The following is a 72,089-nucleotide window of genomic DNA, read 5'->3' as shown; positions in this document are numbered from 1 at the left end:
CTCGAATCCCCAAATTACTCTCTCCAAATTCCAAGGCCAAACCCCTTTTCACTTCAAAACTCCACTAATTAGGTGAGAAATCAACGGGAAAATACCATAGATAGGAGTAGTAGAGCTCAAGCAACTTACCTCATTGAAAAACCCTTGAATCTCCTTCAAAATCACTCCAAAAGCTCCAAGGTCCGTGTTAAAAATGGTGAGAATGAGCTAAAATTCGCGAAGTCTCCTTTTTATACTTTCTGCCCAGCAAAACCGCACCTGCGGTCCAATTGTCGCTTCTGCGATGTCGCATCTGCGGAAAATCCATCACAGGTGCGGATCCCACATAAGTTCACAGAGTCTGCATCTGCGGACACCAACACGCACATGCGGGCACCTGTGAGCTCCCGCCCGCTTCTGCGGTCCTTGCCTTCCTCGCCCTTCTCCGCATCTGCGCTTTTCCTCTCGCATCTGTGCTTACGCAGATGCATACCAATCCTCGCACCTGCGCTTCCAGACTAAATCACTCTAGCCTGCACCTGCGAGCACCTCATCGCTTCTACGGTCCACACCTGCAGGCTCCCCACCGCAGGTGTGGAAACACCAGAACCAGACCACTTCAACAATCCTTCAAACTTCAATCTTGCTCCGTTAACCACCCGAAATCGACCCGAGGCCCTCGGAACCTCAACCAAACATACCAACATAACAACATCATACGAACTTAGCCGAACCTTCAAATCATTCTAAACAACATCAAAACACCAAATTACACTCGGATTCAAGCCTAGGAACCTCTAAACTTCCGAATTCCACAAAGACTCTGAAACCCACCAAAACACGTCCGAATGACCTCATATTTTGCACACAAGTCAGAAAGACACTAGAATCTACTCCAACTTTCGAAAATCCAATCCGACCCCAACATCAAAATTACCACTACCGACCAAAATCGCCCAAATTTCAGCTTTCGCCAATTCAAGCCTAATTCTACTACGGGCCTCCAAATCACATTCTGAACGCGCTTCTCAGTGCAAAATCACCTAACGGAGCTAACGGAACCATCAAAATTCAAATCCGAGGTCGTTTACACATAAGTCAACATCCGGTCATTTTTTCCAACTTAAACCTTCTCATAAGAGACTAAGTATCTCAATTCTCTCTAAAACCTCTCCGGACCCAAACCGACTAACCCGGTAAGACATAATATGGCTGAAGATCACAAATGAAGCAGACAAATGGGGAACAAGGCTATAATTCTCGAAACGACCGGTCGGGTCGTTACATTTTCAGAGTTCGTATATTAAGGAATACAGGCAGTGTCCATAAACTAGTATCATTAAGGGTCTGTTTGGAAAGCCACCCGATAATTAGAATTGGTATAATTACTACCTTAGTAATTACACAACCTAGTAATTATATAGTTGTATAATTACGACGACCTGTTTGTTTGTCAGAGTTTAATTATAGTGTAATTACAAGTTTATTGTTTGGTTGCACAAGTTTAATTACACAGTTAGATTAAATTTTAAATTAAGTAATTATAAGAACTTAAAAGTTAATATAATAAATATATGCCTATAAATTTTTATAATTATAAATTATGTTATATTTGGTATTTAAGATGTATATATTTTCGTGAATATACATCAATTAGTAATCATATGTTTATAACTAATATTGTAAAAATAATTTTTATATATTTTTCAAATTAATAATATTTTGTTTAGATACTTACAAAAACTAAAAATATATGTTTTGTAAGAACATCGTGGAATTCATGTTTGATAAAATAAATTAATATTTATAAATATAATATCATAATATTATTCAAATGTTTGACAAAACTAATCTATCAATTCTAATTCAAAAATGAACAACATGCAATGTGAGCCAATACTACTGAAACAAGTAAATTGGAACCATGAATATAACACAATTTCAAACTTCAAAAGAAAAAAAAATAGTATAACATATGTCAAATTCCAACATAATAATAGTAGTAGGTTCCACTACAACTTAAGATTAGGAAACATGTAATAAGTTTATATGCACATTCAACAATGAAATTCCACTTTAATTGCATCAAATCATTATATGGCAAGTTTGTTAATGACTCATTATTTCTAATATTAGGTGTAGTTTCAAAAAGTAGAATAATAAAATAAATAAAAAATAAAATATAAGCAATTACATGACATCACAAGAAATAAAGATCGAGAAATAAAAGATAAATAATGTACAAAGAAAATATATTTTAAAATTTAAAAATAAAATAATAGAAATAAAAAGCCATAAAGAAAATAAAGTAAAATAAAAAACAAAAAGGAATGAAACTAAAAAGCAATATTATAATTACACAGTGTAATTACCATCAATTTCCACACGGCTCTTGAGAATTGAAGAGTGTAATTAGGGAATGAAATGAGCTAAAAAGGGTACTAAAGTATAGTAAAAAAGGCGGCTAAGCTTTGTGTTTAAGTGAAATGAACCTATAAAAGTATCAGCTTGTATAGATGTCTGGTTCTTCTCACTGTTACCAATCTTGTAGGCTGCTTGGAAGGAACCAATAATGTAGTAATTTGCAAACATGGCCACACTTGTTATCCATTGAAGTCAATGTTATGTACTACTACATGATTTCTTGTTTTCTTGAACATTATTTAATGATCTTGTGAGACCAGATAAGACAGAATTATGATAAACTAAGTCAACTGTATTCTCTTTTAAGCAAAAGAAAAGACAATAATAATGGGTGTTGCTTTAACTCTTTCTCCATAATCAAATTCTACATATTAGGATATGCTACTTTAGCTTCTGGATAATACAATCTAACCTGACCACAAGGGCCAGACCTGCCCACTTGCTGATGAGTCAGCTACTGACATTATAAACATTTCTTTATTTGGTGAATCAATCAAAGGAGAATTGAAAAGATTAGGAAAGAGAACACGACAGAACTTAAAATTCTTAAGTAGAGAATAATAAATTCTTTAAATTTCTTAACAACGCAACCAAAATATATGGATATCCCTTTTTTTTATCTCTTACTTCTCGAATAGGAATTTCATTCTTCGTCGCCACAGGATTTAAGAATAAATGAAAAAAATAATAATATGATTTCTAGCAGAGAAATTGATTGAGTTTCCCCCTAGTTTCTTCTGTTTTTTTCCCTTTCTATAAGTAAATTTTTTCTCGTTCTAAATTTCCATATAGAGATTTCTACTTTTCCTGTGCCTTAATAATGTAGGGAAATAGTAGTATCGTCTTTTAGTGGTAAAAATTTATGTGTATCCATATTTACATCAAATGATACTGAATTATCATGAATGAATAGTAAATTGAAGTGAGAATATGCATTAATTAATTACTAATGATTTCGTGATAATATGTAAGTGAAGATATATGTCATGTATTAGTTAGTTTATTGTAAACATCGTGAACTTTTACCGGTATTAGTACTGAGGATAATGCCATGAACTTTTTTTGTGGTCCCAAGTTTGATGGATGACATAAAATCATTCATGTAACGCGACGTAGTGGGGAGGGAGTGGCATGGGGGGTGTGATTATGATGAATATTCAACAACAATTAATACTGCTGACACTCAGCTTCTAATTAATGTTTGGATACTAGGAAAAAAAAAAATGGGTCATTTTAATTTGATGCTGCCATGTGGCACTCTATCCAAAATAGAAGTATTTTTGTTCCAAAGTATGACGGTAGGGGTATGGATAGTCCAATAGTATAACGAAGGGTACAAGTAAACAATATTTGAAAGTAGAGAAGTATATTTGGCCCTTTGCCGTTAACTTAAAATTCCTAGGTAGAAAGAGTTAAATTCGTATGAACTTTGGCGCAGTTATGTTCCGGTAAGAGTTGGTAAATTAGTTAGCGTGCACATAAGTTGATCCAAACACCATCGCTATACAAAAATGTATAAAACAGGAAAAGTATCTCTCTCTATTGAATAGATATAAACTTATTGAAGAGGGACAAGGAGATGTATAATCCATATAAATTACCTTTTACTACAAAAATACAACTGTACTCTTACTTTTCCCTTGTTTTTCTAAAGAAAAACACACTGGTTTTTCTTGATTTGGAACAAAACCATCAATAGGTTGTAACTTGTAACCTTTTTTTGAAAGGCAAATTCTGAATGAATCTTTGTTAGGTCACATGGATTGTACCCTTTGTTTCAACAGAAGAGGGATTCATATGACATTTCCCAATTATGTGTTCTGGCTTTAGCAGTCTTAGAAGAAAACTTTCAATAGACTTTATAGGATTACAAGAGGTCCTCTGACAATGAATACTGCTAGGTGGAGAAGAATGGAGTGGCACTATTGTAGTAGTAAAGATAGGTGGTTTGTGTAAAAGTAAACTTTACCAATCAAGCCCGGAAAGACCCTATATGTCAATAGATCAATTATGACCATTTAATTCAATGTTATTTATCCTTTTTCTGTAATATAATATTAATGAATTTCCTAAGGTCATGTGAGCTAATTATATTATCTTATAGTTAAAGACAAAGTCAGTCAATAATCTTCACCCTTTCTTCTTGATCATATACCTCATATTGTAAGATTGCATAATTCTGTCAGCTTATGCTCCTTTTGCTTCTGGATAATATAGTCTAACAATGAATTTGATAAGCATTAATGATTTGGAAATTCAATCAAAAAAGGATTGAGTGATTAGAAAAGGGAACATGACAGAACAACTTAAACTTCCTAGTAGAGAGAGCAAAATCTTGAAACTCTTAACTGTTGTCGCTACTGTGTTAAAACAAAAATTATAAAAAACTGTTAGAAGAAACTGGAAAAAACAGTAAACTATAAAAAATATTCCGAGTCCACAATTTCCTTGTGCATCCTTAAGGAATTTTAACCCTCTCACAAGTTGCCAAGGTAATGGATTAAATCCTCCCAGGATGAAGCGGAATAAACCTTCCTACAATAGTGGCAATACAAACTGCAGGATACCAACGAACTCAAAGAACGGAGCAAAATCACATTTACGAATTTAAAAGAGAAACTGCGAAGTAGAATGCAGAATTTTCAGAAGGAAGGAAGTTCTGTATTTTTTCAGTGTGTGAAAAGGAAGTCATGCCTTGGAATTTATAGGCAATTGTCGGAAGAGGTGTGATGTCTGTTCATAATGTGAACGGATATTTGAAAGGAAGAGGCGTCTGTTCAAAAGGGAAAACCAACTTTTAGATTCCAGTTAATTCCGTTAATGAACTGACTGGCACTTAATTAATTTTTAAATAGTTAATTAAATAAACTTTGTCAAAAAGTTAATCTCATCGATCGATCATTTGACAAATCCCAATGTTTTGGATTCCAGTTAATTTCGTTAATGAACTGACTGGCACTTAATTAATTCTTAAATAATTAATTAAATAAACTTTGTCAAAAAATTAATCTGATCTCTCGATCATTTGGCAAATCCAAATCCGAATCCGAATCCGAAGCCGAAGCCGAAGTCGAAGCCGAGCCGAGCGACAACGGCGGCGCGAGGCTTCATTCTCTTCAACTCCTTTTAAGATCTCTAAGAAGTGATCCTATATTTATACACACAAGTGTAGTTGTCCCTCACCAATGATGGGCAAAGTTCACTTCACAAAGCTCACTTGATTCAAATTTTTCCAAATTTTTTGTTTCCCTCCATTTTTATTCCCACCATTTTCTAATTCACACTTATAGTCTTTAAAGCCCAATGGCTTAAAGTCCAACAATCTCCCACATGAATGGGAATGACTGTAACAAGAATGAACATAGATGAAAGCAGTGTTTTTTGCAAGTAAGGATTAATTGCATCTGGATAAGTAGGTTTCCCTTTGAACTTTCCGTAGTGAGCATATGTCGGATATACTCGGTCAATCGGTAGATTTGACATCTTTGAACCGTCGAACTTTAGTGTATACCTAGACAACCATATGTCACACAACCAACCCTTAACCGTCTTTTGGTTATCATTGTTGTGTTCGTTTCAGCCATGAACATCGCCTGGTTTCATAAGTGCCTAGAGAATTGGCCTTACAGAATTCTCATTGAAGCGGCTTCTACTTCACACTTACATAGGTGATTCCTAAACGTGTAATCCTTTAGATTGACACTATTTGATAAATACCTCATCAAACTTAGGTAATCATTAAAGAACGTGTAAAGTTCTATCCTTGTTACTGAACATTGTCTTCATCACGAGAAGGGACCAAAGATTTTACTTTGACAATGTTGAACCGGTCAATCACAACTTTGTTTGAGCTCCTTGAACCTAGATCTCGGAATATCCAAAATTCTAGGTAGAGTTACCACCATAATGACTTGTCCTCGGCCATAATCCCATTCCCTTAGATGATTTCTCACCTTCCTCTCTAGTTAGGCCTTTTGTAAGCGGATCCGCCACATAATCTTTGATCTTACATAATCAATAGTGATAATTCCACTAGAAAGTAGTTGTCTAACGGTTTTATGTGTTCGTCGTATATGACGAGACTTTCCGTTATACATAACGCTCCCTGTCTGTCCTATTGCAGCCTCACTATCGCAATGTATGCATATAGGAGCCAAAGGTTTTGGCCAGAACGGAATGTCTTCTTAGAAATTTCTAAGCCATTCAGCTTCTTCGCCGGCCTTATCCAAAGCTATAAACTCTGAGTCCAGTGTAGAGCGAGCGATGCACGTCTGTTTGGAAGACTTCCAAGATACTGCTCCTCCACCAACAGTAAAAATATATCCACTTGTGGACTTTGTTTCTGTTGAGCCGATTATCCAATTTGCATCACTATATCCTTCGATAACCGCAGGATATTTATTGTAGTGCAAAGCGTAGTCTTGGGTATATTCCAAATATCCCAGAACTCGTTTCATTGCCACCCAGTGATGTTTGTTTTGATTACTTGTGAATCGACTAAGTTTACTTATTGCATAAGCTATATCATGTCGTGTACAGTTCATGATGTACATTAAGCTTCCCAACTCACGAGCATACTCCAATTGAGACGTACTTTCACCTTTATTCTTTATAAGATGATGATTTAAGTCAATTGGAGTTCTTGCACTCCAAGTGTTTGAATTTTTCAAGTACCATTTTCACGTAATGTGATTGAGACAAAGCTAGACCCTGAGGAGTCCTCTGGATTTTAATTCCTAGAATTACATCGGCAACTCCTAAGTCTTTCATATCAAACTTATTAGCAAGCATACGCTTAGTAGCTTGAATGTCGGCAATGTCTTTGCTCATTATTAGCATATCATCAACATATAAGCAAACAATGACTATATGATTTGGAATGTTCTTAACGTAAACACATTTATCACATTCATTAATCTTAAACCCATTTGACAACATTGTTTGGTCAAATTTCGCATGCCATTGCTTGGGTGCTTGTTTTAGTCCATAAAGGGACATAACAAGTCGACACACCTTCTTTTCTTTTCCCGGAACCACAAACCCTTCAGGTTGGTCCATGTAAATTTCTTCCTCTAGATCACCATTTAAGAAGGCTGTTTTTACATCCATTTGATGGATTTGAAGACCATACAAGGCGGCTAACGCTATTAGCATCCGAATGGATGTAATTCTTGTTACCGGCGAGTATGTGTCAAAATAGTCAAGACCTTCTCGCTGTCTAAATCCTTTGACAACAAGTCTTGCATTGTATTTGTCAATAGTACCATTGTCTTTCATTTTCTTCTTGAAAATCCATTTAGAACCCAAAGTTTTGTTACCTGGAGGAAGATCAATCAATTCTCAGGTGTGGTTGCTCAATATGGATTCTGTTTCACTATTGACAGCCTCTTTCCAATATTGTGCTTCTGAGGAAGACATTGCTTCCTTGAAGGTACGAGGCTCATTTTCTAGCAGGAAAGTCAGAAAATATGGACCGAATGAAGTAGATGTTCTTTGACGTTTACTTCTTCTCGGATTTTCCTCATTAGGCATATCATTTGTTGTTTCCTCCCGAGGTCATTTTGACTTTTGGTAGGACAATTCACTTTCCTTTTTATATGGATAAATAGTTTCAAAGAATTCAGCATTATCTGATTCTATTATCGTATTAACGTGGATCTCAGGATTTTTTGATTTATGAACCAGAAAACGATATGCATTGCTATTGGTTACATATCCAATAAATACACAATCAACCGTTTTTGGACATATCTTAACCGTTTTAGTTTTAGGAACTTGTACCTTAGCTAAACACCCCCACACTTTGAAGTATTTCAAGCCGGGCTTCCTTCCTTTCCTTTTTTTTATAAGGAATGGACTGTGTTTTATTATGAGGTACACGGTTGATTATTCGGTTAGCTGTAAGTATAGCTTCCCCCTACAAGTTCTGTGGTAAACCAGAACTTATCAACAACGCATTCATCATTTCTTTCAACGTTCGATTCTTTCTCTCCGCAATTCCATTAGATTGTGGAGAGTAAGGGCAGTTGTTTGGTGAATAATGACATTTTCTAAACATATTTCTTCAAAATGAGATTCATATTCGCCACCCCTATCACTTCTTATCATTTTGATCTTTTTGTTTAGTTGTGTTTCAACTTCACTCTTGTATTGCTTGAAAGCATCAATTGCTTCATCTTTACTATTAAGTAAATAAACATAGCAATATCTCGTACTATCATTAATAAAAGTAATAAAATACTTTTTCCCACCGCGAGATGTTGTTGACTTCATGTCGCAAATATCTGTGTGAATTAAGTCTAAATGACTTGAATTCCTTTCAACGGACTTATAAGGATGCTTAGCATACTTTGATTCCACGCATATTTGACATTTGGAATTAATGCAATCAAATTTTGGAAATACTTCCAAATTTATCATTTTTCGCAATGTTTTGAAGTTGATGTGACCTAGGCGTGCATGCCATAAAGTGTTTGACTCAAGTAAGTAATAAGAAGCATTAACTTTATTGATAGGAACTGCTATTACATTTAGCTTAAAAAGGCCCTCATTCAGGTAACCTTTTCCTACATACACATCATTCTTACTTAGTACAACACTATTAGAAACAAAAATACATTTGAATCCATTCTTGACAAGAAAAGAGGTAGATACAAGATTCTTGCGAATTTCTGGAACATGGAGAACTTGGTTTAGAGTCACAATTTTTCCCGACGTCATCTTCAACGCAATCTTGCCAACTCCTTCAATTTTGGCTATAGACGAATTTCCCATGAAAATTGTCTCGTCGGGTCCTGCGGGGGCATAGGAAGAAAATAACTCATTGTTAGCACAAACATGGCGGGGGTGGCTCCAGAATCAATCCACCATTCTTTAGGATTTCCTACTAAGTTGCATTCAGACAACATGGCACATAAGTCCTCCATTTCTTTAACATTTTCAACCATGTTTGCTTGATTCTTCTTCTTCTTATTCTTTTGTACATCATTCTTTGGTGCACGACAGTCCACAACCTATGCCCAGACTTTCCACAATTGTGACAATTACCCTTGAACTTTTTCTTGCTTGGGTAATTCTTTGGTCCAGAAGCCTTCTTTCTCTTCTTATTTTATGGCGCCTCCTCAACAATGTTAGCTTATTATTGTCGAGTTTCCACGTGACTTTTTTTCAGCATTTTTGTTGTCTTCTTCTATCCTCAAACGAACAATCAAATCTTCAAGTGTCATTTCCTTACGCTTGTGTTTTAGATAGTTCTTAAAGTCCTTCCACAACGGAGGTAACTTCTCAATGAAAGCAACGACTTGAAAGGCCTCATTTATGACCATACCTTCAATAATAAATTCATAATTACTAACAAGATAAATCTTATTAATAAAATTATTGATTCGGATCATACCTTCAGCAAGGAGGTCATGCACAATGACTTGTAATTCTTGGACTTGAGTTATGACCGACCAGTGTCAAACATCTTGAAATCCAAAAACCTTGCAGCCACGAACTTCTTAAGTCCGGCATCCTCAGTCTTGTACTTCTTCTCAAGCGCATTCCATAACGCTTTTGAAGTTTCCATGACACTATAGACATTGTACAAGCTATCTTCCAAACAACTCAAAATGTAGTTTTTGCACAAGAATCAGAATGTTTCCATGCTTCAGTTACAACAAATCGTTCACCATCCGGAGTGCCTTCAGCCACGACCGGAGGATCCTCCTTGATGAATCGCTGCAAACTCAACGAAGTAAGATAGAAGAGCATCTTCATTTGCCAACGTTTGAAGTCAATACCAGCCAAACTTGTGGCGCCGACCCTTCACGAGATTATTCCCGACTCCTGCGTGTTAAAGAAAGACTTCAACGTTGAAAATCCCCCGCAATCCTAGGCCGATGTGAACATGTATCCCGATATATTAGTTCAATAACGAAGAAACATCTCAAGTCCATGAAGAAAGACAGTGGCTGGGGGGACGAGGTCGTGGTACAGATCCTCGACCCCGAGGAGAGCATTACTACCCACGTGGAGGGGTTCTTAAGTGTTTACACTTACCCCTTCACACTGGGTCCCCTTGATCCAGTCATGATTGACTTCTGCAAAAGATATGAAGTTACCCTCGGCCAAATCCATCCCTTCTTTTGGCGTATCGTGATTATGTTGCGCTATTTCTCTAGCAAGGACGAGGGATTAGAGTTTACCCTCAATCACCTCATTCGACTGTACCGGCCTCAACTCTTCGAGGTTGATCAAGCTTCAACGTCGATCAAGCAAATCCTTCTTTGCTAGTAATGACGAGAATAAGGACCGAGGTTGGATGAGCCGGTTTGTCCGAGTGAGGACCTCAGACGTCATTCCTAAGGGAAAAATGCCATTCCTTGAAAAGTTGAATCCCAATCGTATGTGAAGTCCCTTTCCCAGTATTTTCTTATACTCTGTTCCTGATTTTTGTAACGCCTTTACCTTTTTTGCAGCTGTTGCTTGGATGCCTCATGCGATCCTTGACCTCGAGGACTGGGTCCAGAAACTGGCCGTGACCTCCTCGTATGACGAGCGCAAATGGCATGACTTATCGAGGGGCAAATGAGAGGCCAAACACCATGGTAAGTTCTTCTCCCAGATTTTTTGATGCTTTCCTTTTATCATAGATGTTATCTCACTTATGCCTATTTATGCAAGCATCGGAGATGTCTTCGAAATGAGGCCAACCTCACCCGGGAAGGAGGTCGGGTCCCAGGTTCCCAAATCGGGAAAAGACAACAAGAGGAAAAGGGATTCGAAACCCAAAGACCCCCGGGATAAGGAGGCCCCTACTCAAAGTCCAAGGAGGAAACTTATTCACGTGGACGTAGATTCGGCCCACCAGTTTCTGGACGATGAAGAAAACGAGGGCGAAGAATCAGCGCTGGTGATCCGAACTAGGAAACCGGTAGAGGCCACCAAGCCCTTCGAGCCGGAGACCTTGCCTCGTGGTGAGGAAACTCCAAAGAAAGACTCGGGCAAAGCCCCCGAGTCCCCTGAGATTGAGATTATTCCTTCGCCTTCAACAAGCACACCGGAAGGGGCAAGTGCCGAGAATCGCGAGGCTAATCAGAACGCCCCGAGTGAGGAGCTCGGGGCCATGACAATAGGTTACTCCCCTTCTCTACCATGTTATTCCGAGGAGGCTATAAAAGATTCTCAAGCTCTGCCAATGCCCGACCCGATCAAGGTCCTCGAAGAAGATCCTTTTCAGGATTATTTCACTGGGGTCGATGATGCCGCCGATCTCAATGACGCATCTACCCTCTTTGAAGAGGCTCATCATCTCTTCTCTCGGGTAAGCACTAACTTTTATTATTGCAATTTTTTTTGTTTTCTTCTCCTTCTGCGTTAACTGATATCTCCTTTTTTTGTGTAGGCCATTACCAAGTTCAGAGCCGAGTTTAGTCAATGTGAGGCCGAGCTCAAGAGATCCTCGGATGAAGAGAAGGCCCTGAGGCTCCTTTGCAATAAAAAGGAGGAGGAGCTCAAGGACTTACGAGCAGATTTGGCCAAAGCTCGTCAAAATGAGGCCGAGCAGGACAAGCAGGTAACCCTTGTTTTGCAAAAGTACGACCTAATTGACCTAACTGTGGAGGATAACACTTCAGTGTATCAGTTGCAGCAAAAATTGGACATGATCGTGCAACTTCGAGGGGAGGTCGATCAAGTTAAGGCTGACTGCAACCAGTGGAAGGAAAACATGGATCGGCTTGCTGGCGAGAAAGAGGCTGCCCTAGCAAACCTGGCATCGGCTGAGACTCAGCTCCGGGGAATCAAAGTAAAAAGTCTGGCCCATGCCAAGAAGATTGATGAGCTCGAGGCCAAACTCGCCGCAATCGGCACTGAGGTTGCTGAAGCCAGAGCCGAGGTCGAGAGGACGAAGTCCACGGCCGACAAGACCATTACTGTGTACCTAAAGGATGCCGAGGCTGCTCAAATGGAACTAAGTGAAGCCTCCGACCGGGAAAAATGAGTCAGTGATTTGGCCAAGTGTCAATCCCGGAGAGAGACCTCAAAGAGATCCATGCTCGAGGTTTCGACCTCACCGAGGAGATAGCCCAGGCAAAATCACTTGAGGCTGATGCTAAGTTCCTCGTCTCCTCCTCCTCCGATGATGATGATGAAGGCAACCAGAGCGGCTCTGATGATGATGCTGAGCCGAAGGGGAAGTTGCTCCCTTAAGAGAGACCATCCCTGGGCATATATAGGATTTTCCTTTTTTATCGTATCGTTCTTTTCTGCAAGACCTGTTATCGATCCCTTGTATTTATCTTTTTCGACATATATAAAATAAGAATTTTGATATTTCTTGCCTTGTTAAATTTTTGCAATGTCTTTGTCCTCTTTAACTGTGTGTTAGAGAGTTTATCTCAGATGTCTTCTTCAAAACTGCCATGGTTGAGTTCGAATACGTTCGAGGCTTTGGGCATAGACCTTTATGGGCTCATATCGGTAATGGTGAGTCCCCGAGCCATGATCAAACCATTACTTGTTTAGGTCTGGGGTAATCGAACCTTTAGGTTCGAATTGAGTGAGAGCGAGGTCTCGAACTCTAATTGTATTGACCTTTTAAGCTTACCGAATTGGCCCTTAGGCTCTTTTATATCGGCCCTTAGGCTCTTATTAGGTTGGCCCTTAGGCTTTTTAAGTTGGGCCAATTAGGCTTCTATGGCGGCTGTAATTTTTCCCTCTTTTAGGCTAAAAGACTTAGTGAAAATTTCTTTATGCCTTAGCATGTGTTTTTGTACCCGTTGGGTTTTTCGAGGGTTCAATCGATCGGAACCCCATTTGTAATCCGTTTGTTTTACGATAATTTAATACCTCTTGAGGTTTTTTCGAAGGCTGATATTATCAAAGCCTTTAAATTATTCGAGAGGTAAATTTTATCGAAGCCCTCCTTTGTTTGCTTTGCCGAGGGTAGCCTTATTTAACCGGTTTTTAAAAGTATTTGAAGGACTTTTACTTATGGCAAAAGTCGGACGTCTCCGAGCCGCATTATTTCAGTCGTAGCCTTTTTATATGACCGTAGCCTTTAATATGGCCTTAGCCTTCGGGTGTGTCTCTTGGACTTTTTTCCCGATAACCTTTCGAACTTATCCGAAAGGTTGGTCCCCAAGTATGATGGCCTTGGCCTTTGCATCGAGGGGTGCCTCTTTGAGGTCTTATAAATTCGAGTTCAGATATTTGACTGTCGATGACAGTCCCCGAGTATTCGAAGTATATTCGGGTTTTGGCCCTTGAGCCATGTCTTGCAGAATCACAAGTAGGATGTTCATATAGTAGCAGACTTATTTGAGACACAAAGTGTTTTGATATAGAAAGAATGATTCTTTGAATAATTTGATACATGCGTACATGTTTTGCCATCGGGGCTCGACTATTCTATATGGACACGGTTCATCTGACCGTTTCGCCCATTACATAGTTTTCCTATAGAGGCCCTCTTAGGCGTGAAGCATTTTCCTTGAAAATATAACATCCGAGGGTGATGCCCCCCAGTATTCGAGGTTGACTGAAAAGAAGCCTTGGATACTATTGAATTCTCCTTAGGTAGCACATAGTTGTTGCCTCATTAAAAACCTCGCTGGTAAAACCCATTTGGGACAAAATTCGATCTAAGGGAAAAAGGGTGCAACGCGTGCTTTAAAACCTAAGGTCTTCATGTAGAAAGGCGCCCTCGACGTCTTCGATCGAACTCCTGGAATGAGTTAGTTTTAAATTCAAATGGAAAAAGGGAGAAGGTCATACCTTAGCAGTAGTATCGTTTGAGTAGTGATACATTCCAATTGTTCGGCAGTTTTTCGTCTCCCATCGTGCCAAGTTTGTAATATCCTTTACCGATAACTCCGATGACTCGGTACGGTCCTTCCCAATTCGAGCCTAGTTTCCCTTTATTCGGGTCTCGAGTATTGAGGGTGACCTTCCGTAGAACTAAGTCCCCGATTACGAAGTGTCGAAGGTTAGTCCTTCTATTATAATATCTCTTGATTCTTTGTTCACCCGAACAAGTGCAGCTTCTTGTTTTTTATCTAGTAGCTCGAGGCTAGTATTGATATCCTCGTGATTTGACTCCTTTGATACATGTCGAAATCTGGCAATGGGTTCCCGGACCACTACCAGAATCAAGGCCTCGGAGCCGTATACTAATGAAAATGGGGTTGCCCCCGTGCTGGACTTCGATGTCATTCAATACGCCCAAAGGACCTCGGGTAGAACTTCTCTCCATTTTCCTTTTGCATCGTCAACCTCTTCTTTAAGTTTTGAATGATAGTTTTATTTGTTAACTCGGCCTGTCCATTCCCACTCGGGTGATACGACGTTGATAATATCCTCTTTATTTTGTGTGCTTCGAGGAACTCTATTACCTTGTTGCCGATGAATTGCTTCCCGTTGTCACATACGATTTCGTCAGGTATCCCGAACCGACACACAATGTGATCCCATATAAAATCAATAACTTCCTTTCTCTGACCTTCTCGAAGGCCTGTACTTCCACCCATTTAGAAAAGTAATCAGTCATAAACAAAATGAGCTTAGCTTTACCTGGGGCCGTTGGTAGAGGTCCAACGATTTCCATTCCCCATTTCATGAAAGGCCACGGGGACAGGACTGAGTGAAGTTTCTCTCCGGGCTGATGAATCATCGGTGCAAACCTTTGACATTTATCACACTTTTTAACAAACTCCTTAGTATCTTTTTCCATGCTATCCTAGTAATACCCTACTCTAATAATTTTGCGAATCAAAGACTCGGCGCCAGAGTGATTCCCACAAGTGCCTTCGTGGATTTCTCGTAGAACATAATCGGTATCCGCCGGCCCTAAACATACCGCCAATGGTCCACCGAACATCCTCCTGTACAACGTTCCATCACCATCCAATGTGAACCTAGCAGCCTTGGTTCGTAGGGCCCTTGATTCTTTATGATCTGATGTGAGTTTTCCATTTTTCAAATATTCGATATATTTATTCCTCCAATCCCAAGTCAAACTTGTAGAATCTATCTCGGCATGACCTTCTTCTACCAAAGACCTCGATAATTGGATGACAGTCCCCGGGATGATATCATCTTATTCAAATGATGACCCCAAGTTAGCAAGTGCGTTGACCTCACTGTTTTGTTCTCGAGGCACGTGATCTAGAGTCCATTCCTTGAAGTGGTGTAACCTGTAGCTTATCCAAGTATCTTTGCATCCTATACTCTCGAACTTTGAAACTTTTATTTACTTGGTTCACTACCAAAAGAGAATCGCACTTGGCTTCAATTACTTCTGCCCTCAAGCTTTTAGCTAGCTCGAGACCTGCAATCATGGCCTCATACTCGGCCTCATTATTAGTCAATCTAGAAGTTTTGATAGATTGTCTAATAGTACTACCTGTTGGTGGCTTCAAAACAATGCCGAGCCCAGACCCTTTCACATTCGAGGCACCGTCCGTGAAAAGGGTCCATACCCCCGATGATGTACCCGATTTTAGCAGAAGTTCTTTCTCCACTTCGGGTACGAGGGTCGACGTAAAATTTTCCACGAAGTCAGCTAAGATTTGAGACTTGATGACCGTTCAGGGTTGATACTCGATATCGTACCCGCCAAGTTCGACGGCCCATTTGGCCAATCGGCCTGATAGCTTGGGCTTACGCAAAACATTTCGGAGGGGATAAGTGGTCAACACACGTATGGGATGACATTGAAAATATGGATTTAACTTTCTAGATGCGCTTATTAATGCAAGTGCCAATTTTTCTAAGTGTGAGATATCTAGTTTCAGCATCTCCTTTAGTTCGACTTAGTAATAGACAGGGAACTGCGTACCTTGTTCTTTCCGTACTAATACCCCACTTACCACTATCTCAGACACAACCAAATACAAGTAAAGTTTTTCATCTACCTTCGGAGTGTGAAGCAGAGGTGGGCTCGACAAGTATCGCTTCAATTCCTCCAGTGCTTGTTGGCATTCCGGGGTCCATGTGAAATCATTTTTCTTTTTGAGCAAGGAAAAGAACCTGTGGCTTCGATGGTGACCTCGAAATGAATCGACCCAATGCGGCTATTCGTCCCGTTAACCTTTGCATGGCTTTCACACTATCCACGATTGTGATATCTTCGATGGCCTTGATCTTATCGGGGTTGATCTCGCTTCCCTGATTAGATACCATGAAGCCGAGGAACTTGCCCGAACCGACCCTGAAGGCACATTTTTCTAGGTTAAGCTTCATGTTGTACTTCCTTAAGATTTTGAATGTTTCCTGCAAAGGAGTTATATGGTCCTTTGCACGTAGGGACTTAACCAACATATCGTCAATGTAAACTTCCATTGATTTACCTATCTGTTCCTCGAACATTTTGTTAACTAAGCGTTGGTATGTTGCTCCAGCATTTTTTAGCCCGAAGGTCATTACATTGTAACAATATGTTCCAAACTTAGTGATAACTGAGGTCTTTTCCTGGTCCTCCCGGTTTCATCTGAATTTGATTGTGCCTGGAGTAGGCATCGATAAAGGTTAAAATCTCGTGGCCGGCTGTGGCATCGATCATGCGATCGATGTTAGGCAATGGGAAAGAGTCTTTGTTTAAATCCTTATAACCTATGCACATTCTAAGTTTGTTTCCCTTTTTGCGGACTACAACTACGTTTGCTAACCATTCGGGGTATTTTACCTCCCGAATAGACCCTATTTTAAAAAGTTTAGTTACCTCATCCTTTATGAACGCATGCTTCACCTCGGACTAGGTCCACCTTTTTTGCTTTACCGGTTTAAACCTGGGGTCGAGGCTTAACCGATGTGTTGTTATTTTCGGCGGGGATCCCTGTCATGTCTAAATGGGACCAAGCAAAACAATCCATATTATCAATAAGAAATTGAATGAGTTTTTTTCCTGAGTTCGGGGGTTAACCCCGTTCTCAGGTATACCTTTCTCTCGGGCATGTATTCAATCAGTATTACCTGTTCCAATTCCTCGACCGTCGACTTGGTTGCATCAGACTCTTTGGGAACAACAAAAGTTCGAGGAGTAAGGAGATCCTCTTATTCTTCTTCGATTACCTGCTGCTCCGATTCGGTCGAGGCTAGGGACGGTGATTGCTATTTGGCCATCTGCATATCTTTGGTGCTCGACTTTTCTGAGGTCAAAGGTGCTGGTACCGGTATCACCTCCTCGACTGCAAACATTTCATTTGCAGCGTGTTGTTCTCCGTAAACCGTTTTCACACCATCCACTGTTGGGAATTTCATCATCTGATGAAGGGTTGAAGGTACTGACCTCATGTTGTGGATCCATGGTCTTCCGAGAAGTGCATTATACCTCATGTTGCCTTCGATGACATGGAATTTTGTATTTTGGATGGTCCCGACCACGTTCACTGGTAGGATTATCTCCCCCTTCGTTGTTTCGCTTGCCATGTTGAAGCCATTTAGGACTCGAGATGCAGGTACAGTTTGGTCCTGCAGGCCGAGCTGCTCTACGACCCTCGATCTGATTATGTTTGCTGAACTACCTGGATCCACGAGAACACGTTTAACTTGAATTTTATTTAACAAAATAGAAATTACCAGGGCGTCATTGTAAGGATGAGATATGCCTTCCGCTTCCTCGTCATTGAATGATAGGACGCCCTCGGGCACAAAGCTCCGAGTCTGTTTTTCTCTGGTGATCGACACCTTGGTGCGTTTGAATATATGCCCTTGTGGAACACCGACACCGCCAACGATCATATGAATTACGTGTTGCGGTTCTTCCTGCTCATTTTTACTGTTTGCATCTCTTTCCATGAAGTGGTTCTTAGCTTGATCACTGAGAAATTCTCGAAGATGACCCTCGTTGAGCAATCGAGCTACCTCCTCACTCGGCTGCCTGCAGTCTTCGGTCCTATGGCCATGTGTGCCATGATACTTACACATCAAGTTTGGATTCCTTTGAGAAGGATCGGTTTGTATAGGCCTGGTCCACCTGGTGTCTTTGATTCTTCCAATAGCTGACACGATCCCCGATGCATCTACACTGAAATTATACTCCGACAATTGAGGTGCTTCTACGGGGTCGGTATGTTTATCAAAACCATTCTTACTCATAAGTCCTCGAGAGCTCTGACCTCGATCATTTCTACGATCGTTTCGAGGAGAGTTACGCTCTGAACCGTTGTTTTCCGATCGACATATGGCTGATACCGTTCCCTTCTCGTATCCCTCGGGGCCTTAATTGCTAATATATTAGGATGAACTGAACCTGGGGGGGCTCCCAACTGGTCATCCTCGACCCTGATCTTCGATTGGTAACGATTATGTACGGTCACAACTGGGTAATTGATCAGATTTTGCTTCAATTGTCGTGACGCGATCGAACTCCGCTTGTTCAAACCCTGCATAAAATCTTGTACTGCCCAATCATCCAAGACCGATGGTAATTCCATTCGCTCCTTTTGAAACCGGGATACGAACTCCCTTAGCATCTCATCATTCCTCTGTCTTATCTTAAAAACACCCGATTTTCTTGTCGCCACCTTTATGGCCCTAGCATGTGCTTTCACGAAGGCGTCTACCAACATAGCAAACAAATCAATAGAATTTGGTGGAAAGTTGTGATACCAAATCATGGCTCCTTTTGACAAAGTTTCCCCAAAAATTTTCAACAATACTGACTCGATCTCATCATCATTTAAGTCGTTTCCCTTAATCCCGCAAGTGTACGAGGTAATGTGTTCATTAGGATCAGTTGTCCTGTTATATTTAGGTATATTGGGCATGTGGAACCTTTTAGGAATGGGCTTCGGAGCCGCACTCGGAGGGAATGGCTTTTGTATGAATTTCTTGGCATTTAAACCTTTCAAGACTGGGAGTGCCCCGCTATTTGATCGACAAAGGGAGTTATAAGTCTCCACTTTTTTTGTCATTATCCTCAATCTTTTTCTCCCCGAACTCGATTCTCTTGGTGAGTTCCCCGAGCATCCTCATAATCGTGGGTCAGTCCCCGAGCCATTACCGTTTGATCTTTCTGGCACCGACTCAGTACGTCGAGTGTTTTCTGGTTCGACTATACTTGGAGTTTTGTGCTGACTTTGAATCTGAGCGATAGCAACCTGTTGAGCTTGAGACATCTCAAATATTACTTCGAGGCTGACTCTCTCATCTCTTATACCCGGTGTTCCTTGGCCACCAGATCGGGCTTCCCTGCGTACACTTCCTCCAGGGTCTGCACCTAAATCCGCATTCAAAGCAATGTGTAAACTAACATCAACTGGTTCCACATTTGGCACTTCCCCAGGGTTAATCTGTGGTACACCGGCCCCTACATTATTGTTTTCCCCATGGAATCCAAGACCACTGCCGCTGTGTACAGGTGCGTTTTGCGAGTTTGACATGTTTTAACATGAGAACAAAAAATTCTTGACAAGAACAAGTTTGAAAATAACGTGTGTTATCAGAATAAGTACCGAAACAACCACTATTATCTTTAGCCCCACGGTGAGCGGCAAACTGTTTACCTCGAAAATACGAGTAACAATTAAACTTGTTTATGGTTTTAAAGATATCTGACTTAATTCAATACTAATTAATAACCAGAAAATCTGAAGTGTAAATGATGAAAGTAAGTTGAACCAAACCAGTGTTTAAGCAAGCCTTGACCTCGAGCTGTGATGGCTTCGAGGATGGTCAACAAGAACAAGAACAGTAAAATAAAGATAAAGGAGCTGAGAGACAATTATGATGAAATATGAGCGATAAAGTAAGATAGTATATTCTTTGCCAATGATTGATGATTCTTACAAATGATTGGTTTCCCCTGTATATAATAGGGGAACCCTAAATAAGGTACATTTCTATTTACAGTAAAGAATCTTATTGGGATATCTGTCTAACCGCCTAGTACGGATTCGTACAAATCTATTCCGAAATTTACGGCATGATCTTGGGGACGTGGCAGTAATCTCGCTCATTCTGCTACAAACCCATAACGGTATTATCTCGGGGTTGGTCACTCTGGGCTCCGACGTTCCTCGAACACTTAAATCTTCGAGCCTCGTGTTCTGCCTTCGTCACTCGGTCCATAGTGAGTCTATTCCTAGATGCGAACCTTCTGTTCCTCGATGTGAGCCTTCGAGCCCACAAAATTGGGGGCACATGATTTTACCGTATACGGCTTTGTCGACCGGCAACAATGTATATCTATAATAATAGATCACGTCTATTCTGAACAATAATAGATCACGTCTATTCTGAACACTTAAACTCTAGATTTTGTTGTGTATTTGGAGGTTGAACTGAGTTATGCAAAACGATACGTCAAGAACTTTGTTGAGTTCTTATCTGAAATAGGAAGTGACAGAAAAGAGGTCTAAAATGCGTTTGTTGTTGGCATGATAAGTATACTTAATTTTTATATGTTCTCCTCCTTGTTCCTTTATAGTAAAAGATATTACTTCAGCAGATAGATATGAAGTGCTTAAAAGGATTTTACTTTGTCTTTTCTAAATATTGATGACGCTGTCGAACGAGTCTTTTTTGACTAGGAATTGTAGCTCTGGACCTTTTAAATGCTACTTGTTGAGGAACAGAGGAATAGAGTATGTCGATTCTATTAAATCATGCACATAAGAGAAAAAGGAATCAACAAAAGAAAAATCTACAATGGAGTGGCATAACTATCTTGTTTTCTTCTTTCTCTTAGCTCCTCTTTTTGTTTTGGCAGAGAAAACGACACGTATTGGGAAAAATTGTATTTTATATATATGGTGACGTGTCAGGACACGTGGATTGGTCAAATGGTCAATGAATCACAATTAGACACGATTCAAGAATTGTAAAACAGACACGAGCAAAGAAGGAGGAAGAGGCACGGGACATCAGATAAGTAGCACGGCGCCCGTACCTATTTAAATCATTTATATCCGGGCATAAGAAGGAATGAATCTGGTTATAAAAAAGAGTGCACATACAGCATTTAATGAGTATTAAATGCTGAGTCCGTTAAGGAATATATATATTCAATGTAATGATTGTGTAACATAGCATTCAATGTCTTTAATTATTCATAATAGCCTCATTATGATTTGGGAATAACGTACATTTTCAAAGGTACCTATAAAAAGGAGATATGATCAGTTGTAGGGGACAGAAAAGGCTATTGAAATATACATTGGTATCATTTGTTTTTCTTAATTATTATATTGCTACTCAGAATTATTTTCTTTTATTCATTTCCTTGATTATCAGTAACCCGAGTTCTTCTAAATTCTAGCTTTGACTAAAATTCCATTTTTTGGTTAAACACGACATACATTGTCCACTTGGACAAGTCTTTCTTGCCTAATGTCTTTACTAGTTACCATCAGTGGCACTCATCCACCATTGGTTCCATAAAAATTGCTGATTCTTCTACTGGCCAAAGCTTCTTTATTCTTATGATAATGTATTTCATGGCTTCAGTGCTGTTTTGTCCAAAGATGAACTAGAAGCTTTGGAAAAGTCTCCAGGATATGTTTCAGCTTACAAAGACATACCCATTGAACTCCACACTACACATACCCTTGAGTTTTTTAAAGCTCAATCCTTCCTCTGGTCTGTGGCCAGCTTCTAATTTTGGCCAAGATGTGATCATTGGTGTTGTTGACACGGCCCGAATCGCCTAGCTTTAGGGACGAATTCCTGAAATCCCAAAAAGATGGAAGGGAACTTGTAGGGAACGCACTGATTTCAACTCTCCATTATGTTACAGAAAACTCATTGGGGTTAATTATTTCAACAAGGGAGCTTTAGCTGCTAATCTTGGTGCAAAAATTGCCATGAATTCTGCACGGGACTCTAATGGTCACGGCACACATGTAGCTTCAATTGCTGCAGGAGATGATGTCCAAGGCGTTTCGTACTTCGGATATGCTGGGACTTTGACTCTAGGCAACATGCAAAAAATTAGGGGTTGGAGTTTGTTTCCTTTGAGTGCACTTGTCAAGAATTCAATCTTAATGAAGCGAGCTCAATGAAGAACTCAGTTACGCAGTCCTAAAGGATTGGGGTGGAAGAATCAATCCTTGAACAGAGTTGCGTCAAATTGAATTAGGAAGATAAGAGAAGAGAGAAGAAGATATTATTGATAGAAGAAATGTGTAAATCAAACTAACTATTACATTTCTTCACTAATAGCGTATATACCCTTGCTCTGTAGCTAACTGCCATAACTAACTTTTCTAACTCCTTAACCAACTACTAACAGCTTTAACAACTTCTATTCCCATATTATATATCTATACAATTGCTATATAACAAGTTTCCCCCCTCTGAAAAAGTCCTTGTCCTCAAGGACTAAAGTGAGGAAATTGTTGTTGTAACATGCGAAGATCCATCCATGTACTATCCTCCTTAGGACAGTTAAACCATTTCACAAGGACCTGGGTGATCTGGTGCCCACTTAGTAATTCTCCTCTCCTCCAAATGGCCTCAAGTTCCAAAACAATGCATCCATGAGGTGATAATGAGATTGGTAAATCTGGAATCATAGTAGCAGTGCTAGCATGTTTCTTCAGTTGTGAAGCATGAAATGTGTGATGAATTTTGGCTTGAGGGGGAAGGTCTAGCTGATAAGCTACATTGTCCACCTGCTTTAGAACCTTGAAAGGGCCAAAGTACTTGGGACTGAGCTTATGATAGGAGTGACCTTTGAGAGATATTTGCATGTAAGGTTGAAGTCTCACGAAAACCATATCACCAACATCAAAAGTCCTGGGAGTAGGGGTGTTCATAAAAATCCGAAAAATCGAACCAAACCGAAAACCAAATCAAACCGACCAAACAAATCGATACTTTTTGGTTTGGTTTTGGTTTTGAATTTTAAAAACCGATCAAATTTGGTTTGGTTTTGGTTTTAATCAGAAAAAAACCGAACCAAACCGACTATAGGAAGAGCTATTTCAAATTTATCATTACACCTATATATATGTATATTTTTATATAAAGTTTCAAAAATTTAATGGTAAATGTTAATAGTTTGCACTTTTAGTATAGTTCTTTACCTTTACATTCTAGTTTGATTGGTAGTTTTCTTTGTTAAGTGTAAGAATCCATTTCATGTTAGAAATAATATATTTTTAATTGAGTCCTTAAATTATTCATCACTATTTGATTCAATTATCATCAATATATCTTGGTAAATAATAGATTTCTCGAAGGGCAATTGATTTGATGGTGTTACGTTGAAAATGTGGTCTCCGGAATGTGTGTTTGGTAGTGTATGTCTTATATTTAAGAAAAAACCGACAAATAACCGAAAAAACCGAAAAAACGACATAAACCGAATCGAGAAAAAACCAACTTAATTGGTTTGGTTTGGTTCTAATATTTGAAAAATCGACTTACTTGGTTTGGTTTCTTTTTAGGGAAAAACCGATCCAAACCGAACCATGAACAACCCTACCTGGGAGTTCTCTTCTTGTCTCCATGTGCCTTCATTCTACATTGAGCCAACTGTAAATGGTGTTTGAGAAGTCGTATGGTAGCTTCTCTAGGTTGTAGGCTTCTATCCACCTGATCTACCATAGAGGTATGAGCTACGTAAGGCATGTGAGTAGGTGGCTTCTGCCCATAAAGAACTTCAAAATAAGTCATTTTGATAGCAGTGTGATAATTTGTATTATACCACCATTCTGCAAGGGGTAGCCATTGTAGCCATTCTTTAGGTCGATCATTACACATGCATCTGAGGTATCCTTCCACACTTGTTCACCACCTCTGTTTGTCCATTAGATGGGAGATGATAGGCAATAGAGTGGTGCAACTGTACTCCATGTGTCTCAAATAGAGCCTGCCAAAATTTGCTCAGAAAAATGATATCCCTGTCACTCACTATTGTTTGAGGTAGACCATGGAGCTTGTAAATATTGTCAAGAAAGACTTGGGCAACCTTAGAAGCAGTTTAAGGATGTGCTAATCCAATAAAGTGAGCATACTTGCTCAGTCTATCCACCACCACTTATATGACTGATTTCTAATGAGATTTGGGAAGTCCCTCAATGAAGTCTAGACTAATGTCTTGCCAAACTTTCTCAGGTATTGGAAGAGGTTGTAGGAGCCTTGGATAGCTGACATTTTCCCTTTTGCATTTTGGCATACCTCATAGTTTCGAACATGCTTGTAGACATCCTGTTTCATCTTGGCGCAGTAGTACACTCTGTTGATCCTGAACAAGGTAGCAGCCATCCCAGAGTGGCCACCCATAGCTGAATCATATGAGAATTGCAATATTTCCTTTCGCCAAATGGGATCAAATCCTACCACTATTTTCCCTTTTCTATAGAGTACACGCTCTTGTAGCATGTAAAATGGATTAGAGAGAGGATCTTCTTGAAGTTGAGCTAGCAATTTCTCTAGGTGTGGATCCCCTTTGTATGACTCTCGAATCCTTAGTAAGAAATCAGAGGTGATTGTGGTCAATATCTGTAGTTGAGCTTCTTGCACATGGCACTTGGATAGTGCATCAACTACAATGTTCTCTTTTCCTTTCTTATACACAATAGAGTAATTATATCCCATCAATTTGGCCAGCCACTTTTGTTGGCTTGGAGTGGAGATTCTTTGTTCCATCAAATATTTGAGGCTCTGGTGGTCTGTTTTAATAACAAAATGCCTCTCAATCAAATAAGGTCTCCATTTATCAATAGCAATAACTACAACCATCATTTCCTTCTCATATACTGATAGTTGTTGATGTTTGGTGCTAAGGGCCTTGCTCATATAGGCCTAGAGGTGCTCATCCTGCATCAGAACAACTCCAATACCTAACCCACATGCATCAACTTCTATGACAAACTCCAAAGAGAAGTTTGGTAGAGCCAATACAGGTGTAGTGCTCATAGCCTGCTTCAGTTTCAGGAAAGCTTCTGTGGCTTCTCCAGTCCACTTGAACTTTTTTCAGCAGCTCTATGAGAGGTCTGATACCAATGAAGTGAGCTCAATGAAGAACTCGGTTATGCAGTCCTAAAGGATTAGGGTGGAAGAATCAATCCTTGAACAGAGTTACGTCAAATTAAATTAGGAAGATAAGAGAAGAGAGAAGAAGATATTATTAATAGAAGAAATGTGTAAATCAGACTAACTATTACAATTCTTCACTGATAGCATATATATCCTTGCTCTATAGCTAACTGTCGTAACTAACTTTTCTAACTCCTTAACCAACTACTAATGACTTTAATAGCTTCTACTCCCATATTTTATATCTATATAATTGCTATATAACACTTAACATATAAAAAGACCCTCTCTTCTTACAATACAACTGAATTGTTGTCCCAAGTTTTCTTGGTTGAACTTAGCGTCATAATTTGTGAAGGTCCAGAGGAATTGTTCTTTGATGTTACAGATGAATTTTTCTTTCAAATGCGCTGTGTAACGGAGGCTGGATTTTAGGCAGCTATCTTCATTTCTTCCAATCCAAGAACACTCACTTCCAAAAAGTTTTTGATCCCTGGAGTTGTGATCATCCCAAAGGAAGGTAAGCAAGTGATCGATTATGCCACAAGCATTGAGCACCCTATGGTGACCATAAGTTTTCAAGAAACATACGTGGATGTCAAGCATGCGCCCAAACTAGCCTTATCATCCAGTAGAGGACCCTCTTGAAGCTATCTTGGAATCGCGAGGCCTGATTTAACTGCACCAGGTGTACTAATTGTGGGTGCCTGGCTGCCTAATAAATTCGCAACTCGTGTTGGTCATAATATGGATTTGGAAAGTGACTACATTGTTGAATCAGGCACATCCATGGCATGTCCTCGTGCATCTGGAATTGCTGCCATGTTAAAATCTCTACACCCCGAGTGGAGCAATTAGGTCTGCAGTGATGACCATTGCCAACCTTTTGGATAACACTCAAAACCAAATCATCGCCTCTGATACCAACAAACCAGCCATACCATTAGACATGGGAGTCGCGCACGTTGATCCAAACCGAGCACTTGACCCCGACCTAGTGTATGATGCCTCTCCGCAAGATTACGTAAATCTTCTATGCTCTCTGAATTTCACAGAAGAGCAATTCAAGATTATTCCAAGATCATCAACCAACCACAACTGCTCAAATCCATCAGCTGATCTCAATTACCCATCATTTATTGCCCTATATGAGTTTAACTCTGACAGGAAAAATAATCCTTGGTTGGTCAAGAAATTTATAAGGACATTTACAAATGTTGGTTCAGGTGCAACTAAATATACTGCAAAAGTGGAAGAACCCAGGAACGCCAGGATCTCAGTGTCCCCACAAGTTTTAGCCTTTGGGAAAAAAATATGAGAAGAAGAGCTATAGTTTGACTATTCGATATAGAGGTGATGAGAAGTTTAGTGTTAATTATGGGTCAATCACTTGGGTTGAAGTGAATGTAAATCACACTGTAAGAAGCCCTATTAGCGTGTCTCCAATTATTAAGCTCTAGGGAACTTGAAGATCCTTTACGATTTAAAGAATAAAACTATATATTCACCTTCTAGTGGATACAGAGCCGCTTCTAACTTGTTTGAGACTGAGACGTAGTTGTTGTTGTATTTACCTCCAGATGGAGTATTAATTGGGATTCCCAAAGAATTACTATTTGATTTCTAGTATAAATTTACGTTTAAACAAAAAAAGAAAAAAAGAGGATCTACATATAGAGGAGAAGAAAATTGGTTCTAACTTGTCTTATCATAGTAATCTGTTTAATTGTCAATGCTACAGAACTACTCAATTTCTACAGTGATTCTGATAATTACTTCATTATTTTTTTCCTTGTTACAAAAATAACATACGTATTGTATATTGAGAAATACATAAAGGTATTATAAACCAGATTTTTTAAATTTTTTTAAAGTGATATGAAAAGACCTTAAGCTGTCATTTTCTCTTAATAAACTTGTTTAACTATGTTTTTCCCCAAAACGTTTCTTTCAAATTAAAATAAATATATCGATAATGGTTTTTTAAGCTTTCTTGTAACACAAGTTTGAATTTATCCAAATCTGAATCGTTTATGTAATAACATATTGGATTTTAATCTGTCGAATTGCTTCTTCTTATTTTTTTCTTTCAATTTTATCAAATTATGATACGAGCACACAAAATTAGAAAGAGGCTAAGCTTAACCTAAGGAACAAAAATAAAGAATTGCTCCTGAACAGTTGAGCTCGAAGAAGAATGAGAAGAATTAGAACAGAGAAGAGTTGTGAGATCAAATTCTTATTGCTTTAATTCAGAATGCCCTCTTACACCTGGATCTCTGCTATGTATATAGAGAACTTCAGAGGGAAGGAAGATTCCAAAAGTTAGTGATAACTAACTTCCTAACAACTTTACTAACAACCTCACTAACGGCCATGTGCTGCACATGCCAATTAACTACCAACTAACTATTAGCTAATTACAATGGTTAATCTCTCCCCTAACAATACAGAATTTGTAACTAAAATAGGATATCACTGACAATGAACTCGTATCAATACTCCCCGCTTGAGAAAATCCTTGTCCTCACGGATTGAATTGAGGGAATTATTGGCAAAAAATATTCCTATGTGCAGTCTTCCTCAACAACATTGAGCCATTTAATGAGTAGTTGAGTTGCAGGACTACCATTTTTCTTGATCAATCTTTTGTCAACAATTGATTCAGGCATTAGGAGGATAGGGCCAGCTTCAGAGTGTACTACTGGTAATGCCACAGAAGCTGTGTGAGACCCCAACTTCTTCTTGAGTTGAGAGACATGAAAGGTAGGGTGAATTTTAGCATCATTGGGCAGAATCAAAGTGTAAGCCACATGTCCCACCCTTGCAATTGACCTAGAAAGGTCCAAAAACTTGGTACATAATTTTTGAATGTTATGGGACTTGAGTGATAACTGTCTGTAAGGTTACAACTTAATGTATACCCAATCTCCCACAGAAAAGGACATGTCAGTCCTTCCCTTGTCAGCTTGAACCTTCATTTTGTTATGAGCTCTAAGAAGGTGAAATTTGAGACTCTTGAGGGTTAATTCTCTGTCTTGCTAGCTTCTATCTACCAAGTCTAATTGAGAATCAAAGGCCATATAGGGCAGCAATGGAGGTGGCTTTTGGCCATATACAACTTCATATGGGGTCATGTTGATAACAGAATGAAAAGTGGTGTTATACTACCACTCTGCTAGTGACAACCATTGAGGCCACTTTCTAGGTTTTTCAAATATCATACATCTTAAGTAACATTTCAAACACTTGTTTACCACCTTTGTCTGCCCATCCATTTGTGGATGATAAGAGGTGGAAGAGATACCTTCTGTAGTTTAAACAGTTCTTTCCAAAACCTACTAGTGAAAATGGGATATCTATTAGAGACAATAGTCTTAGGCATACCATGAAGCTTGAACACACCATCCATTAACGACTGTGAAACATCTAATGCTTAATAAGTATGTTTGAGTGGCATAAAGTGGTTGCCTTGCTTAAACAGTCCAACACAACAAAAATGACTTCCTTACCAGCTGCTTTAGGAAGTCCTTCATGAAATCCATCGAGATATATTGCCAAATCCTATCAGGGATTGGAAAGGGTTGTAACAGGACAGGGTATGCAACATTTTCTCCTTTTTATTTTTAACAAACATCACAACATCTGATATAAGAGTGCACATCTTGCTTCATTTTCTTCCAATAAAAATCCTACTTGAGCCTCTGTAATGTTGCTGTGATACCAGAATGGCAACCACCTGGACTATCATGGTAAAAGGATATTAGACCCTTTCTGAGCTCAACCACCTTGCCTACCATCATTCTGCCCTTCCTGAGCTCAGCCACCTCGCCTACCATCATTCTGCCCTTCCTGCTTAGAATGCCAGCTTGGTAGGATTCTTGCCCGCTTGGATGGATTGAATTAGTTTCATCAACTTGTTATCCTGATCCTCTGAGTCTTTGACAACATTCAAAAATTGAGATTTCACTCCTGAGATGCTGAAAAGTTGGACAAGTTCTTCTTTTCTGGAGAGTGCATCTGCAACTACATTTTCCTTGCTGCTATCGTAAGAGATATTAAAGTCATACCCCCAATAACTTCACTAGCCATTTATGTTATCTATGGGTAGTTATCCTTTGTTCTAACAATTCAAATTATGGCAGTCAATTTTAATAGTGAATTGCCTTCCCAACAAGTATGGTCTCCATTTTTGCACAACAATCACCTGTGCTAATAGTTCTCTTTCATAGACTGAAAGAGCTTTGTTTCTCTCAGATAAGCCTTGGCTAAAGAAGGCTATAGTTATGTTATGCTTAGCTAATACAACTCCATTTCCTCCACCTAAAGCATATGTCTCTACCACAAATTCTTGAGAAAAATCTGGGAGAGCCAGAACAGGTGCTGTAGTGATTGCCCATTTTAGCTGTTCAAAAGCCTGTGCAGCTACTTCATTCCACTGATTTTTTTTTTTTGCAGGTAATTCAATGGTCTTGAAATGATACCAAACCTCTTGATAAATCTTCTATAGCGCCCAGCCAGCCCTAACAACCCCCTCAGACTCTTAGGAGTGGTTGGTTGACCCCAGTTGACTACAGATTCCACCTTCCGTGTGTCCATGGAAACCCTTTCCTCAGAGATAACATGAACTAGATAGTCAATTTGTTTAACTCCGAAGGTACATGTGCTTTTATTTACATATAAGGTATGGGATTTCAAGATGCTGAAGGTTTCTTTTAGGTGAAAGAGATGGTCCTGCCATTTTGGGTTGTAGATGAAGATGTCTCAAAGACGACTAAGATGAACTTACCTTAGATGAGAGTGAAAGATCTTGTTCATCAGACTCTAAAAGGTTGAGGGAGCATTGGTTAAACCAAAGATCATAACAGTGAACTCATAGTACCCATAGTGTGTTCTAAATGGTATTTTTGGAATGTCTAGTTCAAACATTCTGATCTGATGGTAGCCAGATCTGAGGTCTGTATTGGAAAAATTGAGTTTACATATTAAAGTAGTATGGAGATGACGTGTCGTGACACGTAGACTGGTCAAATGGTCAAAGATTTTCAACTAGCCAAGAGGCACGAGTAGCAATGGATGCGAGCAAAGGCAAAGGAGAAAGCACGGGCAGACATTCAAAGGATTCAACGCCCGTACCTATTCAAGACATTTAAATTCAAGAATCAAGAAGAATCAAGGAAATGAATTTGACAACACATGAGAGTCCAAATACAGTATTTAATGAGCCTTAAATGCTAAAAACGTTAGAGAATCTGTCTTGAATATAATGATTATGTAACGTAGCATTCAATGTCATTAATTGCCCATAATGGCCTTATTATGACAAAGGCAAGACATACATCTCAAAAATAGCTATAAAAAGGAGAGGGCTGAACAATTGTAGGGACACGAAAAAGATCATATGAATATACTTTGGTTTATTTTTGTTTTATTAAATTATATACTGGCTATCCAAATTACTTTCTTTTATACATTCTTGCGATTATCAGTAACCCGTGTTCTTCTAAATTATAGCTTTAGTCAAAATTCCATTTTTTGGTTAAACAAATTGGTTCCATTACCGGGAATCTGATAATCTATTTTATTTTAGCCTAACTTTCCTTGTTGCATCAACCATGTCGAACAACAATGACAACATTCAAGGAAACCATGAAAATCAAACAACCCAGCAAATTCAGAGAGATCCACAGAACAATAACGTACTGATTCCTTCTCCACGAGGCTCTCCTCGGCAGTCTCGTGAAGGCACCCCTGATGGGTCTCATACAGATGGACAGACTCAATTCGAAAATGTTGAAACTATGGATGAGGCTTTGCAAAAACTTATTGCCTCAAAAGTCAATAAAGCTCTTCAGGCTTTTGTTAGTCAATTACCTGCTACACCACCCACACCCACTCCAAATAACAACACTCTGGAGAACCCTCGTTCCGAGCTTGTTAATTCAGGTTGTGGTGGAACCCCCAGCGAATCACAGGAGGGAGAACCAGGTAACTTAGTTAATTTTGATTTACAGAATTTAGTACTAACATTGCAGAAACAGCTCAAGGAGCAAAGTGACCGCATAGAGCAAATACCCGGGGTGCCACCTGTGATCAAAGGGGTAGATATGGATAAATATTCACAACCACCCTAGAAGCCAAGTGCTGCTCCCCTTCCAATCCCAAAAAAATTCAAAATGCCTGATATACCAAAATACGATGGAACAACAGACCCACGAGACCACGTGACTGCATTCACAACAGGCGTAAAAGGCAATGATTTGACTAAGCAGGAGATTGAATCAGTATTAGTCAAGAAATTTGGTGAAACACTCACTAAGGATGCACTAACATGGAATTCTCTTTTACCCGAAAATTCTATAAATACTTTTGCTGAGCTTGCAGATTCTTTCATCAAAGCACACTCGAGAGCTCAAAAAGTCGAAAAAAGAATGGAAGATATTTTTAAAATTGAACAAGGGGACTCAGAATTGCTTAGGGAATTTGTGGACAGATTCCAGCGTGAAAAAATGACATTGCCACATGTACCGGATAACTGGGCAGCTATAGTTTTCACAAGTAATTTGAATGAGAAAAGCTCAGAAGCTACGAGGCGACTCAAGGAAAGCCTTCGTGAATTCCCAGCTACAACATGGAATGACGTTTACAACAGATATAGCACAAAGTTGAGGATTGAAGAAGATATTATTTCACAACATCAAAAAGAAGAAAAGGTAAGCTCAAGACGGGCGGAAAACGAAAAAAGGTCCAGTTAAAACAGGTACGAGCCATACATGGGACCTGCGGGAAGAGACTCACAGTCAAAATAGGACAATCAAAGGTACGATCACAGATTGAGGAATAGAGAGTCGGGCTCATCATCTAGATTTGGGAATGACCGAAGCACACGTGAATCACGAGATGATGATAGAGGTCTAAAGGCAAGGTTTGGCGGTTATAATTTCAACGTGAGCCCTTCTGAACTCGTGGCTGTTTTAAGAAGCATGGGAGATAAGGTACGATGGCCAAAGGAAATGAGATCAAATCCAAACAGACGAAACCCTGATCATTGGTGCGAATTCCATAACGATCATGGGCATAAAACGGTAGATTGCAGGATTTTGCAGGGTGAAGTTGATCATTTGTTAAAACAGGGGTATCTCACTGAGTTATTCAGTGAGAAGGGTAAACAAGCATACATGAAAAAAAGGCAGGAACCTCCAAAACCACCTTCTCCCAAAAGAACTGTCAACGTTATAAGCAGGGGTGAAGACGTCAATGGCGTATGGTATACCGCAGCTAACAAGATTTCCAAAGTTAAAATTACCCACGGGAAGCGGCTGCGACATGTGTTAGAGGAAGAAAATATTACGTTCAATGATGCAGATGCCGAGGGTCTATTAACTCCACATAACGACGCACTGGTAATATCTTTACTTGTACTTGACACTAACGTGAAACGAGTTTTAATTGATCCAGGTAGTTACGTGAACATTATTTTGTTACGAGTGCTACGCGAGATGCAAGCAAAGGATAGATTGGTACTAAAAGCGCATACTTTGTCAAGATTTGACAATTCCAGTGTTGTAACGAAAGGGGAAGTGATGCTTACTACGTTCGCAGAAGGTGTTATCAAAGACACAAAATTTCAAGTAGTGGAAATGGAAATGGCTTACAATATAATTCTTGGTAGGCCATGGATCCACGACATGGATGCTGTTCCATCAACCTCGCATCAAGTCATTAAATTTCCAGCGCCATGGGGAATATGTCAAATCAGGGGAGACCAAAAGACATCCAGGAGCATCAACTCCGTGGCAAATTTATGTGCGAAGGGTGAAGAGAAATAGCAATTACAGAATCCAGTTGAGGATAACATAACATCAACCTCAACTGAACAAGGGCAAACAGATGTGGATTCAAGGCCCGATTCCATTCAAGAACCAGAAGAAAATGAAAACATCAAAACCACGATAGAAAAGCTGGAGGCAGTGGTTTTTTTTATACACTGGCCAGAAAGAAAAGTGTATATAGGAGCCAATCTCAGCCCGGATATGAAACGTAAGTTGATTGAATTTTTAAAAGCTAACGCAGATTGTTTTGCTTGGTCCCATTCTGATATGACAGGTATACCACCGGAGGTAATGACTCATAAGTTGAATGAAGACCCATCTCATCCACCTATCAAACAAAAAAAAAAAAAGCAGGGCACTTTCAAAAATCAGGTGATTCAGGATGAGGTGCACAAATTGTTAAAAAATGGGTCTATTCGCGAGGTAAAGTATCCTGAGCGGCTAGCCAACACTGTTGTGGTACCTAAAAAGAACGGTAAATGGCGAGTCTGTGTAGACTATACAGATCTTAACAAAGCTTGTCCCAAAGACTCTTTTCCATTACCTCATATAGATCAACTAATTGATGCTACTGTAGGGCATGAGTTGTTAAGTTTTTTAGATGCATATTCAGGTTATAATCAGATTAAAATGGATCCGAGAGATGAAGAAAAAACTTCATTCATAACAGACAGGGGGACTTACTGCTATAAAGTAATGCCTTTTGGTCTAAAGAATGCAGGAGCAACGTATAAGAGGTTAGTTACCAAAATGTTTCAAGAGCATTTGGGAAAAACTATGGTGGTCTATATAGATGATATGCTCGTTAAAACTCAGCACTCAGGAGATCATATATCGCATCTGTCTGAAACGTTTAAAATTTTGCGGAAATTTAATATGAAGTTAAATCCCGAAAAATGTGCATTTGGTGTTGCATCAGGTAAGTTCTTAGGTTTTCTTGTTTCTAACCGTGGTATTGAGGTGAATCCTGCACAGATTAAGGCCATATGATATACTTTCGAGCAAGAAAGAAGTTCAAAGATTAACAGGGAGGATTGCAGCCTTGGGAAGATTCATTTCTAAATCATCAGAGAAGTGCTTTAAATTCTTCTCAGCCCTTAAGAAGCAGGATCATTTTGAATGGAATGAGGAATGTCAACAGGCACTTAGGAATTTGAAAACATACTTATCCAATCCACCTTTGCTAGCAAAACCAAAGTCTGGGGAAAGACTACTCATTTAACTTGCTGTTTCAGAAGTAGCGGTAAGTGTTGTTTTGGTTCGAGAAGAACAAGGTAAACAATCCCCTATCTATTATGTTAGTAAATCTTTGTTAGATACGGAGACGCGGTATCCTCAATTAGAAAAGCTTGCGCTTGCATTAATCATGGCATCTAGGAAGTTAAGACTTACTTTTAGTGTGATCCTATTGTTGTAGTAACCACCTACCCTTTACGTAATATATTACATAAGCATGGGTTATCTGGTAGGTTGGCTAAGTGGGCTATAGAGTTAAGTGAATACGAAATCACGTACCAACCTAGAACTGCTATAAAATCACAAGTGTTAGCTGATTTCGTGGCTGGTTTTAGCCAAGGGATGCAATTAAAGCAAAAAAAGAATTACAGGTGCTCAATGGAGCTAATCCAGGAACTTGGACTTTATTCGCTGATGGTTCATCTAACGTAAAAGGTGCATGTTTAGGAATTATTTTGGTACCACCTACGGGTGAAACCATTTGACAAGCTATCAAATGTCATTTTGTAACTAACAATGAGGTAGAGTATGAGGCTGTGATTGCAGGTTTAGAATTGGCACGAGAACTTGGCATAAATCAAATTATAATCAAAAGCGATTCACAACTCGTGGTTAATCAAATGCTTGGGACTTATACAGCCAAGGAAACAAGGATGCAACAGTATTTAGAAAAGGTGCGGGAATTGATAAAGCAATTTCAAACCTGGAAAGTTACGCAAATACCAAGGGATGAAAATCTCGAAGCAGACGCCTTAGCTAATCTCGCATCTGCGCCTGACGTGGCAAGTGATGCGAGCGCCTCGGTTATTCATTTATTTCATTCAGTTCTGACCCTGACAAGAATGAGGTAAATTTTAATAATTTGACTTGGGATTGGAGGAACGAGATTGTTGCTTTTTTGCAGTATGGAACCATCCCTGATGACAAGAAAAAAGCTCATGCGCTTCGAAAAAAGGCTGCTCGGTACTGCTTAAGCCAGGGCAACCTATATCGTAAAATGTTCGGTGGTCCCTTAGCCAGATGCCTCGGACCTTCTCAAACGAAGTACGTAATGAGGGAAATACGCGAGGGGCATTGTGGGAATCACGCCGGAGGAAGATCACTAGTGAGAACCTTAATTAGGCCAGGTTATTACTGGCCTAAAATGGAAGAAGAAGCAGAAAGTTTCGTGGCTAAATGTGATAAATGTCAAAGGTACGGTAATAATATGCATAGACCTGCGGAGTTATTACATCTAGTCATTGCACCGTGGCCGTTTATCAAATGGGGAATGGATATCGTGGGTCCATTACCACAAGCAAAAGGGCAGGTAAAATTTCTACTCGTACTCAATGATTATTTTACTAAATGGGTAGAGGTAGGAGCATTCAAACAGGTACGAGAAAAGGAAGTTAAAGATTTTATTTGGCGGAATATCATATGCCGATTCGGTGTACCAAAGGAGAACGTATGTGATAATGGCCCTCAGTTTATAGGAACTCAAATCACGGAATTTTTTCAAAGTTGGCAGATTAAAAGGATTACATCTACACCTTATCATCTGGTGGGTAATGGGCAAGCAGAGTCAACAAACAAAGTTATCATCAACAATTTGAAGAAGCGTTTAGAAAAGTCAAAAGGAAATTGGCCGGAAGTGCTACGTGGTGTTTTATGGGCATATCGCACAACAATAAAAACAAGTACGGGAGAAACACCATTTTCATTGGTTTATGGAGCAGAAGCTTTAATTCCAGTTGAGATAGGAGAGCCAAGTATGAGGTTTACACATGCAACAGAAGAGTCTAATAACGAAGAAATGCGTGTAAGCCTCGATTTACTTGAAGGAAGAAGGGAAGCTGCATTAATAAGAATGGCAGGACAAAAGCAAGTCATAGAACGTACTACAACCGGAAAGCACGCCTCAGATTTTTTAAAATTGGGGACTTTGTGCTCAAAAAGGTTTTTCAATCTACAAAGACAGCTAATACCGGAAAATTAAGTCCAACATGGGAAGGACCCTATAGGATTTGTGGCATTGCAGGCAAAGGAGCATATGAGTTGGAAACAATGGATGGCAAAATACTACCTTCGCATTGGAACGTTGTTCACCTGAAGAGATACTATTTCTAAGGAATACCCACGGTCAGGTACCCATCTTTTAAAGTTTATTTTTGAATTTCTAAAATTTTACTAACGATTTTAGATGATAGGCAAAAAGCTAACCCGTACTAAATGATGAGTCACGACCTGTAAGGCACACGGAATAAACTAAAATTCCTGGCCTAGGGTTACAATTATTCTGATAGAAATACAAACGGGTTAAGCAGTCTTCATCTAAAATCGCACCTCCGAGTACCGTATGTTTTTCCTTTTCAGGAAAAGGACCAAATGAGAGAAACAATCAAGTGCTCGAGGCTTCATACTTCAACGCTCAAACACTTAGGGACTACATAATATACACGAGTATGTGTTTAAAGAAGGCAAAGAAGATTGAGGAAAAATCAAGCCTGAAAAAGTCAAGTGCAGAGTAAAAGTCACAAAGTCACGAGCCAAGGCCAAAGAAAACCTTACTATAGTTAGGGTAAAAGCCATGTACTAAGACGAGTTATAAAGAAAAACCTTGTGTTTTTATTATTCTAAAACGGGTTATAAAGAAAAACCTCGTGTTTTTATTTTTCTTAAAAATCTGTTACAAGAAAAACAGTTACGAGAAAGTTATAGATGTAATTCGAATACATGTAAAGAATTGTTCAAAACTAGACAAAGTTCAAATAAAAACTTGTCAATGTTATTTCAAAAGAAACATGTGTGTTCCTATTTCTTTTATCGTATGTTAACACCATTATGAAGTTGAGACGTCTTCTTCATTAAGTTTCAAAATATAAAAGCGCCCTCTTTTATAAAATTCATGTTTAATTTAATTATTCATGAAGTTAACAGAAGCATTTTCTAAAGAATAAAAATGCAGATTTTCCTGGCCAGCTTTAATCAGGGTATCACGGCGTGAGTTCAGAAATGCCCAACTTGCCTCAATAGCAGATTTCTCTTCAAGGGTCTCATAATCCCTTTCCCAATCAGCAATCTCTTTTTTTAGCTCCTCATTTTCAGCCAGGGCAGAGTTGTAAGAAATTTGAAGAGAGGCATGGGAGCTTTCTAAAGCACGCACCTTATCAGAAGAGACTCGAAGGTCTTCTTGTGCTTGAGTTAAGCTTTGCACGAGCTCCTCAGAGTAAGTCTCTTTTTGACTCAAGAGAACCTTCAACTCTCTATTTTCTTCACTGGCTTTGGATAGTTGTTCTGAGAAGGAAGACTCGAGACGCTCTTTTTCTTTTTCTGTTTGGCATAAAGAAGCTTTTGCAACTGCTAATTCTGAGGTTAAAGCTCGCACCTGGTGCTCTAAGGTACTCTTGCTCTCTTGTAAGAATTCCACATCAATTTGTATACTCTCGAACTGCTCCTTCCAATTGAATGCCTCTAACTGAGAATCACGTGCTCTCTACTGAGAATCGCGTGCTATCTGCTCCAAGAGGGGGATACTGTTCATCATTTCTGTACCGATAAGATTGGCCTAAAACAAAATGGGGAAAGAGAAATTAGAATCCCAAAGATAAAAAATTACAAAGTAAAAAAAAAAGGAATGTAAATACCTTCAAGGTAGCATGCACAATATCGTTCATCAGAGTCAGGGAACTATGGCTCTCCAGCTTTTCTTTTTCAATTAGGCCAATCAAAGGCTCCAGCCATACGTCTGCCTGACCTGATTTCCTCAAAAGGCTGCTCTCAGTAGGAACTTCAATAACCACCCTCCTCATAGCGGCACTTCTACTTGAAGAACCCACCTCAATATGATGAACGATTGGAGGTGGAATTGTCAAAGGAGGAGTGGTAGAAGAGGTANCAAAGGAGGAGTGGTAGAAGAGGTAAGAACGGTCGAGGTAAAAACAGTCGAGGTAAGAACAGTTGAGGAAGGAACAGTAACAGCTGGGGGTGGCAACGAAGGAATCACAGGCACGGGAAGCCGCAACTGCCTTGGTAGTAACTCCTCGAATAGCAAATCCTGATAAAAAGATGGATTGAAATTAGAGCCATAAAGAGAAACATATGCATGAAAGATGAAACAAAATAAGAAGCTCTTACCATGAGTCTTTACTTTCCAACCATAACGGTTAGAAAGTATCTTCCAAGACCTCCCATCCATTGGTGCGGACTTCAGTAATCTGTCTACCCAGCCACGGAAATAGGGAACATCTTCCACAACTCCCATGGTTGCTAAAAAGGGAAAAAGAAAAGCAAAATTAGAAAAGTTGATAAACTTGAAGGAAAAAAGGCACGAACAGGATAAAAGACTTACGTGCAAGTTCCACTTCTCAGGGAAAGAAACGTTATCTTCAACCACTAAACCAGCAGTGGGGGCAGCAACAAACCGGGCATACCAGCCACAGTCCTTGTCATCCTCAGGGCTCACCAAAACCCTCTTACTCCTGGCTACTAGTGTGAAAACACCATTGCGAAAAAAGCCTAGGGGAGTAAAGATGAATAAGGTGAGGGAAAGTAAAGGGAACACTAGCTGAATTAGTTAAATGCCTTAAACAGGCAACAACCCTCCATATGATAGGGCCAATTTGACCCAAACAAACATCGAAGAAATGACAAAAATCAAGAATGACTGGGTCAATAGCTGGTTTGAACCCTAAGGTGAAAGGGTATGTATAAACAAAAGAAAACCCCATCAAGTAAGAAGTGATTCTCTGATTTGGGTTAGGAATAATAATAGGAAAGTCATCACTCCAATGGCAATCTTTACGAACTACATGAGCCAAAATTTCTGTAATCTGAGTGGGAAAAGCATCAGCACGATCTAAAGTAAAAACCTGATTCCTAAGAGATTCCTTGTCATGATAAAAAGACAATTCTGTAGGGACTATCTCTTCTACTAAAGGCTCACGTAATGGTTCAGAAGGTTCTTTACCCCTAGAGGAAGATTTTTGAGAAAGGGAACCTCTGGTTCTAGAAGAAGGACCAGAACTAGGAGATAAAACAGAAGAGCCTCGTGCAGATCCCGAACTACGGTGCCTACCTCCCCTTCTGCCTCTACTAAGAGCACTAGGGAAGGTATCAACAATGGAAGCCCTTCTAGGGTTAGGGTTCGATGAAGACATAGTGAGAAAGGATGATACGAGGAAGAAACAAACAGAGATTTGAGAAATAAAGTGTTCAGTAAACTTTATGAGGTAAAGACAAAGAAAGAAGTTATATTTATACTGATGAGCAATCGTCAAAGGGAAAAGTGCAATGATGGAAGGACCATAATAATGATAACTGACACTTCGTAAACAGGGAAGATGAAAAGAAAGCCTAAAAAAATGCTGCAAAACTGCAGAACCAATAGGAAGGTAACACGTGTGAAACGCATTAAATGGAAGTGACAATTGAAGCGTCAATTCTTTCACAGCATTAATGGTGACAAAAATTCCCGTTTTAATGAAATTCACTTCCCAAATATTAAATTGATGAATAAATGGCAAGTGGAGGGACTATCTGTATTGGGAAAATTGAGTTTACATATTAAAATAGTATGAAGATGACGTGTCGTGACACGTAGACTGGTCAAATGGTCAAAGAATTTCAACTAGCCAAGAGGCACGAGTAGCAATGGATGCGAGCAAAGGCAAAGGAAGAGGCACGGGCAGACATTCAAAGGATTCAGCGCCCGTACCTATTAAAGACATTTAAATTCAAGAATCAAGAAGAATCAAGGCAATGAATTTGACAACACATGAGAGTCCAAATACAGTATTTAATAAGCCTTAAATGCTAAAAACGTTAGAGAATCTGTCTTGAATATAATGATTATGTAACGTAGCATTCAATGTCATTAATTGCCTATAATGGCCTTATTATGACAAAGGCAAGACATACATCTCAAAAATAGCTATAAAAAGGAGAGGGCTGAACAATTGTAGGGACACGAAAAAAATTATCTGAATATACTTTGGTTTACTTGTTTTATTCAATTATATTCTGGCTATCCAAATTACTTTCTTTTATACATTCTTGCGATTATCAGTAACCCGTGTTCTTCTAAATTATAGCTTTAGTCAAAATTCCATTTTTTGGTTAAACAAGGTCCAACTTAGAAAAGTATCTAGCACCATGTAGTTCATCTAATAACTCTTCGTTAATAGGGATAGGGATCTTATCTTTCACAATGTGATTATTCAGCTCCCTATTGTCCACACACATTTTCCAAGATCCATCCTTTTTCTTTACCATGACAATTGGTGAAGAATAAGGACTGGCGTTGGATCTTATCACACTAGATTCCAACATTTCATCCACCATTTTCTCTATCTCATCTTTATGTACTGCAGGGTACCTGTAAGGAATGATATTGATAGGTAAGTGCCTTCCTTTAAGATAATTTTGTGATCATGTTCCCTGGGTGGGGGAAATTCTTTAGGTACTTCAAACAGGTCCTCATATTGCTGTATAATAACCTGCAGTTCCCGTGCCTCTCCTGTTTGTTCAATGTCTCCATTCATTGACAGTAAACTAGCTCCAACTCTATCTTGTTGTTTTTCTTTGAAAACACCAACATATGTCATACATAGCTCAGCTGGTTTGGCTAGTAGTTTCTTCATGCTGTGTTGTTGGATCATCTTAACAGCTGCAGGTTGCATTCCCCTCAAAGACACCTTATGCCCCAAGACAGTAAACACCATTTTAAGTTTCTTAAAGTTCCACATGATATCACCCAAAGTGATCAACCATTGGATCCCTAAAACCATGTTACAACCTCCAATAGGCAATACCAGCATGTCAGAGTCAAATGTTACCCCTTGTATTTTTCAATTCAGCTTCTTACACACATAGTTACTCTGCGCCTTTTTCCCATCATCTACAGATACATCAAAGGGTGTTATAGAAGTCAGAACATACCTTAGTCTTTTAGCAATGTTGAGATCTAGGAAGTTGTGGGTGCTACCAGTGTCAATCAACACATGAATTGCCTTTCCCTTCACAGATACATTGACTCTCATGCACCTAAAATCATCCAAGCCATTCATAGCATGCACTAACACATGGGGCAAAATGGAGTCCTCATCATCAGTCTCAAATCCTTGCCCAATCACAGTTTAAAACTCAGCAGGCTCCAACACTACATCCTCATCGCCCAATTCTTTGAACTCTTCACACCCTTCCTCTACCTCTATATAAAACAATTATCTTCTATTCTTACAAACATGCCCATAGTATATTTTTCATCATAATTGAAGCACAACCCATTGCTTCTTCTTTCATCCATCTCAGCAGGTTTTAGTATCTTAGCATGCTTAAGGTTGGGTTCCACAATTGGATTGTTGTTTGGTCTGTTAGTGGGATTATTAGGGGTGGTGTTCTGGGGTCTTAGGAAATTTTGAGTGGGTTTAGTAGGTTGGGTGGATCCATAAGAGAAGATAGAACTGAACTTGATATTGTTTCTGGAGATACGGGGTGAAGGACTAGAAAAGATCTGTTTTTGAACCATTAGAGTATATTCCTGAATCCTAGATAAACTTACAACCTTAGCTAAGGATCTAGGGCCTAACGTCTTCACAGTTAGTCCAATTTCTTCTTTAATCCCCCTCACAAAATAGCTCACAACATAATCCCCGGAGAGTTCTACCTCGTAAGTAATTCATCAAAGGCATATACATAATCCTGAATAGAATTTAGCTGATTAAGTTCCTTGAAATCCCCTATTAGATCATGAAATAATTCTGACCCAAACCTTGCGTACAAGCTCCTGACATACTCCCCCTATCTTGGCCATTCCCTTGTGATTCTGTTCTTCATGTAAGATTGGTGCCGTTGCAGAACGTTTCCTTCTAACTTGAAGGAAGCTAACTTTACCTTGGCATCTTCAGGTATTTCATCCACATCAAAGAATTTCTCACAGCTGTAGAGCCAATCCTTCAACCCATATCCATCAAACTTTGGGAAATCTAGCTGGTAATTTCAAGTTGTTATTTGGTAGGGACCAACTAGATCATTATCCCTGTAGCCATTCTCCATCGGAGCAACATTGTTACCCTTGTGATTTTTTTTCCATTAATAGGAAGATTTTGAAGCATATGAGAGTTCAAATTCCTTGTCATGAACCTCTTGATTTCTTTGATTTATTGTGCCACTTTGGCATTTACTGCTTGCTACAGATATGTGATGGAACCAACCATGCCTTCCATAGACCCCTTCAATGAGTCAACTTCTCTTTGTAATTCTTGCATACTGAGTGTTGTGATCACCCATGGTAGCAGGTCAAAGGAACACTGCTCTGATACTAATGGTATGAGCACATAAAATTAGAAAGAGGCTAAGCTTAACCTAAGGAACAAAAATGGAGAATTGATTCTAAAAAGTTGAGCTCGAAAAAGAACAAGAAGAATAAGAATAGAGAAGAGTTGAGAGACTAGTTTCTTATTGCCTTAATTGTAAATGCCCTCTTACAGCTGGATCTCTGCTATGTATATTGAGCAATTGAGAGGAAAGAAAATTCCAGAAGTTAGTTATAACTAACTTCCTGATAGTTTTACTAACAGCCTCACTAACGGTCACGTGCTGCACATGCCAATTAACTTTTAACTAACTATTAGATAATTACAATGGTTAATCTCTCCACTACCAATACCGAATTTGTCATTAAAATAGGAAATCACTAAGTGAATTATAAATGAACTCGTATAAGATTACCCGTATCCGAGTGACAATTTGTATCTTCTTGAACAACAAGTTCATATTTCTTATCTGTCATCTTCAAAATTTACATTATCCTACAATCTACTCTAACCCAAAATCTTAAAAAGAGAACACTACTATTGTGTACGGGTAAAATTGGGGGCAGAGTTTTCCCTGATCTCCCAATGAGAGAACAAAGGGAAAGCGCGGCTCGACATAATTATAATCGAGGCTGGGAACTCCTCGAATCGAGACCCAGGAAGAACGAATGATGTATCTGAGAACAGACATGGAAAAGCGATGTACCCTGGACAAAGCATGGCATATGGACCTGGGAGACGCGGTGAACAGTTATGCCTGACGGATAGGGGGCGTAATATTCTCCCGCAACCGGATTTTACGGTACGAATCCCGTTAGGTATCAATTATAGATCAATAATTACAAGGAAAACAAAATTTTTACCTTTTTAGTCTTGTACTAGGACTGAAATTCTCCTACTATATAAAGGAAAAGTTGTTCTCTTTCTTGACACATTGTAACATGCATTTCAAAGCAATAAAAGTTTACTTTTGTCTTATAGATATTGTTCAAGGTATTATTCATTAGTTCTTTTCCTCGCTCGCGACCGAGCTCGTACCGAGGGTCCAACCGAGGATGAGTTCTACTACTCAACATTAAGATCAGGCTTGGTAATTGAATTGCAATTGGTTTGATCGTTTATCTTGTCTTCAATTTGTTTATCTTTTATTCTTAATTATTCATATTGAATTAAATCACGTACAAGTTTAATTATTACTTATTTTTTAGATAAATAGTTTGGCACAAAAAAAAAATAGTTTGGCACCCACCACGGGACTAAGGATAATAGTAGTGATTGATAAGGATCTCCATAACACACCCTATTTTACGCTTTCTCTTTGAAATCTTAATTCCAGGTCAGCCTAAGAATGTCAAACTCTCAGTCCACTCACTTGATTGTTGATGCCGAGTCAGGCCATCACCACCAAAATAATGGTATGGTGCCTAATAATGATGTGCCTCATGCCAATCCCAATGGTGTCCCAGGCACGGACTTGGTCGATGCTAACTCGCAGGTGGCAATCAATGTCAATTCGCCAACTGATCCCGAAAATAGTATTTGCGGGGGACCCGACCAACAACTCAAGAAGCAAGGTGAAGGTGACGGGGTGAGCCTACAATTGATTTTTGAAATGTTGCAGGCTCAACAAGCGGCAATAGCACAACTGCACCAAAGCCACTCCCCTAACAGGGTCGAGCCCGAACAATCTTGGGGGAATACTCGAAGAGACGAACAAGTCACCAAGAGATCGGGTGAAGCCGAGCCCGGAGAAACTTTTGAGGTAATAAAGATGCTCGAGGCATTAACAAAATGGGTGGAGTTAGGAAAAAAAAGATTGAGGCTAATGACAAGAAGGTGAAAATGTAAAACTCTAGGGATGATCAGATCCCCAGAGCACCTCCGATATTGAAGGGACCAGACTCCAAATTTATCCAGAAACCCTTCCCCCAGCCCGACACCGAAGCCGATCCCGAAGAGTTTTTGAATGCCCAAAATTCCCAAGTATAATGGGAACACAGATCCAAACAAGCATGTAACCTCTTATACATGCACAATCAAAGGGAACAACTTGGAAGATGACGAAATCGAGTTGATGTTTCTGAAAAGGTTTGGGGAAACTTTGCCCAAGTGGGCGATGATTTGGTACCACAACTTGCCTCCAAATTCCATTGACGCGTTTGCTATGTTTGCAGATGCTTTTGTAAAGGCCCATGCCAAAGCCATCAAGGTCAAGACCAGAAAGTTAGACCTTTTCAAGGTCAAACAAAGGGATAACGAGATGCTCAAGGAGTTCGTGTTAAGATTCCAAATGGAACGGATGGATCTTCCACCAATTACGGATGATTGGGACGTTCGGGCATTTACTCAGGGGCTCAAATCCTGAAGCTCCATGGCCTCTCAATAGCTAAAATAAAATTTGGTGGAATACGCGACAATAACCTGGGCCGATGTCCATAACAGGTACTGATCGAAGATTAAGGTCGAAGACGACCAACGCGGGGCCCCTTCTGGATATGTTTAGCCCATCAGAGACGATGATAGATCTAAGAGGTCCATTGATCAGGATCCAAGGCCAATCAGAGATTGGTATCAGATATACAATGCGGAGCAGAGGGAAACGGATCCGGGCATTATCCAACTAGGAACAAGAAGAGAAGTGATCGAGGGCCGAGTGGCCGGGCCTGATAAGTAAGAGCGGGTTTGACAGGTCGCTCGGGAGTAGGGAAGCACCAAGATTATCAGAGTACACTTTTCACGTGGACGTTGCAAGCATTGTGTCGGCCATAGGGAGCATCAAAGAGACCAAGTGGCCCCGACCATTGCAGTCTGACCCTGCCCAATGAGATCCTAATTTAATGTGTAAGTATCATGTCACTAACGATCAGAGGACCGAAGATTGCAGCCAGTTAAGAGAAGAAGTCGCTCGATTGTTCAATAATAGGTACCTCCAAGAATTCCTAAGCGAGCGAGACAAAAACCACATTAGAAATAGAGATGCCAACAAACGGCCAAACAAGGGGAGCCTCAGCACGTGATCAAAATGATCATTGGGGGAGTCGATGTCCCCCAAGGGCCAATGATGAAGCGCACTTAAATGTCTATTAAGAGGGAAAAACGTACCCTGGATTACGTTCCGAAGGGAGCTATCTCGTTCAGCGATGAAGATACAAAGGAAATTGTGGAACCTGACAACGACGCACTGGTAATCTCTGTAGTTATCAATATATCTCGGGTTAAACGTGTGTTGATTGATCCAGTTAGTTCGGCCAACATCATCAAATTGAGGGTCATAGAGCAATTGGGATTACAAGATCAAATTGTACCGGCGATCCGACTATTTAATAGGTTGAATATGGAATGTGGACTATGAAAGGAGAGATAACTTTCTCGGTAGACACTCCGAGACAACCCAAGAAATGAAGTTCCACGTGATTGAAGGGGATATGAGGTACAATGCTTTGTTCGGAAGACCATGGGTCCACAATATGAGGGTGGTACCCTTGACCTTATAATAGGCACTGAAATTTCCCACATCGGGGGGGGGGGGGAGTCAAAACGATCTATGGAGAACAGTCGACCGCAAGGGAGATGTTTGTTGTCGATGAAGTGATACTGGTGCTCGCGGTCTCAATATCAAGAAGCGCGGAACCGACCAGAATAGAAGAAACTAAATAACAATCAATGGTACCGACCTCAGCCGAGTCGGAGAAACATGAAGAACAAGGAGCAGATGATGAGGACAATTACAGTGTCCCAAGATCATTCATAGCGCCCAAGGACACCAACGCCACAAAATTAACGGTCGGGGGGTTGGAGCAAGTTATATTAATCGAGCACTTAATGGATCAAAAGGTATACTTGGGCACGTGGTTATCCCCCGAGCTCAAGAAAAAACTTATTGATTTTCTTAGAGCTAACACCGATTGTCTTGCATGTTCCCATCTTGACATGAAAGGGATCCCACCGGACGTAACCACTCACAAGTTGAGTTTGGATCCGAAGTTCCATTCGGTCCAGCAGAAGAGAAGGCCGCAGTCCGAAATCAAACACGTGTTCATCAAGGATGAGGTATCCAAACTTCTAAAAATAGGTTCCATCCGGGAAGTTAAATACCCGGATTGGTTAGCTAACATAGTGGTAATACCTAAAAAATGAAATAAACTGAGGATGTATGTAGATTATAAGGACCTGAACAAGGCATGCCCAAAGGATTCTTTTCCTTTGCCTAACATCGATCGAATGATCAACACAAACGTCGGACACGAGATACTCAGTTTTCTCAATGCCTATTACGGGTACAACCAAATTTGGATGGACCGGGGAGATCAAGAAAAGACTTCTTTCATAACAAAGTTCAGCAGTTACTGCTATAATGTAATGTTGTTCGGATTAAAGAACGCTGGTGCCACATACCAACGCCTAGTAAATCGAATGTTTGAAGAACAAATAGGAAATCAATGGAAGTTTATATTGGTGATATGTTTGTCAAGTCCTTGCCAGCATAGGACCATTTGAAACATTTGTAGGAAACCTTAGGCATATTAAGGAAGTACAACATCAGGCTAAACCAGGAGAAGTGTGCATTTGGGGTCGGTTTGGGCAAGTTTCTCGGGTTCATGGTGTCTAATCCGGGGATAGTAATCACCCCCGATAAAATAAAGGCCATAAAGGATATCCTAGTAGTCGACAACATTAAGCCAATTCAAAGGATGACCGGGCAGATATCCGCATTGGGCCAATTCATCTCGAGATCGTCAGATAAGAGCCCTCGGTTCTTCTCATTACTAAAAAAGAAGATCAATTTTTCTTGGACTCCGGAATGCCAGCAAGATTTGGAGGAACTCAAACGATACCTGTCGAGCCCCCTTTTGGTGCACACTTCGAAGGCGGGCGACCAGTTGTACCTCTACTTGACTGTTTTTTGAGGTAGCGGTAAGTGGTGTCCTAGTTCGAGAGGAAGAAGGTACATCTATTATTATGTCAGTAGAACTATAGGCTATGCCGAGATAAGATATCCCACCAGAAACGTTTGCGCTTGCCTTACTAAGCGCTTCCAGGAAACTAAAACCGTACTTCCAATGGTACCCCATATGTGTCGTTACCTCCTACCCACTAAGGAATGTCAGGTATAAGCCCGAGCTTTCAGGCTGGCTGGCGAAATAGGCCGTAGAGATTAGTGAGTATGATATCGAGTACAAACCCCAGACTGCCATAAAGTCTCAAATTTTGGCAGAGTTTATGGCTGACTTTACGCTGGCCTTGATACCCGATGTTGAAAAAGAATTGCTGTTCACTTCCATGGCTATTCAGGGATTTGACCCTATTTACGGGCGGTGCCTCCAACGCAAAGGGTTTCGGGCTCGATATCGTATTAAAACCACATGCGAGTACCTTGATTAGACGGTATATTAGAACACTAAAATTGACTAACAATGAAGCCGCGCATGAAGCTATGCTTGCAGGTCTAGAACTGGCCAAGAGCCTCGGGGACGAAGTGATCGAAGCCAAATGTGACTCCCTCTTTGTCGTAAATCAAGTCAACGGAACGTTCGAATTAAAAGAGGAATAAATGCGGAGGTACTTGGACAAATTGTAGGTAACCCTACACCAATTCAAGGAATGGACTCTACAACACATACCTCGAGATCGAAACAATGAGGCTGATGCACTGGCCAACTTGGGGCCGTCTATCGACTCTGATGAATTCGACTCGGGGCAGTGGTGAAACTGATGAACTCAATGATAGAAGAAGGTCACGCCGAAGTAAACTCGACAAGTTTGACTTGGGATTGGAGAAACAAATACATAGACTACCTGAAAACAGGAATATTTCCATCGGATCCCAAGGAGTCGAAAGCCCTTCGTGCCAAAGCTTCCAGGTTTAGTTTAGTGGAAAGGAAATTGCTTAGAAGGTCCTTCTTATGCCCGTTGGCTATGTGCTCAGGTCCAGGAGAAAACGAATACGCCATGAGGAAGGTCCACATAGGCACTTGGGGGAACCATTCGGGGGCAGAATCCTTGGTTCAGAAGTTGATCAGAGCCGGCTACTACAGGAATGAAATGGAGAAGGATGTGAAAGACTTTACACGAAAATGCAACGAATACCAAAGACAAGCCTCGATGATCCATCAACCAAGAGAGATGTTTCACCCGGTCCTGTCACCATGGACGTTTATGAAGTGGAGAATGGATTTCGTCAGTCCCCTGCCATAGGCACCTGGTAAGGCCCAATAATACTACTCATGACCGATTATTTTTCCAAATAGGTCGAGGCTCAAACGTACGAGAAGGTCTAGGAGAAGGAAGTCTTCGACTTCATCTGGGATCACATAATATGTCGATTTGGGATACCGGCCGAGATCGTTTGCGACAACGAAAAATAATTCGTCGACAGCAAGGTAAGTAAGTTTTTTGAAGACCGCAAGATTAAGAATATATTATCAACGCCTTAACACCCTAGTGGGAACGGACAAGCAGAATCGACGAACAAAACTATACTCCAAAACCTAAATAGAGATTAACTGATTCTAAGGAAAAGTGGAAGGAAATCTTACCCAAAGTCTTGCGGGCATACCGTATGACTTCGAAGTCGAGTACCGGAGCGACCCCGTTCTCCCTAGTCCATGGAGCAGAAGCATTAATACCAGTCGAGGTAGGGGAACCGAGCCTCGGGTTGCAGTATGCTACAGAAATGTCAAATGGCAAGGCCATGACTACGAGCCTGGAACTATTGGACGAGAGGCAAGAAGCCGCCCTGGTCCGGTTGACCGCCCAGAAGCAGCGAGTAGGGAGGTACTGAGAAAGATAACGCTAGACACCAGGAACCCAAACGACGGGAAACAGGCCCCAAACTGGGAATGACCGTATAGAGTTGCCAAAATAACCGGCAAAGGCTCGAATAAACTCGACTCGGGAACAGGTATATAACTGCCGATTAACTGGAACATGGCACACTTAAAGCACTACTAGTGCTAAAGTACGAATTCAATTCCATTTTTAATTTCATTATATTACGGACTAACTTATGCAGGTACTCGGCCAAGGGCAAATGTGACTATTAGGTCTGAAAGCACGTGTTGTACTCTTTTATCCTTGAGCCGATTTTGTTCCGAAGTGGGGTTTTCAGCAAGGTTTTTAACAAGGCAATAATAAAATATGCTACCTTAGTTTTGAAGACGAGCCTTAAGCCGGAATTATTGATCGTTCACACCAAACCAACAGTATCCGAGCCCTCACAAGTTCGGCCTCAAATACTGCCATCACCCCTAGGTTAGAAAGGGCAAATTTTATATGTCAAAAAGCCAAATCATGGTGGTTAGGATTCATTGTAAGAGTCAAACGGTCAAATAAACTGTGCCCATATAGCCGATTTTAGCCACGGCACAAGGCTTGTGCGCCTCCGATTGTGTACTCTACATATGAAACAATGAAATAAATCTTTGATTCCCTCATACTTTATTACTATGCATTTCGCTTTGTTGATGCTTTACAATGGATCCTAGATCCCAAAGCCCACGGGCTACCCCGACTCGGGGGCTGTCGTCCGATAAAAAAATCGGATGACCAGGGCTATTGAATCCCGAAGGCACTAAGCCTATTAGGCAACGCCCCAATATCAAAGGCTACGACCACCTTATAAATGGCTTGGAGACGTCCGAAATCCGTACTAAAAAAATAAGGCCCTTACGTATAATCAAAACCTATCAAAGGGTTACCCTTGGCAAAATATTATCGTATATGACTAAAACACTTAAAAATCTTAAAGGCCTTCGATTCCATCGAAATTTCGAAGCCACAAGTAATCCGGAGTTTCCATCAAAAATAGGGGCCCATTCGGACATATGGGTGCTCTAGATTACTTTGATTTTATGCTAAGGCATTAGGAACGATACACAAATGAAAGATTGTAAATAGATGTTGAAAAGTAAAAACATGGTGTTGCTAAAGGGAAAATCTATATATAATCCAAAAAATATTTATAAAGGCACAATAAACGGCCTCATAATAAACAAAAAGAAAATATACAAAAGGGAAACAAAAAAGAACTAAGGCGTCTACGCCTGATCTTTACTGGAGCTTGACTCGACACCGAAACCTTCAGAACCTTCGGAACCTTCGGAGCCTACGGGACATTCGGGCTCATAAAGTTACTTTGCCTAGGCCTCGAGCCTCTTGGCTTCTTTAATCTCGGCCGACATGTTAAATCCTTGGGCGTGAATCTCTTCGAGGGACTCCCTCTGGGACAACCGCTTCACATACTCGGTCTTCGTCCTTAAGCAGGCCTCAGCCACCTCCACATCAGCCTTATACTGGGCCAGTTCAACCTCAGAGAAATCAACCGAGATTGCCTCTAATTTGGACTTTGGTGTGCTGTATTCCCTGCCATGATCGCTCGTCCTGAGACAGTTGAACCCAATTATGCCCGAAATTCGTTGTTTAAACGAGACCACTTGTCAACTTTGGCCTTTGCCACTCGGAGCTGGTCCTTAACCGATGCTAGCTCCTCTTTTGTGGCGTCTTTTTTCGAAGCCAACATGTCCATCCTTCCTGTAAGGCCCCGTGAAAATTTGTGCTCAAAACCTAGTAGCTCGTAGTGTTAAGTTCCGAATATGTGTTAGGAATGTACAAAATTCTCGCCGCGTTCGGACCCATTGTACTGATCTAAGCATTCAAAGATCAATGAATAAAAGTTTTCCAGAAAAGTGTTATTTTGCGGTCCAGAATGCGGTCGCAAATCATGTATGCGGACCGTATTTCTGCCGCAGATTGAGTCAGTGGTTTGGTTAAAATTGAGGTCAAAATGCGGTCCATTATGCGATCGCATAACTGATATGCGGACCGCATTTGTATCGCAAAGTGAGTCAATGTGTCAGTCAAATTTGAGGTCAGAAATGCGGTGCATTATGCGACCGCAAATCGGCTATGCGGACCGCATTTCCGCCGCAAACCCAAATAGTAGGATCAGGTTTTTGGAGTACTTTTGCGGTCCATTCTGCGGACCGCATTTCGTCTCTGCGATCGCAAAATGCGACCGCATACCTGACCGGGTTCCTATTTTTCTAAATTTTTAACCCGACCCCCTTTTTAATAAAACACTCCAACCCCTCATTTTAATGATCTTTCTGAACAAAATAAGAGAGAGGGAAGAGAGGGTTCTTGAGAGAGAAATCTCATCTTCATCAATTTGATTCTTCAAAACCATTCGGGCCGAAAAATTTCAAGTAATTGTCTTCTTCTCCATTCTTGCAGGTAAGATCCCCAACCCTTTTTCATGGAATTTCAGGTTTAATCATGAAGGGGGATTCTCATGCATTCATTCTTGAAAACAAAGTTGAAACATACATGCATGTCTTTTAAAACCTAAAACCTAGTAAGAAAAATTGGGTAGAAGTAGAGGTTTGCAAAAGAAGGGCTGATAACCTAAATATGTTCGGGTAGTAATTGTGAGCTTCAATTCTAAGATATATGTGTTAACTTGTGCACTAGATTGACGTTTCTATACCGTTTGGTGAATTGAAAGTAGAAGTTAAAAGGGAATTCGGCTCCAGGTATGTATGGCTAACTTTGACCTTTGTAAGGTCGCTTTGTTTGGTGTACGACTATTTGGTATGTGATATCTATGTGGATTATTTGTGGAATTCTTGTGATCGGTATGCTTTGAGTGTTTGTGGTTAAGTCTCCCGATATAATGGTGCAAGTAATTGACAACAAACCAAATGTGGGTGTGTGTGAATGTGTTTATGTGGTAAGAGCTAGGAAATAAATGATGGAAAGAAATCATAATTGATGCATTCGACACAAATGTGGTAATAACATATATGGTTTGTCATGGGCAATTATCGTTGTGACTTAAAATACATATGAGCTATTGATGGAAATGGTATTGATGGTTATGGAAACTCTTGTGAATCGTTGTTGTTGTTGTCCCTTGTGAATTGTTGTGGTTGTTGTTGTTGTTGTTGTTTGAGAATTGTGATTGTTCGGTGGGATCGGGTTGCGCGCAACACGAAGTAATAAGGTATGGGTTGTGGTGATAAGGGTGGCCGAGGTAATAAGGGTGGAAAGTGATCGAAAGCACTATTGAAATGAAAATATGAGAACATTGTGAAATCATTGATGTGATAATGATGAAGGGGTAAAAGGAGAGATTGTAAACTTGTTTGGCTTGATTGCTCCTATTATGTGTATTTGATTGATTGATTTTATTGCTGCTCGTTACATGTGTATGGTTTGAGTTTACTTGGGGCAAAGTTTGTTCATACATACCAGTACAATTCAAATGTACTGACGTCCCTTTTGCCGGGGGCGCTACATTCGTGTTATGATTGTAGGTGGATCCATAGCAGGTACTCCAGTCCACCGATCGTAGCTCCCCTTCACTTCTCGTCAGCTGAATTAGTGAGCCCCTTTCCTCTCGGGGCCCTGCGTGGCTCATGCCGCTTTTATTCCGGAAGTCTTGTTTTGGTATTTGTGTAAGGTATAGCCGGAGCCTTGTTACTGCAAGTATTGTATCATCCTTTTGGATCCTTAGAGGCTCCGTAGACAGGAAATGTGGGTTATGAACTTATGTAATATGTATTTTGTATGTTGGGCGATGTAAGTTGTAAAGCACGCTAAGTAACCATGTTTGTTATGTATATTTCGTAAAAAGGGTATTTTAATTATAAATGGCTATTTCCTTTGATTAATGAGTAATGAAAACACGGGGTAACACGTGGGATAGGAAAGGCACCTAGGTCCTCTTGACTGGGGCTACCGGGTCGAGTGCCGGTCATGTCCCTCGACTTTTGGGGCGTGACACTTCCCCTCATCGCCTCGACCGTGGTCTTGACCTTATCCATCTCGATGCGGAACTGGTCAATTAAGTCTATCTTCTCTTGGACCTACAATGTTGCGTCGTTCGTCATCACGAGTAGCCTCTTGTTTTTAGCCTCAAAGATCTTTTACCTTCTCGACCAGATTGGCATGCTCCCATTTCACGGACGAGGCCTCCTTCTGTGCCTTTTCCAGCTCAGCTCGGAGAATTGGGAGGTCCGTGAGAGCCTCGTCTTGTTGTTCACTGAGAGCCCTGTACATGTCTTTTATCGGACCTGCTCTTTGAGCTCGAACTCGAGCTGGCTGATTTCTATTCGGGACCAAAGGAAGCTTTCATGATGGAGCACTGAAGCCTGAAAACTAATAAGGTCGTTCCAACATACTGGAATTAAGAAAATTTGCAAAACGTACATGGAGTAGGCATCTTACCCTAAAGTGTCTGTTGCACCTCGTTGAAAAGGCTCGATGTGCCTACTTCGTTCATCTTCGCCTGGTCCACCTCGGTCACCAGGCAACAAAGATAGCTGACCACACCCACCGGGGCAGACAACACCCGGCTGTCTGCTGGGAAAATAAGAACGACCGTTCTCTTACAATCGGGATCTACCCTCGGGGCAGGAAACTTCCTCGCTAGCTTCCGGCTCGAGCTCTACTCGCCCACATCCTTTTTTGGGACCTCAAAGTGACCAAGCCCGGAATAGTCCTCCAACGCACTCATGTCTATGCCGTCGAAGAACATGTTGAGGGCATCATCTGCACCCCGTGTCGTCTTGTTTGATTTCTCTATATCGGCTTGAGCCTCTTCGAGCATAGACTCTATGTGGGACGGCGACATCAATGACACCAGCCATTTCCCTCAGAGCAGGGATAGCCTCAGGAGGCTGTAGCTTCTGGTTCACCATCTGGCCCTCGAGGTGGAGAAGGATTGGCCCTGCTGCTATCTACGGTAGCCGCATGTTCCTCCTCATCCGTAACTGACCCATGGACGATGAATTCCAGGTCATCATCTTTATAGTAGTTGATAAGTGTGGATTTCGACCACTTATTAGTACCTTTTTACTTTTGTTTTAGTTTGAAAGTTTTGATTTATTTTTCCAAAACTAATGAAAGTATAAAAATTGCAGGAATGTTGGAAATTTGGCCTCTTATGAAAAATGCAACTAAAAAAGGTGTGTTCCGACTCAAAAGGAAAGAAGGGGCACATCACACAAGAAGTGTGGCCCACAGAAGCAAGTGTGGACCGCAGAATTCCCTCTATGGTCGCAGAAATGATGATGAAACCCAGCAATACTTGAAGTAGAAGTGCGGCTGCAAAACATGTTCCGCACTGATAAGAATTCAAAAAGTCCAGAGAATGTGCAACTTACCAAGACTTGAAGCCTTGCTTAATGTGCGGACCTGACATAAATTTTGCGGCCACAGAAGCTAAATTGCAGCCATAGACCAAATTGTGTGGCTACATAATCTAGTTCCTTGCAGATTCAAGCAATGTGCTTCCGCACATGGAATTGTGCGGCCGCAGAACCTCCCAAGGAACATTTTTTTCAGCGAATTTTGAGGTACTATAATTAGACGGGAATCACATTTTTAGGTTAAGTTTTGAAGTTCTAGCAACTGTAGACGTTGTAGTTTTCCATTTTAGGACAATTTTTTTCATTTTGGGATTAAAACATCATAGTTTATTATTTTACTTTTATATTATGGGCTTAATTAGTATTTCTTCTTTGTTTTCGTCATTTCCTACTATAAGTAGCTAGACTTTTACTAGGGTTGTGACCCAACCCTAGTGTGTAAACCTTATGGGTATTTAATTTAATGCTTGTTCATGATTGGTTGTTGATTATTTAACTTTGTTTATGCTTTAATTTTAGAATTAATAGTTGCAAACATTGATTCATACCTTTTTAACCTGGTCTTTACTTGAGAAAGAGGGACCTAGTTTAGAAAAACTTGGCTAACAAGAAATTGGGCAAGTTAAGGATTTGATTAGCTTAATTAAAGGGTTCGAACTAGAGATAGGGAAAACCCGACTTGAGCTCATATCTACTATTTAGCTTGATACCCATTTGGGCTTGGAAAAGCCAAATTGGGCGAAATCACTCTATGATCGAGAGGTATTGAGTGGGTAACTTAGAGTTTAGATTACACCCCAATCAATAAAACAAGTGTTAACGTACTTAACCCACTAGGCGAATACCTAGGTGACGGTCACTACCCTAGGCCTTTTAACCATTTGGAAAAAACAACAAAAATAGTTACTTGCTTTATAGTTTCTTATCCTTAGTTTACTATTGTTAGTGTTAATTTAGAGGTAGAAAACAAAATCCCTTGTTTGGAAGCGCAATTTAGCTATTTCATTTACTCTCATCAAGTGTATGCCCTAACACCCATACTAAACTCCATGTGGAAATCGATCTCGGCTCTTGTTGGGTACTATTCTTCCAACAATCATTTCTACTCACTATTAAGTGCGGATTGGATGTGGATCAATTTTTGGCGCTGTTGTCGGGGAGTTAAAATGGTTTTAGCTATATATTTGATTGTGTTTTTGGAATATCTTCTTTCTCTTCCATGTTACTAATTTGTTTATGAAAATTTAAGTACAACCATATTGAACAATGAGCTCGGAAATTTGCCTTTGGGGAATTGGACGGCGAGGAAGAACAAGTAGAGGAGGTACCTCAAGAGCCCCGATCCAATCGGAGAGGCCGAGTACCTCATGACAATGTGCTTTTTCCACCCCTACCTCCACCACGAGCGGCTCCACACCAGGTATTGCCCAACGAAGGTCATGCGAGTGCAATAGTCCCTCCCCATACTAGGGTGGGAAACTTTCGAATCACCCATGTGCACCAACTCAAAATGCTTATAAATATTTGAAGGGCTTTGTGGATACATGTTGGGGAGAGAGCAAACCAATGTTTCCGAGGATGCATTGAGGCTAAGGCTATTCCCTTCTCTCTACGGGGGAAAGCTTTAGATTGGTTGGAACAATTGCCGGACCATTCAATTCACACTTGGGATGAGTTGGCAGAAAAGTTCATTGCTAAGTTTTTCTCTCCTGGGAACATGGCTACACTTCGTGATGAGATCTTGGCATTCAAGAAAGATCTGAATGAACCATTACACGAGATATGAGAGCGCTATAGAACAATGGTTAAGGAATGTCCCAACAATGATATGAAGGAAAACATGATACGATAAACCTTTTATCGTGGGATCAACACAACCAACCAATGTGTAGTGAATCAATTAGCCGGTGGGAACTTTATGACTACGCCTTATGCGGAGGCGTGTGAAATCTTAGATGAGATGGCATAAACGTCGTCGGCTTAGCAATATCAGACCAATGTTCCACAAGGTGATCCAAACATGATCCACCGCTACAAAAAATTGCATGACCATGGGCAAGCCATTGCCGAATTGACCACTACCATGAATCAACTAGAAAAAGCTCAACTTAGTCAAGTGCAAGCTCCTAAGCAAGTTCATTCTATGGAAAGAGTGAACGTTTTGGTGAATAAGAGGAGGACTAAGGGTCCACAAGTGCAAACTCGAGTAGAGAACTATGTGCAAGATGATGGTGGTTTTGAGCAAGAAGATTTTTATAATGAGCGAGAGGAAGAAGTGCAATATGTGAATAATTTTCAAGAGCAAAGAAACAACTTCCAAGGCCCAAACCAACAACAATGGCGACCACAAAATAATCATGGCAATTGGAATTCTAACAACCAAGGGAATTGGCATAACCGCGAAAATCAAGGAAATTGGAGTGGAAACAACAATCAAGGAAATTGGAGTGAAAACAGCCAAGGAAATTGGGGAGGCAACAATCAAGGTGGTTGGAGTAACAATCAAGGCAACCGGGGGTCGGGTTTTCAAAGGCCCCCAATGTATCAACAACCGAGAAACCCATCTCCTTATCCTTCCCATGGTTCAAGTTCTTCAAACAGTGAGATGGGACATATTGAAAGTATCTTCAAGCAAATGATGGAAAAGAATGCCGAGTCGGATGCCCAACTTGCCTCACACAACACATCAATCCACAACCTAGAAGTGCAAATGGGGCAAATCTTTAAAGCTTTAAATTCTCGTCCTAAGGGGGCACTACCAAGTGATACCGTGGTAAACCCAAAGGGTGGTAACAATACATGGAATGCTATGGAGGTTATCACAAGAAGTGGAAGAGACGGGAATGCAACCACCTCAAGTGGAAGGCGACTTGTTGATGATGATCAAGTGATGCAAGAAGAAGAGATCCCGAACAGTGTTGTTCAACCTAATGAGGAAGTTCCGATTGATATTGATGATAGTGTGGAAGAGACTCAAGAGGAGGTGAACCTGTCTAGGGAACACATTATTGACATACCGGAGCCGATAGTGCAAAAGGCAAAGGCACCATTGCCTAAGCCTCCACCTCCATACCCTCAAAGATTTGCCAAGCAAAATGGTGAGAATCAATTCAAGAAGTTCATTCAAATGATGAAGAGTCTTCCAATCAATGTGCCATTGGTCAAACATTTGGAACAAATGCCTAGTTAAGAAAAGTTTATGAAAGATCTTATGACAAAGAAGAGGTCGATGAATTTTGAAACTATCAAAGTCACTCATCAAGTGAGTGCAATTGTTCATTAAATGGCTCCTAAGTTGGAGGATTCCGAGGCTTTCACGATTCCTTGTGCAATTGGAAGTGCTGAGTTTGCTAAAACTCTTTGTGATCTTGGGGCAAGTATAAATTTGATGCCCTATTCGGTTTTCAAAAATTTGGGGATTGGGAAACCAAGACCCACCTATATGAGATTGCAAATGGTCGATCGTACCATGAAAAGGCCGCTAGGTGTGATTGAAGATGTTTTGGTCCGGGTTGATAAATTTATTCTTCCGGCGGATTTTGTCATTCTAGATTGTGAGGTTGATTATGAAGTGCCAATTGTTATTAGGAGACCTTTCCTTGCTACAGGTAAGGCTCTTTGTGATGTTGAAGGCGGAGAACTAACTTTTCGGGTTGGTGATGAAAAAGTGGTATTCCATGTGTGTCAGTCCATGCGGCAACAAAATAGCAATGAGGTGTGTTCTTTTGTGGATTTGGTGACCGATGTCATTATTGATGATACAAGTGCTACAATCAATGTTGGTGATATGTTGGAGGCCATCTTGCTCAACTTTGATGATGACGAGATGGATGGCTTCATGGAATGTGTGAACTCTTTGCAAGGAATGGGCTCATACAACTATGCACCCTGGAAACCTTGGATCTTGAAAATAGGAAGACTCCACCTATAATATTGAAGAGCCACCTACCTTGGAGTTTAAGCCATTGCCTCCACATCTTAGGTATGAATTTCTTGGCCCTTGTTCTACTTTACCGGTATTCCTTCCTCTTGTTTGACTAACGTGCAGGTAGATTCCACATTGACGGTTCTACAAAGAGGAAGAAGGCTATTGGGTGGACATTAGAGGAAATTCGGGGTATAAGCCCTGCCTTTTGCATGCATAAGATCAAGTTGGAGGATGACTCTAAACCATCTATTGAACATCAAAGAAGACTCAATGAGGCTATCCATGAAGTTATCAAGAAGGAGATTATCAATTGGTTGGACGTCGGGGTGGTCTACCCCATCTCTGATAGTTCATAGACTTCTCCGGTTCAACGTGTCCCAAAGAAGGGGGCATGACGATGGTCACCAATGACAAGAATGAATTGATTCCTACAAGAACGGTGAACAGTTGGAGGGTGTGTATGGATTATCGCAAGCTCAACATAGTCAGAAGGAAGGATAACTTTCCACTTCCTTACTTAGATCAAATGTTCGATAGATTGGCTGGTCGTGCTTTCTATTGTTTTCTTGATGGGTACTCGGGCTACAACCAAATTCTTATTGCTTCGAAAGATCAAGAGAAAGCAACCTTTACATGACCCTATGGTACATTTGCTTTCAATAGGATGCCATTTTGTTTGTGAAATGCACCAGCGACTTTCCAACGGTGTATGATGGCTATTTTCACGCACATGGTAGAGGACTACTTTGAAGTTTTCATGGATGACTTCTCGGTGGTTGGGGATTCTTTTGATGATTGTCTTGCAAATTTGGACAAAGTATTGGCTAGATTTGAGGAAACCAATTTGGTACTCAATTGAGAGAAATGTCATTTCCTGGTTGAGGAAGGTATTGTCCTTGGCCATATAATCTCAAAGGTGTGCAGAGTTTCTTAGGCCATGTGGGTTTTTACTGGTGCTTTGTCTAAAGNATTAATAGTGCTCAAGTCAACTACACTGTTACGGAGAAAGAGCTCCTCGTTATTGTGTTTGCAATTGAGAAATCCCACCCGTACTTGATGGTGCAAAAGTTATTGTCCACATGGACCATGCGGCGCTTTGTTATCTTATGAGCAAAAAGGACTCCAAAGCTCGGTTGATGAGATGGGTACTCTTGTTACAAGAATTTGATATTGGCATCCAAGATAGGAAAGGTAGTTATAACCAAGTGGCGGACCACTTGTCCCGTTTGGAGGAGGAGGAGGGGAGGCCGCATGATGGCCTTGAAATCAATGACTCCTTCCCAATGAGCAACTTTTGGCCATTTCAATGAAAGAGGTGCCATGGTTCACAGACTTAGCAAATTTTCTTATGTGTGGAATCATTCCGGATGAGTTCTCTTCAAGCTAAAGAAAGAAGCTCAAACGAGATTGTCAAGATTATTATTGGGATGAACCATACCTTTTCTGGATTTGTACGAATGGGGTGATTAGTAGGTGTGCGTCGGAAGAAGAGCAAGGTGATATTCTTGGGGCTTGTCATTCTTCACCATATAGTGGTCATCATGGTGGATCAAGAACGGCAACCAAAGTGCTTAGTTGTGGTTTTTATTGTCCTACTCTTTACAAGGATGCTAGCGAGTTGGTGAAAAAATGTGATGAATGTCAAAGGGCCGGTGGAATCTCAAAGAAAAATGAAATGCCCCTCACAACCATCTTGGAGAATTGTATTTTCGATGTTTGGGGCATTGACTTCATGGGTCCTTTTGTGAGTTCTTGTGGAAACACCTATTCCTTGGTCGTGGTGGATTATGTGTCCAAATGGGTTGAGGTCGTTGCTTTACCCAACAATGAGGCGAGAAGTATAGTGGCTTTCTTGAAGAAGGATATTTTCACAAGGTTTGGTACTCCACGTGCAAATATACGCGATGGGGTTCACACTTTTGCAACAAAGCTTTTGACACTTTACTTAGCAAGTAAGGTGTCACTCACAAAGTCATGACTCCCTATCACCCACAAGCTAGTGCTCAAGTGGAAGTCTCCAACCGGGAGATAAAGAGTATCTTGTCTAAAATGGTGAATGCTAACCGGACGGATTAGTCCAAGAAGATTGATGATGTATTATGGGCTTATCAGACGACTTACAAAACTCCTATTGGAATGTCTCCATACCAAATGGTGTTCGGAAAAGCTTGTCATCTTCTGGTGGAACTAGAGCACAAGGAAATGTGGGCTCTAAAGAAGTTGAATCTTAAAATCTTAGGGTTTCACATTGAATGAATTGGATGAGTTCTGGTACCATACATATGCGAGTTCGTCCTTGTATAAAGAAAAGATGAAATATCTTCATGACAAATACAATTGGAAGAAAGAGTTCAAGGTGGGCGATCTTGTATTTTTGTTTAACTCAAGATTGAGAATGTTCCCTAGGGAAGCTAAAATCCAAGTGGAGTGGTCCATTTGAAATTGTTGAGGTGAATTAGACTTGAAGAACAAAAACAGTGAAGTATTCCGAGTCAATAGTCACTGGGTGAAGCAGTATTTAGGTATGGTTGGAGATAGCCATGCAGTGGCGGTCATTCACTTCACATGAGAGTATTTTGCATCATGTCGCGACATTAATTAGGCGTTTCTTGGGAGGCAACCCAAGTTCTTTTCCTTTTTTCTTTTGTAGTTAGGTGTTATTTGTATTCTAACTTGATTGGAAGTATGCTATAGGGATGAGGGTAAAGGTGGACAAAATTATGGTTGTGTTCAAAATTATGCGGACAACACTTTATGTGTGTGGGCCGCACATTTCTGTGTGTCACAGCAGGAGAGCATTGTGGCAGCACATTTCTCATGCGGACCTCACAAATGAAATATTGAAAAAGTGTCAAAATTTTAACTCTCTGATGTTTGAACTTGTTAGTGCGGAGGCTGATCTGTGACCACGCGTGAAATCCACGGTCGCACCTAAAAATGTGTGAACCGCACGTTGAACTTAGAGATTTTCAATACAGGTGACCAAAACGTGCGGCCGTACTCGACTTTTTTCCCCTTCTAGTCGATTGGTATAATTAGGAGAATATAGATCATTTTACCCTTTTCATTCTCCGAACAAACACTGTTGCTCTGTTGATTTTCTTGAGAGATTTTTACTGCCCCCACACACAACCACATGTTATTGTTCACCTATTGCATTCACTCTATCCGGTATGCTTCAATTCCTGTTAAATTTTTGTGTTAGTTTAATTTTTAGAAGTTTAGTTTCTTTTTAGGCCATCTGTTATTAGAGTTCATCCTTGTGTCTATGTGAGGTAGATTGAACTGGGTAATCATAATACATGCTCTAATGGGATTGGGTTCGTGAAATTTTATGTTTTTACCATGTTGCCATGTCTATTTGTGCAAGAAATGGAAAACTCTAAGTAGAAAAAAATATGATTGTTCATACTTATTGAAATTTGCGGCTGCACTTGAATTTGTATGGTCTGCAGGTTACGAGTTTTGGCAACTTAGTGAAGCAGTACATCTGCAACCGCAAAATATAAAATGTGCGGACCGCAGATTTCTCTTGCGGCCGCAGAACGACCATCGTATTATCTTCAGAGACTCTGAACTTTGAAAGTCTGAAGTTGGCCGCACTTGAGATTGTGCGGACCACACTTCTAATCTACAGCCGTACCAAATTTTACGGACCGCGATTCCTTTTTTCGTCCGCACATGAAAAATGTGTGGACCGCAGAACCCAGTACCTGCAACCCTCTGTTTTAATCCCAACCTCACTGTGTCTCCATATTCCTCCCTTGCCTACATAAGCGATGAATGATGACTTGCAACTAATAATATCTTTTCTTTGATACAGACCATGGTTCGATCGTGAGGCCGAGGCGACACTAAAAAGGGAAGAGGTGAAGCTTACAAGGGTCGAGGTAGAGGTACCTTGCCCCTTGTCCAGCCTAAGACCATTAGAAAGAAAACCACAGCAGGTAGAGGAGAGGTGCAGACCTACCGAGTCTAGTTACAAACCTCTCCGAGTCTAGTTGCAGACCTCTCCGAGTCTAGTTCCTATGTCCCGTCTAGGGAAGTGTCAGAGTGCAACTCAGCCTCTAATCAGGAGGAGCAGAAAGCTACCCAGTCTAGGCCACATGGGAGATACCAACTCAGGGATGAGCCTTCTTCATCTTACAGCACCTCCGAGGTCGGAGAGTGCTAGCCAGACCTCTGAGCCAGTAGCTACACCAGACACAGAGGCATAGACCGTACAGGAGATCCTTATGATGGTAGATGGGGAGATGGTATAGCCACGGGTGTGGAGAGATCAAAGAAGAATGAGGTATAGGAGGATAGGTTTGTCAGGTGGCCGCCTTCACTGATTTTCGTATATGGTGGCCAGTGCAGTCTTTGATGCTTGAGAGACAGTTCCTATTGAAGGATTTGGAGAAATACAACCCGGCGATCTTGAGGCATTTCAAAGAAAGAAAGGTTTGAATGTGGTTTACTGAGAGAGTTGAGGATGCCAAGGAATACCTCATCTGAGAGTTCTATGCTAATGTTGCTCACATAAAGAAGGGGACGAAGGTGACCAAAGTACGCAACCTCAAGGTGAGGTTTGATCAGCACACGCTAAATGCGTTCTTAGGATTTGAGGACGTAGAGCCAAAAGAGTATCTGGAGAAATATGCAATGAAGGAAGAAGTCTGGCCTTGGCTGGCTGAGATTGTAGCTCCACCATGTCCACCACTACCATGGATTACCGTTGGGGTTCCCATTTAGCGAAACACATTGAACTTCGAGGCGAAGGGGTGGCAGACCTTTGTTTGCATCAGACTTGATCCATGCCAGAATGAGACTCATGTACCTATTCCTCGGGTTGTTCTTGTGGCTTCCATCATGGCCGAGTACCCAATCAATGTGGGTGTCGGTATGTCCGCCAATATTTCATTGATAGCAGCAAGCTAGCTCGGCCTACCCTTATCCTAATACTATTACAGAGTACCTCACTGATACAAAGGTAGAGCCGAGATCATTTGACACCAAGGTAAAGCCGAAGAAGATATTTGACTGGTATTCACTGATGGATGAGACCAACCCAAAGAAGAAAGCCTAGCCTTCTACCATAACAGGCCGGTCTGATGAGCCGGCAGTGGTAGTTTCTGAGACAGCTGATGTTCCATCCACCTCTGTTGAGCCCTCTTCTAGTGCTATTGCTATGCCTCTGCCATCTTCCTCAGCTCCTACCACAGCCCCCAGGGCAACCCCTACTCCAGCTTTGAGGCCAGTGTCCATGCCTACAGCTCCATTATCTACTCTACTAGTCTCCCAGATATTGGCGAGTCTCAACAACTAGATGCAGACAACTACTTCAAAGATGTCTGACTTATCTAGTAATGTTGCAACACAATCCACTACACATGCACCGTAGGCCTCCTCTGACATTAATGAGACTCTCAACAAGATTCTGCACAACCAGAAGATGATCATGGACACTTTGGTACAACACGGGTAGGTTATTGAGGAGTTGGGCAAGGAAGTGATGAAGATGAGAAAGTCCCAAGCAAGCAAGAAATAAGTTGACAATCTCAAAAAGGAGGTGACCAGACTTGTGACAGCAGGTGATCCACCTTTTGATATGATACTTGACCCGCACCAGTCCGCCCCAAATCCATCAGCACAATCAGCATCGGTTGCACCAGCTGACTAGTCTCATAAGCCAGACTTTGCTACCGACACTACAGAGGCAGTGCGTGCGATGTTCACCACTCCATCCATGCCTAGATTTGATGACGATGAGATACAGTTGGCTGACCCTACGGGAGATGATATTGCTGGGACACTGAGATGTCCAAGGATCCTTAGGGAGTTTTCTTTACCCTCTCTTCTTTCACTCTTATTTTGCTAAGCATTGGGGACAATGCTTACTTTTATTCGGGGGAGGGGGTGGAGTTTATTTGATACATTGACACATTTTGGATACATTTAAACTGTAATAATTGATGGTTCTCTTCCTTTTTCTTATTTGTAGTTATCTATCTTTAGTAGTTATTGTTCATTAGCTTCTTTATTTTTTCACTTTAGTTCTTGTTTTGTTAATAGCTTCTTTTTATGCTTTGGTAGATAATAAGCCTTCGGTTTTCTTAACGCAACAGTTCTTTCCAAAGGTAGTTTTGTGTGAACCAGGTGACTCGTCCCAACAATGGATGTCGTGATAATGTTCTTAAGGGAATGAGTTTGTTTTTGTATTTAGGTAATAATAATAGTAGTAATAATAAATAAAAGGCCTAATCAACTCATTCTCGAAAAAGAGTTATTGATGTTTTATTTGGTACCACACACTTAAATACGTGCTTATGGTTAGAAACAATGTTTTTGGAAGAAAAATAGCTCTAGTTAGTGACTTTGAGACTCTTGAGTTGACTTTGGTAATCATCAAGTGATTAATTGGACCATAGTGATCTTTAACTTGATTGTGTTCATTCTGGGCTCTCGACTCTATCCTCTTTTACGGTCTAGTTGCGTGAGGGGTGAGGTGATTTGTGGCTAGTCCAAATATCCGTGCGAATGGTCTAGAACTTGCCTCGAATGTGCTTCAAGGTGAAATCCTAAGTTTTGCTTGGTTTGAGAAATGATTGTAGGCTTTTCTTGGACCGTTTGAGCTTTCTATTGCCAGCCAATGTCGTTATCCCTAGTCAAACCCCTTTGAGCCTCTAGCCTCTCTCAATTGATAACCATGTTATAAGCCTTTACCCGTTTTGTCGTGATCTTCTCTTGGCACCCGGACTTTCCTTAACACTCTTGTGAAATAAGTAGCTTAAAGCATAAGTTTGGGGGAGAGATTAGGAATTTGAAAAAGGTATCAAGGCGCAAAACGAGAAAAGAAATGATCTCTATGAAAAAAAGAACGCAAGAAAAGAAAGAGAACAAAAAGAAAAATGCAAAAAAGAGAATAAATGGATGGGTTGATGGATTCAAAAAGAGGTAATGATCCCTAACATGTGCATCAAGGGAGAAAAAGAATGAAATGAACAAGAAAGAGTGATGTAAAGTCTCTCTGACCCCTAATAAAAGAGAAGAGTGCCTCTAAGAATTGGTAATTGTGAGCCGAGAAATGAAATGTGGAGTGCTTAAGAAAAGGTGTAACCATTTACCCATATGGTATCCTACCCTAATCTAAAATCCTTCATTATAACCCGTAAGAAGCCCTACTTGATTTCGAACCGAGTGAGCTTACATTGGTGGTGATCTACATGAGGAGCAAGCCTATGGTACTTGAAGCAATACTTGTGACATTCTATTGTGAGAGAAGAGTGGCCTTTCATGAAGCTTAAGATTGAGTGCTAACTTTGGAATTGAGCTTGGCAATTGGAAGGTAGAGGAGGAAGAGTTTGGAGTCCATCATGACCTACATGATAGAATAGGAGTTCTTGATGAGTAAAGTTAATTCTTGAAGCTCAAATGTCACATTAGAACTACATGTGCATGAATATATGATTTGTCACCTTGTTGATAATGCATGAGTAATGTGGGTAATTGTTGGTCCCAACTGAGTATGAATGGCTCACCATTGACTCGCTGAAATGACCTTTCACTTTGAGGGGGTGGGAACTAATCTATTTGTTTGAGGAGAAGCAAAGACTTATATTTGGGGAAGTTGATAAATGTGAATCTTGACCACTTATTAGTACCTTTTTACTTTTGTTTTAGTCCAAAAATATTGATTTATGTTTCCAAAACTAAAGAAAGTGTGCAAATTGCAGGAATGTTGGAAATTCGGGATCTTATGAAGAAATTCGACTCAAAAAGGATTGTTTCGACTCACAAGTCAAGAAGGGGCACAACACACAAGAAGTGCGGTACACAGAAGTATTTCTGCGGCCGCAGAAGCAAGTGCGAACCATAGAATTCCCTCTATGGCCGCAGAACTGATGAAGAAGCCCAGCAATACTTGAAGTAGAAGTGCGGACCGCACATAATTCTTGCAGCCACAGTACATGGTCCGTACTGACAAGAATTCAAAAAGTTCAGAGAGCGTGCAACTAATCAAGACTTGAAGCCTTGCCTAATGTGCGGACCGCACATAAGTTGTGCGGCCGCAGAAGCTAAATCGCAGCCGCAAACCAAATTGCGTTGCTGCAGAATCCAGTTCCTTGAAGATTCAAGAAATGTGCGGACCGCACATGGAATTGTGCGGCCACTTAACCTCCCAAGGGGAATTTTTGTCAGCGAATTTTGAGGCACTATAAACAGACGGGAATCGCACTTTTAAGTTAAGTTTTGAAGTTCTAGGAGCTGCAGTCGCTCTAGTTTTCCATTTTAGGAAATTTGTGGTCATTTTGGGATTAAAACATCATAGTATATCATTTTACTTTTATATTATGGGCTTAATTAATATTTCTACTTTGTTTTCTTCATTTCTACTATGAGTAACTAGACTTTTACTAGGGTTGTGACCCAACCCTAGTGTGTAAACCTTATGGGTATTTAATTTAATACTTGTTACAATTGGATATTGATTATTTAGCGTTATTTATGCTTTAATTTTAGAATTAATGGTTGCAAATATTGATTCATGCCTTTTTGACTTGGTCTTTACTTGAGAAAGAGGGACCTAGTCTAGGAAAACTTGGCTAACAAGAAATTGAGCTAGTTAATGATTTTATTAGCCTAACTAAAGGGTTTGAACTAGAGATAGGATAAAACCGACTTGAGCTCATATCAACTGTTTAGCTTGATACCCATTTGGGCTTGAGAAAGTCAAATTGGGCAAAATCAATTTATGACCGAGAGATATTGAATGGGTAACTTAGATTTGAGAGCTATAATACACCCCAATTAATAAAACAAGTGTTAACATACTTAACCCATTAGGCGAACACCTAGGTGAAGGTCACTACTCTAGGCCTTTTAACCATTTGGTAAAAACAACAAAAACAATTACTTGCTTTCTAGTTTCTTCTCCTTAGTTTACTATTGTTAGTGTCAATTTAGAGGTAGAAAACAAATCCCAGCGCAATTTAGCTATTTCATTTACTCTCACCAAGTGTGCACCCTAACACCCATATGAAACTCCTTATGGAAACTGACCCCGACTCTTGTTGGGTACTATTCTTCCAATGAATATTTTCACTCATTATTGAGTGCGTATTGGACGTGGATTAGTAATCCTTGAGCCGGAACAGAGATTCGGAGCCCGGTGCCGTGGCCCGGGTACTCTTCTTGGTTGTTTTTCGGATCTGGACTGCTATCCTCTTCTTCTTAACCTCGGCGTCCAGGGAGCCAGAGGGTTTCCTCTTTTTCTTTTTCTCCTCCCGCGCGGCAGCTCTGGGTTGTCCCGGAGCTGAGGGTTTAACGAGCGAGGACGAAGTCGCATCCTCATCCAATGGCCGAAGCTCGGTGGTCTTGGGCAAACCTGTGAAAGATGGACTTAGCAAAAATAAAAGTTAAAATACATAAATGTAACTACTCGGAAGGAAGACTCACCATGGGAACAGGCCTCCCACCTGTCATTTGAAAGACTGCGCCATTTGCGCCAAAGTATGACATTTATTTACAGATCCCCTCGATCCACTCCTTGAAGTGGGGGACTGCATTGGGTACTTGGGCGATCACCGCACAACAATAGGCCTGGGCAATTAGAAAAGAACGAAAAAAACACCAAAATACAAAGGGAGGAAAGAAGACTTACGGGCCAAGTTCCACTTTCCAGGGACGATGAAAATTTGGGGGTACGAGATCTTCGGTCTTCACTCGGATGAACCTCCCCTACCAACCTTGATCTCGATCTCCACGGATGTTTGAGAATAGAGCTTTGCTTGCTCGACGGACGAGCTTGATCAACCCCCCTAAAAAAACTCAAGGACTGTAGAGACGAAGCAAGTGGTCGAGGGTAAACTAAGGTGCTTTAGTATTGTTAATGAAATAACGGAGGAGGATTACGATCCTCCAAAGGGATGGAAGAATTTGCCCAAGGCAGACCTCGTACCTCTTGCAGAAGCTGAGGATTATAGGGTCCACCGGGGTAAGTGTGAAGGGCTAATCGTAAACATTTAGATACCCCCTCCATGTGGGTACTGATGTCCTTGTTGGGCCTGGTGACAATCACATCCTTGCCCTCCCAGTTACATTCCACCTGGACTATGGGAATATGTCTTCGAATGGAGGATATTTACCTCCATACCCCCTCACCTCGGTCTTGCTTACTAGAAGCCTTGTCGACTTTGAAGTCGTCTTCAATGGAACAACCCTGAGGAACGAAACTTTTCAAAGAAGGCTCTAGGACTGTGATGACCCACTAGGTCACTTATAGTTTACCCTTCATTTTTGTGTACTAAGACCTCGAATAGCTCAGTTTAGCCTTCCTCGATTTACGTGCATAGTCCGTGTCTTTTTTCGAATAATTTTTAAATGGCAAATTTATGAAAAAGTGAAATTTAGCCATAAAAACTCATTTAAGTTGACTACGGTAAACGCTTTGTGTAAACGGACCCGGATCAGTGTTTTGATGGTTCCAGTAGATCCGTGTCGTGATTTAGAACTTGGGCGTATGCTCGAAATCAAACTCGGAAGTCCCTAACTTGATTTAAAGTAATTTGTTAAAAACTAGCAATTTAAAGGTTTAAAGAATTCCTAAGTTTGATCGTAGGTTTACATTGTTGCTACTGGATTTAGATTTTGGTTCTGAGACATGGTATAGGTTCATTTAAGTATTTATGACTAATCTCCAAAATTTGGTGCAAAACGGAGTTGATTTGACATGATTCGGACGTCCGGTTGAAAAATTGAAAGTTTTTAAGTTTCTTTGAAAATTTCATTCGTTTTGGTGTACGATTCGTAGTTCTAGGTGTTTTAATCGCGCTAGCGAGTTCGTATGATGTTATTACACTTGTGTGCATCTTTGATTTGGAGCCCGAGGGGCTCAGGTGAGTTTTAGATAGGCTACGGAGTGATTTTTGAACTTAGAAAGTTGCTGGTGTGACCTGGTGTGCAGGTCTCGCAATTGCAAGCCCAGGGATCGCAATTGCAACATATGGACAAGTATGTGATGCTCGCATTTGCGAACATCCTGTTAGCAATTGAAAAGATGGCCTGGGACAGCAGAGATCACATTTGCGATCATTTGACCGCTTGTGCGACATGTCCAAGTTCGCATTTGCGAACAAGTCATCGCAAATGCGATGAATGCAGAGATGGGAGTTCTTCAAAAATGCGATAGTTTCTCGCATTTGCGGGGTTCGACAGGTCGCAATTGTGATATCTGCGCCTGGAAAAAAGGCTGAGAACGTGGGATTTAGCTCATTTTTCACAAACTCTCAATCCTAAACACCCTAGATGCGATTTTCTAAGAGGAGTTTCTTCCCAAAAACATTGGTAAGAAACTTTAATCTATTTCTTCTCAATTACCCATTACTTTCCAAGTGTTTTGAACATTAAATCTAGGATTTTCATGGTAGAGATTAGGGATTTGGGTAGAATTAGGGATTTTTGTAAATATAGGATTTAGACCTCGAATTGAGGTCGGATTTCGAAACTAATTACATAAATGGGCTCGAGGGTGAATGGGTGATTGGGTTTTGGTTCGAATCTCAGGTTTTGACCAAGCGAGCCCAGGGTTGACTTTTGTTGACTTTTTAAAAAATGATCTAAATGGAACCTTTTTCATTCGTGGGTAGTTGGTAGTTGTCTAAAGCTTTAGTTGTGAATCGTTTGATCCAAGTATTTGCCTAATAATTTGGGTGGGTTTTGGAATAACAGCCCTAACACTTACATCACTTGCGATCAAACAAAAAACAATAGAAAAAAATAAAGTTCCAGAAAGCGCACTCCAATTTGGAGCGGTAATAATAGGAGTAGTTGTTTCAACTTGAGCTTCAACTTTCAAAGGGCTGCAACTCACCATTGAAAATTAAAACTTGGCCATCCTTCTCAAGAAGCTTTGCCACAGCGGGTTCACTAGTGTAAAGAAAATCTTTGACATGAACACCAGTAAAAACCACTAACCATGGCCTAAGAACACTCTGCACACCTTTGAGATTATTGGCCAAGGACAAATACCTTCCTCAACTCAGGAAATAATTTCTCTCAATTGAAGTACCAAATTGGTGTTTCCCATCAAATCTTACCAATACTTTTGTCCAAATATTTGCAAGACATTCACTCAAGAAGATAACCAACCACCGAGAAGTCATATCCATGAAAACTCGTGAAAGTAGTCCTCTACCAGTGTGCGTGAAAATAGCCATCAATCACCGTTGTGGAAAAGTCGCTGGTGCATTTCCACACACACGAGAATTGGCCATCCTATCGAACAAATGTAACCATAGGGTCATGTAAATGGTTGCTTTCTCCATTGATCTTTCGAGAGCCGCCCGTGCACCATAGCTAGCAATGCAATCTCGTTTTACGCGAGCTCACACCCATCAAGAAAACAATAGAAAGCACGACCAGCCATCTTATCGAACATTTGATGCTAAAGTAAGGAAGTGGCAAAGTTATCCTTCCCTTCTGACTAATTTGACTTGCGATAATCCATACACACACCTCACAACTGTTCACGCCGTTCTTCGCGTATAGGGCATCAATGGATCTGTCATATGGGTGACTCGCACTCCACTCCTTCCTGACCACGCTTGAATCCGGAGACACCTCAGAACTGATCGAGATGGAGATCAGGAATCGTCAAACCATTGGATCGAATTGTCTTGAAAACTTGGATACTCCAGAACTTCTTGCACGTTATAGGATGTATGCACAGGATGAGCCACCCTCAACAAATAGACTACCCGCACATGTACTCAGTCGTCACTCTCACTTTCAGTCACTTTCGATCTCCTCAACTGATCTTATGCATGCAACAAGCAGGCTGTATAGACCCGACCCGAATTTCCTCTATTCCACCCAATAGCCTTCTCCTCTTTGTAGAACCGTCAATGTGGAATCTACCTGCACGTGTAGTCAAAACAAAGAGGAGGAAAACCAGTGTAAAGTAGAACAAGGCCAAGAAATTCATACCTAAGAATGTGGAGGCACATGGCTTAAACTCCAAGGTAGGTGGCTCTCAATTATTATGGTGGGTGCTTCCTAATTTTCAAGATCCAAGGTTTCCAGTGGTTGCATAGTTGTATGAGCCATTCCTTGCAAAGAAGTTCAACACATTCCATGAAGCTATTCCATCTCGTCATCATCAAAGTTGAGGCAATGAATGGCCTCCAACATAACTTACCCATACATTGATTGTAGGCACTTTGATAACATCAATAATGGACATCGGTCACACCAAATCCACAAAAGAAACAGCATCACTATTGCACTTTTGTTGCCGGCA

At 40.6% G+C, this 72,089-nt stretch overlaps 1 pseudogene; it reads left to right on the top strand.

The window, feature by feature from the left end:
* LOC109231467 lies at nt 21,672-26,840 on the top strand (annotated as a pseudogene).

The sequence above is a fragment of the Nicotiana attenuata genome, chromosome 8, assembly GCF_001879085.1.
Source record: "Nicotiana attenuata strain UT chromosome 8, NIATTr2, whole genome shotgun sequence".
NCBI classification, from domain to species: Eukaryota; Viridiplantae; Streptophyta; class Magnoliopsida; order Solanales; family Solanaceae; genus Nicotiana; species Nicotiana attenuata.
Note: the sequence above shows the minus strand (reverse complement) of the source record. Positions and strands in the feature narration are given on the sequence as shown.